Below are 72,089 nucleotides of genomic sequence, written 5' to 3'. Positions count from 1 at the left end.
CGAGAGGTAATAGGTGTAAATTTTTATTTATTTGTCCCTACCAATTTATTTTTAAAAAAATCACGCTTAAAATAATATTATGCAGAACTATTGGCAAGTCTAAACGGGGTATCAAGCAGAAACATAGAGTTGAAGGATCAATTTGCGAAGCCTATCTTGCTAAGGAAACAACTCATTTCTGTTCTTACTACTTTGGGGATGATGTGGCATGCTTGCGAAACAGACCCAATCGGCATTATGAAGGAGGTGAGAATGATGCTTTAGCGAAGCCGATATCAATCTTCAATCGACCGGGTTCAGGTTCAAAAAAACGTACAAGAGAATTTAATGATATGGAGTCTAAATCTGCATCGATACATGTCTTGCTGAATTGCCCAGAAGTTCAACGATATTATGAGTAAGTTGTTATTATTTTGCACTAAATATCCAAGTACAAGGGATAACAACTAACTCAAACTCCATTTTGTCGGACAGTTACTTTGTCCATTTAAATGGCGTTGAAAAAGTGTACGACCAGTTTGGGAAGTGGTTTAACGATTATGTAAGTGTTACAGCCTTTTCATAAAGCTAATATAATTTTAAAAGTGCACATTATATTACTGCTAACGTACTATTTCTTAACTATTAATAGGTTTACAGTACAGAATATGGTTACCATGACCAACTTTTAAAGGACATATCTTGGGGACCCGGTATGGTCTATTCTATGGACAAATATGTGGTAAATGGTTTCAAATTTACTACCGAAGAACGATCTAAGCATATGAAAACTAACAACAGCGGGGTTTGGGTTAAAGGTGGGGATGGAAACCAAGTCGGGGTCGATTATTATGGTGTAATTAAGGAGATCCTAGAATTGGAATATTCTGGTGGTGGAAAAAAAAGAATTGTACTTTTTCGGTGCAAGTGGTTTGATCCAACCCCAAATAGAGGTACAAGGGTACTTGAGCAGTATAACATCATAGAAGTAAGCCACACGAGGGAGTATGCGGCTTATGATCCTTTCATTATTGCACAAAATGTTAGACAAGTGTACTATGCTCCTTATCCCTTGCGTCCAGATAAGTCTGCTTGGTGGGTGGTAATTAAAGTCAAGCCTGTGGGTCGAGTGGAAGTGGAGAATGTGTTGCCTGTTGCGTTCCAGGATGACGACATATCAGTTGTTCACCAAACAGTTGACAATGAGTTAGAAGATGATTTAGAGCATGCAGAACACATATTGGAAGAAATAAATGCAGAAGAAATTAATGCAGAGGTGAATGAATGTAATAATGAAAACGAAACAACTGATGAGGAAGAATGGTCAGAAGAGGGAGATGGGGATGGGGATGGGGATGGGGATGAGGATTGATAGCAATCAGTAAGTATTTTTTTATACTTACATATTTTCTTTACATGTTTGAAATTAGTAGCCGATTGTTTACTTCCTATTTATAGGTTCTATCTGGAATGGTTTAGCTTTATTACTCGGTTTTCGAATACTATCAGTGTTTTGAAGTTGACAACTTTTATGAAATTACATTTTGTGTGTCTTTATTCTTCCTCCTTAACCTTTTAAAAACATCCTTATGTTGATTCTTTCTCTTTTGTTTCCTTTCAGATACCTCAACGAAGACATTCTTTGAGCCATTTCGACATTTTAGAGATCTGAGAGGGGTAATGTACTTGACAATATTGACGGTGTAGTGGTACTGTCCTTCAAGATGCGAACTGATAGTTTTTATCCTTTGAAATATCTGTTCTAATATACTGGATAAAAATAATGTCTCTGCTAGGATTAACTACTGTTGTGGAAGATCTGGTCCTGAATATTTCATTGTTGGGATAAGTTGGGATATTTTCAGTAAAGCAGTTGGCCTTATTGAGATTTCTTGTCCATGCCTAGCTTATCCTACAGGGATCCTACTTTTAGAAAATCTTTTGTTTGTTAGTTTTTTATATCTAATTGAGTCACTAAAAATTTGGCTTTGCATGAGTTAATTTGCTAGCTATTGTTATAGACAACTTATTTTTACACCTTCAAATTATTGCAACATGAGACGTGGCTTTAACATCATCTTAGGATATCTGTTAACCTGAACTCAAAATGTTAGCAAGCTTGTGACAGATCTTTGGATTGTCAATTCTGCATGCCTTTTCGCACATGGGCAGTTGGTCCATCAAAATTTTAGCTATATTGTCTTGCTACGTCTAGTTTATAGTCTCACTAAAAGTGACAAAACAAGATGTCATTTTCACTGTGTTGTGAGAATCCTGATTATGAGGTTTTTGATAACGTCCAAATCCACCCTATTAATTAGAATGGGCACGGTCGTATGCAAATATAATTTACCCAACTATGAGTCGGGGTCGAATCCCACAGAGAACAATATGTAGGTGATTTAAGCAGATTAGGAATTATCACTAACAATAGCTATGCCCGAACGCATCAATGGTTGTTTTTGATAAGGTTTTTATAAAATATGGAAATATAAATTCTAATCTACAAAGCAAGTAAATTGATCAATGGCAACAAGAATGGAAGAAGGGAAACTACTTCTCAAGTAACGATCCAATTTATTTCACGAATTGTAAATAATAGCAAGTTTATGTTATTTAGCCTCGGATAATGACTCTAAATTAACTTCTTCCGAAGATTAACTAGACTACCCAATTGAAGATCCCTCAAGCAATTAGGAGCATTAAGAACACCCGAATATGGCTACAAGTGGTATTGCCTATTCCTAGGTCAACTTCCATTAGATGAGGGTTAACGCCCCAAATGCATGTTAATTATCCTATCCCAACTCCGTTTTTCCTCTTCCGAGTTTCAAACAAAGTAAATGGGCGAGTTCAAAGGTTAGCTAATCCCTTGAAAACATTCATGAACAAGAATAATTAAAATAGCAAAAACTTACTTGATTAAGAACAATGCAAATGAATAAATAAGCACAACAAGAGTGTCAATCTTAATTGTCACCAAGAGATTTCCATCAACAAGGATTAAAAAGAAGAAAGAACAATTTGTGTAGGAACCCTAGCTTCCAACTTGTGGGAGCTGCCAAAGATGATCTGATATTTTGCCTTAGTTTTCTATTTATATGAACTGGGATGGAAGAAATCGTCAAAATTCGAGTTCTGGTCGAAATTGCCGAAAATCCTTCATCGCGATCGCGCCATGTGTCTGCGCGATCGCGTGGATGACGTCAACTTCCACTGCTCCCTTCATCGCGATCGCGTGTCGATACTGTGCGATCGCGTGGAATTAACAACGCGCGTAGGCGCGATCGCGTTAAATTCCAGCGCGATCGCGTGGAGTACATTTCCCGCGTGGGCACGATCGCGTGGGCACTCTGCGCGATCGCGCAGAGTATTTTTCCACGATATTTTCCAGAACCTCCAGTAAATTCCAGTTTTGCAACTTTTTTGCTTGTTTTCCACACTTAGGCTCTAGGGACCTCGTATTACCTGAAACATGACAAAAACTACGTAAAGTGACATAGACTTGCTTAAAAACAAGTAAAACTTATAGTTAAAAAGCATCGATTGTGGCATAAAATCACGCCACATCATTATCTATTGAGATTAGACAAAAAATGTCACTCTGCATGTTTTCCAGACATATATATAGTGTGGCTATATTCTTTAATAGAATCTTGAAACGTAAAATGCTTAATTTGTAGTAGAGATACAATAATAAAGTATTAGAGTAACAAACATGTATTACTACTACTATGTATTTCTTTTCTATTAATTTATATTTGCGATACTTACATATATTATTGTATAGATGGCAGGTGAAAAGAAGGGTAAGAAAACAAAGAAGGTTAAGGAGACGGGGGTTCCCCAGAGACCTGCGGAAAACCTTGTGATTAGAGATAGAAGCCCGTCGCCACGTCTCCCACCACGCGGTGCTCCATTGCCTCATGATCCTCTCATGAACGGCATTGCATATAGTCTTCCACCTCCATATAGCTTTGGTCGACCCTATATGGCTCCACGCCAGGGCTTTACTGAGGCGCCTCCCCAGAGCCCCTAGATGATGTCCACACCAGGTTATCCTACCCACAGGGCTTCACTCGGTATTCTTCCGGATCTCAGCGGGCTACGTCTAGTGGTACTCCGACGGCCACTCCTAGCCCAACTGCATCACATCAGTCTCCATCATCTACTGAACAGAATGAGATAACGGGTCCTGACCGTCGAGAAAGTAGTTCTGAGCCTCACACTCCTGCCGCAAATGACTTACCTGGAGGTGTACGTGCTCCACAACTGGAATCTTATGACTCATCAGGGCGACTCATCATCGAGCCTGCGGGATACGGGTATTTTTTTTTTAAAACAAATTCCACTAGGATTTTGGAATAAAAATTGAAAAATGAAATGAATAAATTGATATTGAGCTCCTGATGATCAGAATAAACCAAAAAGCTACTACTTTGAATCTGCAGCTGATGCAGGCTTGCATATATAACCAAATTTGCACTTGACTGTCAATATCATTCTCTGCAAGCCTGATTGCATAAGTGTAACCTGCTGCATGTTCTGAATCTTGCTCCCTTAGCAGTTACTGCAGAACAAAAAACAGCAAAACCATCTGCATATGAATTGCTGTGTCACTGCAGCATATATTGCCTTCTTCTCTTGCTGCATCTGTTCCTTCTTATGGTTGCTGCACATTGCCCTTGCAGCCTTTGTTTCTTTTTGCTCTAGTGATGCAGTTCGTTTTATGTGAACTCGACACGACTGAACAGAACAGGCTGCTGTAAGCAGCAATGATGTGCCCCAGCAGTGTGCTATTTTCAGCTGCTGCTCCCCTTGATAAACTGCTCCATTTGTGTGTCCTGCTTATGCCATGAAACCACCTAATATCAGCACATTTTCCCTCTATTGTCCATCCCTCAGTAGAGCACATGGTGCTAATACCACACACTGGGAAATGGTCAATAAAAGGATCATGCTTGAACTTAGTGTATCTGCAGCCAACTGCAAGGACCAGCCTACATTTGAGAACCTTAAAAGTGACCAGAGTGACAGAAAAACTTTCCCGTAGTGTCCAGTTTTACCCCTACTGCCTTCAAAATTTTCAACTGAAGTAAGCAGTAGCACCAAATTTGCACTGTTTTGATGCCTAATTTTGTATACTAGTCTGATCAACCATGAAACCAGACCTTGTACCCCCATTAGCACAAGTTTCAGTATCAAAAGAATTATACATAAATCCCAAATCATTTCCTGTATAAACTGGATCAATGACATAATACCAGGCCACTATTTTTACCAGTTCCATACCATTTTCTGTGCAAATAGAATCAATTGAACAGTAAAGGCAAGAAACTTTGAACAAAATTCCTAACACCTCAACTCTAAATAGCAGAACCATCCATAATGCAATGTGATGCACCATGTAACTGATGCACTTAGAAGCACTCCTATCACCAATTGCCTTTATCCAAAGATTATGCACCAAATCATCTCTAAGTGTTTAATTTTATATTTTTGGTAGTTGGTTACCAGACAAAGCTTCAAGACTCCTTACAGATGAGATAGCAAAACTATTTAAAGACTCACCTACTTGGGGCCAGATGTCACCAAATCGCCAGAGACAGATCTATTATGCGTTTAAGGTATATGCATTTATTATTTTTATTTAAACAATTCGCTTATATTGATCGATTCCTTATTAATAAAATCATTTACTTTTCATTGCAGGATAAATGTGTCTGGCACCCGGAACATGAGAAGCAGCTAACTCAAAACTTCAAGAAGAAAGCTCAGCACTTACTAAGTGACATGTTAGGAAGGGTTCGCGAATCTAACGAGAAGCCTACGTGGATCCTTCCTGAAAACTATGCCAAGCTACTGCATTATTGAGCAACTAATGAAAGATTCTTACAATTGAGTGCCATAGGAAAGAAGGCTAGAAATTCGACGAAGGGTGGCTCCCTACACACTAGTGGGGCTATGAGCCAAGAGGCCGTGAGGAGGAAGCTGGCAAGTCTACCTTAAGTATACTTGAAGGATTGTGAATTTACTTTATTGTATTTATGTCTAATCAATTTATTCTTTTGCAGGAACTAAAACGGGGGACGCCAGTGCCTCAAGATGAGGCGTTCAAGATCACTCACGTGAAGAAAAAGGCAAACACTAATGATCCAGACGAGTGGTGTGACGAACGGGCTAAGCGGACCTACGTAAGCATCCCTTTATTTTTCATATTTTGGTTTGTTAGATTGAGTTGTCTGTAGCGAGTGACTTACTTGAAAATTGATTGGTTAATGCATAGCTGATTGATTTCACCAGTGTCGTGGCTTCTCTATATCAATCAACAGACATAAGATTTTTTCTCGCCGAGTAGATTTTTGAATCCGGGTATTATAGATTAAACATCTAAATATTTTAGGCAGTATCCGTCATTAGTAGGGTTGGGCATAAAATACCGAAAACCGAATTACCGAACCGAACTGGCTATTTCGGTATTCGGTAATTCGGTTTTCGGTTCGGTATTCGGTACTGAAATATAAAATTTAGTATTTCGGGTTCGGTATTCGGTATTTACAATTATACCGTTCGGTAATTCGGTAAATACCGAATACCGAAATTACAGTAGTGTGTTGCACACAGTTCTCTTAAATATCCTCTTCTCTTTCACTACATTATGAAACTGAAAGGTCCTAGTATTTTGCGAAACATAAATTGCGGCTTTTAGATATCTTTTTCTGTTGCTCATTTCCCATAATGTATCAAATAAAATATTCACGAAATAAAAAAAGAGAACTCTAGAAATGAATCTAAGCAATATATGGAGAATGATAATGCTGCAAATTTGTACCTTTATGAAAATGGACCACTAACCAAACAAGGTCCAATACCATCAATAGCATACATAAGGAATGACTTCATGGCTTACAGAATACAGTAGCCCGATTGCATGGCCTATTATTTGCCTTTAACCTAACCATCTTAAAATGCTATAAGTTTAGTGATAGTTCTGCCTGTTTCCTATAGTTTTGTTGGTTTCCTTGCTTAACAGACAGTAGTGATAGTGATAGTTCTGCCTGTTTCCTATAGTTCTGCCTGTTTCCTGTAAGTTGATCATTTGCCAAGTTTAAATATGTTTTAAAGCTTTCCTTCCCTTATCCTTTTATTCTTTCCCTAAAATTGGACAAAATAAGCAAAACTTCTGTTTCTCCTATCCCTTTGTTGCTGTCTCTATTCTGCCAGAAACAAAAGCTCATATTCACCCATGAGACCATGCTTTAAAGCAATGTATACTTAGTTGAAGCCATACAACAACAATTGCGCCTTAGTCCCAAATAAATGGGGGTCGGCTATATGAATTCTCAGTGACTGTGGTACTTCATTTAAACTTATCTCATGCAAATGTTATGCAAGTGCAAAATAAGAAGTACTACTCCCTCTGTTTCAATTTGTTTGTCTTACTTTCCTTTTTAGTCTGTTTAAAAAAGACTGCCTCTTTCCTTATTTGGAAACTCCTTAATTCCAACTTTCCACATGGGTTTACGACCACAAGATTAAAGGACATTTTGGTACGTTTGACAAATCTTTAATTTAAGACTGCAACATTCAAAAGTGTTCTTTATTTTCTTAAACTCTATGCCAAGTCAAAACCAGACAAACAAATTGAAATGGAGGCAGTAGTAGGTATTAGTAGTTCTCCATATTTTCCAAACGTGTATATATATGAATGGCTAAACCACTCTTACAAAGTATAGAGTCTATAGTAAAAGTGCTAAAATGTCTAGAAAAAGTTCTCGACTAATAGGTATTGCCTATATAGGTCTTGTTCTTTTTTGTGTTCGATCATTCCGTTTTTCATTTCACCAGGCCCGTGAAATGATTTGACTTGCTAAGTTTCATAGATCCCTGGAGATTGTAGGTCCTTAGAGAAAACTTCCTTCCATGTGATTTTAGATCTATTTCATCCTTTTAAACACCTTCAGTAACCATGGTGTTATCCTCGATGTGTGCTTCTCAAACCTTCTCGTGAATGTGATCATTATCTTGTATGACCATTGACCGCACATCCATCTTAGTATCCTCATCTCCAGGACATTCATTCTTGGGATGTGTTGTACTTTAAGTCTTTAACGGCCAACATTCATTCCCATACAACATTGTTGGTCTTATAACTGTTCTACAGGTCTTACATTTTACTTTGCTACTTGTTATTCTATCACATAACACCAGTAGTACTTCTCCATTTCGACCATGCGATTTTGATTCTATGTGTAACATCTTATTATTCCGTTCTCTGGTGAACAACGTGCCTAAATATCTAATTGCTTGCATTTAGGTACAGAAATCCCCTCTAATTTCACTCTTCCTATGTTGACTAAATTTGCAGTGCACATATTCAATACCTCAAACATGTCTATTCTTCTTGGTATATGCTTTTAGTCATGCAGGGACTTGCTTAGTTATTGTCTTATAGTCAGCTTAGACAGTTGTATATAAGCTCTCTCTGATCCATTCTTTTTGGTTATAATTTACTCATATTTCCCTTTTAAAGGGTGATTGAATAGTTAAGAAGATGAGCAGTGATTTAGAATAAAACTAAGCAGCAGCTTGCTCTGCATTTTTGAACATTATTGATGCAGATTCTGTAACACTAATTTATGGCCCCAAGTGTCTATATTACAAGATTGTTCCTGAAGGGAAAATTCGCCATTACCGAATACCGAATTACCGAACCCGAACTTTAAAAATACCGAACCGAATACCGAACGCCCAGCCCTATTCATTAGTATTTGAATATCTAGTAAAATCTATGTAGGTTGGCTTTCCCCGAATGCAAGTTCATATTGAAGGAAATAAAAAATTGTTAGTAGTATTGATTTGTTTTCCTTTTAGTAGTATTGATTTCAACCATGCTTTAGTTCAATTATTAGTAGTATTGATTTCAACCATGTTCTATTTTGGTTGTTTACGAAATGTTTGATAGCTTTTTTGTTCAATTGGAGATTTAAGTTGGTTGCTAATTTTACCTTATAATTTCAGAATCAATATCAACATTCAGAGGCGGAGTTTCTTCGTACTCAGCCACCCGACACACAGCTGACAGAAGAACAAATGGAGGAAAGGTGGCTTGAGAGTGTTGGTGGTCCCACTAGGTTTGGCACAGCTTACGGAATGCCACATCGTGCATTTCGTCAATACCGGTCGCCCCTGGAAGGCCTACATTCTTCCAATACCGAGTCGTTTGATAGAGTGAGTGCTATGGCCATGGAGCAAAAGATTGCCGAGCTATCTAGCCAACTACAGGCCTCAGAGGAAAGGGAGAGGCGGAGGGACGTGCAGTTTGAGGGTATGAGGGCCCAATTAGACGCACTACTTGCTTCGAGGGGGATTCCGTCATATCCTGATGATGCTCGTAACCCCCATACTCAATCTAGTGGTGCGGATGATGATGGGACTCACGTGTCAAACACAGAAAGGCATGTTTGAATGTTAATATTGTGGTGGATTTGTGGATTGTGTAAGTGTTTTGTGGATGTTTGCGAGGGGTGAAATAGTCTAATGTTGTAGACTTAACTTAATGTAGACTTGTTTAATGTTTTGTGGATGTTTGCCAACGTTGAAGTAGTTTAATGTCTATTGTGAATGTTTGAATGACGTTTTTTTATTTAACTTTGAAGTAGTTTCGAATTGAATTTGATGTATTGGTAATTGTAATATATGTGTTTGTTGAAGTATTATTTGTAGTAGTTTGGTGAATTGTTGGCAGCTATTTGAGCTGGTTTTAGTTGAATCTAAAATTGTTTTCATCTTGACAGGGGGCACGAAATAGCAGGTAGGTTCTGCTAATTTTTTTGCAGGTTACCGACCTCATGAGGTCGGTTTTCTGGAAAAAATTTCAAGAAATTGAAAATTACCGACCTCATGAGGTCGGTTTTCTGGAAATATTTTCCAGAAATTGAAAATTACCGACCTCATGAGGTCGGTTTTCTGGAAATATTTTCCAGAAATTGAAAATTACCGACCTCATGAGGTCGGTTTTCTGCAAATATTTTGAACAAATTGCAAATTACCGACCTCATGAGGTCGGTTTTCTGGAAATATTTTCAAGAAATTGAAAATTACCGACCTCATGAGGTCAGTTTTTTGGAAATATTTTCATGAAATTGAAAATTACCGACCTCATGAGGTCGGTTTTCTGGAAATATTTTCAAGAAATTGCAAATTTCCGACCTCATGAGGTCGGTTTTCTGGAAATATTTTCCCAAATATTACGGGTTTCAGCAAATATTTTGCAAAAATTGTAACATACTGATCTCATGACGACGGAAATCTAAAACAATACATTATATATTCATATAAATTACCGACCTCAGGAGGTCGGTAAACCATATCATTATATTATTAATATAATTTACCGACCTCATGAGGTCGGAAATTTATTTAATTAATACCCTGCGTAAAAAATTATACCGACCTCATGAGGTCGGTTTTTTGCGACCTCATGAGGTCGGTAAGAATACCGACCCACTGTTTTCCGACCGAATTTTGAGGTCGGTTTTTGACCAAAACCGACCTCATGAGGTCGGAAATAAGCATTTTTTTATGTCGGAAAATGCTGTTTTTTTAGTAGTGAGAGAGGTATTTGTGAAAATATAGATATTCAGACATTAGATGTAAGCTACAAATTGAGCATTGCAATGGCACACGAATGACAAATTTGAGGGTAAATAACGAATATGGAAGAAAATGAAAGGCATAGGCATTAATAGGTATTAATTGCTCAATTTAATTGAAGATTAAAGCTATTGTTGACACATGCACGGTAAAAGTAGCAAGATTCATAGAATATAGAAGAACATGAAAAGTATAGTCATTAATACGTATTAATTGTGCAGTTTAATAACAATGATTATAGAGAAAATTTAAGAGTACTTAATTCTGTGAAGATTTTTTAACCATAAAATAAGCAAAAAAATAAAAATAAAAAAGGAGAAAAAAGATAAATGTTAATGAAGGTCATAGAGAGGTGCCACATAGGATTGTTTATACCTAACTTTATATTATATACAGATTCTTCAACCAACAGTCGATGTACATAAGTAGAGTCCAAAAACACTTGTCACGCTAGGAAAGGCAGAAATAAGGAGGAAGATATTGCTCTTGTCATTTTTGGGAGATCCAAAATAACATTCTAGACATCTTATTAATGCACAAATCATTTTAATTACTCGATCGCTACTGTCAGTGTCACCAAGTAACAGTTGTAGTGAAGTATGGTGAAATATACGGACTCCCTTCACGTTTAACTAGAGATTTCGAGTTTGAAATTTAGTAGGAAGGGACCCGTCTAATGGATCATTTGCGCAAATCTTGATTACTTGGATCTGCATGGTTCTGAACAAAAGATGGATATACCCAAAAGAACGTAGCATGTGTACGTTACCATAGGCCATGGGTGGAGCTGGGGGTGCAATCCGACCGAACCCCCTTATGCTATATGAGGTCAAAATTATTTGTATATATATATATAATAGATGTTGAATCGCTTGACTTTTTTGTGTGTTTAATTTTTGATATATTGATATGTGTTTAATTTCAATAGGCAAACTGGGAACATAGTCGGGAAAAGAGAAGCCCCTAATCCCTATGTGATTTCATTTACCAACCCCCCTTCTTCCAACTCAATTTATACAAATATACCGTTAGGAACTCAATTTTTCAAAGTAAAAATAGAAAGTGAGAGGTTTCAAGAGGGTGAGAATACATTGAGACATTATAGTTAACTTTTTCAATAACATCCATGTATGTTTGTTAAATCCAAATTTATTATCACGAAAATGTTTCGTGAAGTATATATTTCAGATTGGTTGATCCTTAAAATATTGAATTTCTCTCTATTAACTCCAAACAACACCCAATGTCCTACGCAATATGTTTAAATATTATCATAAGATACCGACTTTATGGTCAACTTAATTTAATGCTAGAAGATAATTTAAGATTAATATCTCCTTAAAGCATATATCCTGTCGTCCTCAAGGAGGAATAAAATTAATTAAAGCTCCATATTTTCAGCAAAAAATGAAGATTGAATCTACAAAGATAATACTTTATGATTTGTAAATTGAACCACGTGAAGACCATTTATCAGTAGGAAATATATTCTAGAAAATAGACTTTACTATAAAATATGACAAATAAATGTCTGAGACCCCATGAGTTTGAAGCTGCCCATGATAATATGTCCCCAGACAAAGGCTAAGATGTTTCGCAGAATAAAGACATACAATTTCTAAGTATATAACTTATATACATCCATGTTCCTTTTTAATTGTTTTCCACTTTCACTGAAATTAATGTACCCGCTTTTATTTTATCCAATTTCTGCATTGTCTTTTTGTTCAAAGACAGGTTCCAGAGATTATAGTGTATGAATTAATAATATAAATATATTTTATTTAGATACTTTCAAGGAAAATGAGGAAATAAAGCAGAAGAGTGTGAGGGAATTATTGTTATTTATATTTTAATCTATACATATAGCTAATACCCGTATTCTTAACACGTCGAATATATAAAATTTGGAAGCCTCCATAATTTTATTTCAAGAATATTATTCAAGATTATTTGGATAAAGATTTATTCCAAGGAATGCACATAAAAACAAGACACTTGAGCTTTAATGAAAGAAGAAAGATTTCCCGATAACCTTTCCAAAGCTTCTATGGTATAAATTCGATCCTATTTTAGTTCAATATAACTAGTGTTCCTTCGTCGCCTTCTACTTAACTCACTGAATTTGTGAAATTCATGATTTAAGATATGCATAAAATTCTTATTCTATTCATCTCTAGCCTCATTCAAGAATCGTTTTTATTCAATCCCCTTCTGCCCAGCTCCTCAAAAACAACGTTCCTTAATAGAATTAATGGTCATTCATCACCCTCTAACATATCGAACTTGTAAAAATGGCAATTTAAGATATGCCCGGAATTTTGTTTTTGATCCCACCCCTGGCCTAATTCAAGAATTTTTGTGTGATTCGATCCCCTTGTGCCCAGAACGTTCCTCCATATTTTATCAACATAAAAATAATACATAAATTCTCATATAGCTTAAAAGAAAAATAAAAATATTACTGTAATTAGTACGTTATTCAATGAAGTGATCATATTTGTTGAAGTATATATTATATTCCCCCCTATAATTCTTCTTTTGGGATGTCAGCTAAGCCATCTTCAGACTGTGGGTTTTTCCATTTTATTGCATTGTGGAACTCTGTATCAATACAGCCTTTTTTCTGATTTCTTATCCTCCTTCCATTGCTAACTTTATCTTTCTGGTTTTTATTCAAGATTCTTGATAAGATTTTGTTCCTTCTTTAATTTCTTTTTATGGTTTTTATAAATTTCACCCTCTATTATTCAAAACTTTCGCTAGTATTCTGTGTTCACTGACTTAACATCTTAAAGCAGCTTCTAATTGTAACTAAAAGTTTCAAAATTTATCCAACTAAAATTTGAAAATTTGGCATATATGGTAAAAGGGATGAGCATTTTAATCCACCTTAATCTACTTGTTTCAAATGATCATGAGTACTACTTTCTTCTAAGTACATGCTAAGAAAGTGAGAATATATATGCACACACATGTGAGGATCCGAAATCAGGAAATTCGTTAAGGGTATTAATGAGAGATAGTCAGTATAATTTTTCGCGAAAGATCTTCAACTGAACACCCTTGAGCCTATATGGCTCCACCCCTATATAGCAAGGATCGGAGTGGAGCTACAATATTAGGTATGAGCTCAAACGACTCCAATAGCTTTTGCTAAGACCCTATATTTGTATTAGGAATTCATTAGATATGTATACATATTTAATTAGAACCCAATAACTAAACGAGCTATTGTTCAATAGCAAATTTAGAAACAATATACTTTAAATCCTAATTCCACTTCTAGATATTCATGCCATTCAATGGAGAAATATTGACTATATGTATCAAATTAACTTTTCATACCAAAAACTTTTCATATGACAAAAACACCCCCAAAGAGCTAATATAAAATTGAACACTATAAAAGAATTGGATTTTGTAAGGATATGATATTTTGGTCAAATTAAAAGATTTGGTAATAAGAAAGATGTTTGGTAGGTGTTGTGGGATTTTAGTAAGCAAGGGAGAAGAATGTATGGGGCAAGTTATGGAGATTTGAGTTTTTCAATATATTTGCTACCTCTGTTATATACAAACACATATATGTCTGCCAAAAATGTAACCAAAAGTGAAAATGATAAGATCATGCAGGCACAAAGGGGGGAATTGAAACAAATGAATTAAATGAAACTTTGTTATGCTGTTTATTTTTTGAAGGATATATAAGTACAAATTAAAGAAAAACTTTTTGGCTTTTGAGAAAGTTCATCAAATAAGGAGTCAACATATATATTCTGTGATCTTTGTCTTTATAAATATATGATCTTTTCTATGAAATGTTACAATAATGTTTTGGTGTGATCACTTATTGTTTTAGAGGATTGTATTTCAAAGACAATTAGTATTTGTCTGTGAGTTTGGAGTATTATAAGTGTACACAAAGCACTATTCCTCTATGAAAATAGGTACATGCATATACTTGATATAGATATTTCTTTTTTCAAAAATTTCAACTATGTAAAATTTGATGTCGTGGGGATAGCTAACAGCTGAATCCTAATGGGGAAGAGGCCGGGTAAAGGGTCGCCTGGGGGACGAAGTATTTCGTGTTCACGAAGATTTTGGGAAAGAGTCAGATCTTAAGAGGTGTAATATAAGTAGCTTATTCTAATGCAAGCATCAATAGTTGATTCCACAGTTCGAATCTGTCACCGACAAGTCACTTAGAGATTATTTTTGTCGTTGCCACAAATCTCCCCTTCAATAATGTGAAAGAGGGTAACAGAAAAAAATTTAATAAGTTTAAGTTCCTTATACCCAATTTTTTTTTACGCAATTGGTTCATTTATACGGTAATTACAAATAAATATTTATGATAAGAATCAAGTAATAATCTAGTAAATATGGTGACTAACCTATAACTTAGATTAAACTACACAAATAATTTAAAATATATTTACACGCACGGTCTATTTATATAACTTAAATCCAAAATTAATCCGAAAGAAGTACTAACTGAGTTCCAAGTTTAAACAATATCAAAGACTATCCACACCTGATGTTTAAACCACCCAATAGATGTGATTCATGTGTTCTCACATTAAAATCTGTCACCTAATTATGATGAACTAACATATATATTTTCACCTCATTGAATCACTTAAATTATGTTAATATGTTTGGTGTAAACATTATGCGCGGTAGTGCGAGTAAGTATTTACCATCACTAAAAATTGTGGTTCCTCCAAAATGAAGCTTGTGTAAATCTGAATTAGTCGGGTTCAAACAAATATCGTATAGCGAATGAAAAACCAAAATAGAATTACTTACTCTCCTCTAGAGAAGATGACAATTGAGTTATAGTGGAAATATACTTTCAAACAACAAATCTTGTCATAACCATATCTTGATTAAACTTTTACAAGGATAAGCATTTGGCTAACAAAACTGCAAGCCTAATAAGAGTAGGTGAAAAATCTAGGTACTTGTAGCGACTAGATTTCCTGTTGGATCTTTGATAAGTAGCTATAGATTCCTTTACTTTTTTTCCTAAAATTCAGTGCAGGTAAAAAATGGTAAACTTTGAAGGTCAAAGTTCAGATTTCCTTTCCAAATTTGAACTTCCAAAATAAAATACACTTAAAATTAAACAAGTTCTGGTAAAATTCTGCATCAATCATAATTATTTTAATAGCACGAGTCTTATCTTTTGGTCAGAAAAAATTAAACTTTTATTTCCAGTTTAACTTAGTTGAGCAATTACTTGATAGCCTTAGGACTAGTGCGATCCAGTTGATTGGCAGTATATACATATAGTTCTTCTTTTACGAAAAAAGGAATGTTTTTAGATCAATTGATAAAATAAAATAACCATAAACACAAAAAGGTTAAAGCTGCAGCACTTAGTAGCACAATGCATCTGAAAAATTAAAATATTTTTGTAAAAGGTTATCTTGTTAGTCGGTGATTTTTGATTCGTATCAGACATATGCAATTTTTTTTCTTCATATTAATAGTGTTCGGACTAATTTTACATATAACTATTTCATCAGGTTAATAATGGATAGTAAAATATAGGTCTTTGATTTCGCGAGATATGTTTGCTAACTTAATTTGACCTAATTCTTAATGGGCAATTCGCAGAATTACCCTTCTTTTGGGTGCTCTTTAAATTTTGCCCCTCATATTTAAAATCTTTAAATTTTGCACTTCGGCTAAAATTCATAGGTTCCAGGTTCGAACCCCCACTCAGTCAAAAAATTTAAAAAAATTCACAAGGCAGAGTTTAAATTTCGCTATGCCCCCACCGGCATACACTTATTAAGGAATTACCAAAGTTATGTCAGACCCGGCATACTTATGCCTTATGGGTGGACTTGGCATAAGTATGCCGGATCCGGCATAACTTTGGTAATTCCTTCACAAGTTTATGCCGGATCCGGCATACTTATGGGCAAACTTTTAGTTAAGCCTTAACTAAAAGTCTTTTCCTAGTTATGCCTTATGGGACAAACTTTTAGTTAAGGCATAACTAAAAGTATGCCTCATAAGGCATAACTTTTCCTTAAGACATAGACTTTGTTTTGTAAGCCAAATTTGGTTAGTTCAAACTCCGCATATTGGCAACCAAATTGAACTTAACATCAGCAAAGCAGTAACAGTGGGAAAGAAACAGATCATACATTGGCAGAAACAAAGCATGCTCATAAAAGGCTGATATTGTTTTTATATTTTATCTACTGGTGCATCGTAAGATGTGTCAATTTGCACAACTTGGTAAGTGCAAATACTAACAGACCGAGGTACATTTGCAACATTTTAAGACCTGAATATACATTAAGATACATTTAGTTAGAACAGAACATCCACATTCTTTATTGGTTTGTTATGATTTACTGGTCTGGTCCCATTAAAAGTTTGTCCATAAATATGGCTGACTCGGCATAAACTTGTTAAGGAATTATCAAATTTATGCCGGACCCGGCATAAACTTGTTAGTGAATTACCAAAGTTATGCCGGACCCGGCATACTTATGCCAAGTCTGCCCATAAGACAGAGTATGCCGGGTCTGTCATAACTTTGGTAATTCCTTAACAAGTGTATGTCGAGTCCTGCATACACGCGACCCAAATCTTGCCTTGCAATTTTTTTTTTAATTTATGCTTGAGCGGGGTTCGAACCCAGAACCTCATGATTTCTGCGTGAACGCTCAGGGTTGCAACGCAAAGGGCAAAAATTAAAGACCAGTAATATAAGGGGCATAATTTAAAGACCACAAATATGAGGGGCAAAATTTAAAGACCACTCCAAAAGAAGGTCAATCCGCGCAAAAAAATGATTCTTAATATTGGAACTAGACGGCCTATGCCCGTGCTGCGCACGGGCCCAACACTTTAGATTATAGTGCATCTATGTATATATATATATAGTTGTCTTTGAATAGTTGTCTTTGAATAGTGATTATATATATATATATATATATATATAGAGAGAGAGAGAGAGAGAGAGAGAGAGAGTATTATGTTCAAAACACGATTAATATAACATTGTAGTTTGTGCTCCGTATCTAAAATTTTATTATATTAATGTTTGCTACGAATACAAAATCGGCAAATTTATTAATATTTTTTAAAAGAGAAGACTTGTTTAAAAGGAAACTATTTTCCTCTCTTTGAGATAAAACAATAGCAATATTTAAGCATCAGTTGATACTTTCAATTTTAATTCGATTAATTTAAAGGTGTAAAATACTTATTATTTTTTTATCAAATTTTGATTTGGATAATTATAATTCAAATTATTAAATTAATTTTACATGTTTAAAACGAAACAAAGTAGAAATTGATTTTCTATTTAAACGAAGAAATACTATTTTTTAATTTTTGGTAAATATTTTCGGTTTAGCTCATTTTACTTGTCATGTTGTCTTTTGCATGGTTTTTTAAGAAAACGTCGATTAGAATTATAATTTGACTAATTTACCTTATTCATTATTTGATCTCCATTTGATATTTTTTTTACGACATTAATCTCTTTTCACATTTATTAGAGTAAGAATAAAAATAAAAAAGTAATTAAATTCTATCTTATTTTAAAATATAAATATTTTAAGTATATTTATTTTAATAAACATAATAGCAAATACAACAGTTTAATATATATATTAGATCTCAGGCTAATATAAAAAAAGAAAGAAAATTGTATGATTTGACTACTTAACCTTTTGAAGAAAAGCAATTTCATTTGCTCCCACTAATGGATTGATACACACGTGGCAATGAATCCATCATTATTGACTTAATGAGATACTTTGGAAATTACGTGAATATTGTTTGATTTTTTAATATGAAGTGCACTTTTTTTTTTGACATTATTAATTTGCACTATTTTTATGCATATATATATATATATATATATATATATATATATATATATATATATATATACTATGTTCAAAACACGATTAATATAACATTGTAGTTTGTACTCCGTATCTAAAACTTTATTATATTAGTGTTTACTACAAATACAAAGTCTGCACTTTTTTTTAACATAATTTTTTTTTAATATGGGGTTCACTTTTTTTTTTTGATATTGCTTGATTTTGTTAATATGGGGTCCACTTTTTTTTACCGTGAGTTTAGAGATGGTGGGTTCTACTTTTTATTTTTATTTTTTATATTGCTTGATGTTGTTTAGTATGAGGTCCACCCTTTATGGGGTGCACTTTTTTTTTTTTTTTGACATTATTAGTTTATACTATTTTTATGCATATAATATATATACATATACTATGTTCAAAACACGATTAATATAACATTGTAGTTTGTGCTCCGTATCTGAAACTTTATTATATTAGTGTTTGCTACGAATACAAAGTTTGCATTTTTTTTTTTTGACATTGTTTGTATTTTTAATATGGGATTCACCTTTTTTATATATATATTGCTTGATTTTGTCAATATGGGATACTATGTTCAAAACACAATTAATATAACATTGTAGTTTGTGCTCTGTATTTAAAACTTTATTATATTAGTGTTTGCTACGAATACGCACGTGGCAATGAATCCATCATTATTGACTTAATGAGATACTTTGGAAATTACATGAATATTGTTTGATTTTTTAATATGGGGTGCACTTTTTTTTTTTGACATTATTAATTTGCACTATATATATATATATATATATATATATACTATGTTCAAAACACGATTAATATAACATTGTAGTTTGTACTCCGTATCTAAAACTTTATTATATTAGTGTTTACTACGAATACAAAGTCTGCACTTTTTTTTTGACATTTTTTTTTAATATGGGGTGCACTTTTTTTTTTTTTTTATATATATATGTTGCTTGATTTTGTTAACATGGGGTCCACTTTTTTTTACCGTGAGTTTAGAGATGGTGGGTTCCACTTTTTTTTTTTATATTGCTTGATGTTGTTTAGTATGGGGTCCACCCTTTATGGGGTGCACTTTTGTTTTTGGACATTATTAGTTTGTACTATTTTTATGCATATAATATATATACATATACTATGTTCAAAACACGATTAATATAACATTGTTGTGTTCCGTATCTAAAACTTTATTATATTAGTGTTTGCTACGAACACAAAGTCTGCACTTTTTTTTTTAACATTATATTTTTTTTAATATGGGGTTCACTTTTTTTTTTTTGATATTGCTTGATTTTGATAATATGGGGTCCACTTTTTTTTTTCTCATGAGTTTGGAGATGGTGAGTTTCACTTTTTTTCTTCCTTTTTTTTTATTGCTCGGTGTTATTTAGTATGGGACCCACCTTTTTTTTAAGAGACAACGGACGACGAAGCATAGGTCTAAACCCATGCTTTACATAGTTTCTTATTTTTTTTATTTTTTTTATTTTTTATATTACTTGGTGTTGTTTAGTATGAGGCCCACCCTTTTGGACATTACTAGTTTGCACTATTTTTATGCATATAATATATATATATATATATATATATATATTATGTTCAAAACACGATTAATATAACATTGTAGTTTGTGTTCCGTATCTAAAAAAGTGAATCCCATATTAAAAAAATAAACAATGTCAAAAAAAAAAAAGTGCAGACTTTGTATTCGTATCAAACACTAATATAATAAAGTTTTAGATACGGAACACAAACTACAATGTTATATTAATCGTGTTTTGAACATAATATATATATATTTGACATTGTTTATTTTTTTAATATGGGATTCACTTTTTTTTATATTGCTTGATTTTGTCAATATGGGATACTATGATCAAAACACGATTAATATAACATTGTAGTTTGTGCTCCGTATTTAAAACTTTATTATATTATTGTTTGCTACGAATACAAAGTCTGCACTTTTTTTTGACATTGTTTGTTTTTTTATTATGCGATTCACTTTTTTTTTATATTGCTTGATTTTGTTAATATGGGGTCCACTGTTTTTTTCCCATGAGTTTGGAGATGGTGGGTTCCACTTTTTTTACTTTTAATATTTGTTGGTGTTTTTTTTTTTTTAATATTGGTTGGTGTTTAATATGGGGACCACACATTGTTTTTAATGTTTAACGGATGACGAAGCATGGGTTGAGACCCATGCTTTTTTAATATTGGTTGGTGTTTAATATGGGAACCACACCTTTTTTTTTTAATGCTTAACGGACGACGAAGCATGGGTTGAGACCCATGCTTCTATATTACTATATATAATAAGTGGCAATGTAATGAATTTTGTAGGCCTTAGTTAGTTCTCAACTTTCTTGTTGGAGAGTTTCCTAACCAAATGGTTTGCAATTTCAATTTTACCCTTGTATTTGATATTTATTGCATATATATTAAAGTATATTTTCAATAAATCTAGACACTTCCAAACTTATTTTGGTAATACATGATCCCTCAAATTAACTTTTTGTTACTATTATATATAAGAGCAAATGTGGGGATTTTTGTAGTCCTCACAATAATTTTTAAATTTTTTAAAAACTTTTTAATTAACTACTTTTAGGTCCTAATCTTATTTATTTAAGTCAATTTTTTTGCTTTTTATTTTTAAGGTCTACTTTTCAAAAGCTATCGAACCTGGAGACTTTTGTAGTCCTCACAATAATTTTCAAAATTTTTAAAACTTTTTAATTAATTACTTTTAGGTCCTAATCTTATTTATGTAAGTCAATTTTTTTGTTTTTTGTTTTTAAGGTCTACTTTTCAAAAGCTATCGAACCTCCTACCTCATTTTTCATGTTCTTTGATTTTCTGGTTGGTGCTTGATATCCGCATTTGAGCCCAATTAATCCAAATAATTCGCACTGTATCGCGCTTATTCGGGAGGAGCCTTCCTCCAAAGATTTTTTCCATATCCATGTTCGAACCCCTAATTCCTAATTAAGAGAGAAGCAGCTCCATCCGCTGCAAAAGTTAAAGTATGTATTTGTCTTCAAAGTTCATTAACTATGTATAGATTATTTATTTGGAACTAAATAACTTCAGAAAATTAGGATACATAAGTTATAAATGTCAAATTCTGGCTCCACATTTGATTTGAAGTAAATAATTTCATCAAAATGGAAGTTAAAGTATTAAAGGAGTGGAATGAAAATTTTGCTTTCATATAACTACCCACTTGCGGGACTACAATGGGTATATGGTGGTTGTTGTTGTTGTTGTTGTTGTTGTTGTTGTTGTACACTTGTACTAACACAAATTATATTTCTTTAGTTAAAATATCTACTTTTATATCTTGAGTTTGTGCCCGGGCTCAGCACGGGCCTCACATAACTAGTTACTATATAATATAAGAGCAAATGTGAGGACTTTTGTAGTCCTCACAATAATTTCCCAATTTTTTAGAAACTTTTTAATTAATTACTTTTAGGTCCTAATCTTATTTATTTAAGTCAATTTTTTGGTTTTTTATTTTTAAGGTTTACTTTTCAAAAGCTATCGAACCTGGGATTTTTGTAGTCCTCACAATAATTTCCAAATTGTTTTTAAATTTTTTTAATTAATTACTTTTAGGTCCTAATCTTATTTATTTAAGTTAATTTTTATTTATTTTTAAGGTCTATTTTTCAAAAGCTATCGAACCTCCTACCTCATTTTTCATGTTCTTTGGTTTTCTGGTTGGTGCTCGATATCCGCATTTGAGCTCAATTAATCTAGATAATTCGCACTGTATCGCGCCTCTTTGGGGGGAGCGCTTCCTCCAAAGATTTTTTCCATATCCATGTTCGAACCCCTAATCCCTAATTAAGAGAGGAGCAGCTTCATCCGCTGCACAAGTTAAATTATGTTTTTGTCTTAAAAGTTCATTAACTATGTATAGATTATTTATTTAGAATTAAATAACTTCAGAAAATTAGGATACATAAGTTATAAATGTCAAATTCTGGCTCCACATTTGATTTGAAGTAAATAATTTCATCAAAATGGAAGTTAAAATATTAAAGGAGTGGAATGAATTTTTTTCTTTCATATAACTACCCACTTGTGGGACTACAATGGGTATATGGCTGTTGTTGTTGTTGTACACTTGTATTAACACAAATTATATTTCTTTAGTTAAAATATCTACTTTTATATCTTGAGTTTGGGCCCGGACTTAGCACGGGCCTGACATAACTAGTAGTAGTAATATTTTGTGACTCTTGTCCTTCAACTATTATTATATGAATCACAAAAAGTTTCTAACAGATAAAACATTTATCTGAAAACCATCAAATCGCCTCTTAAATAGACAAACTCTTAACAAATGATACCTTAATCTATTTTATATGACCATCATTCTCAGGGCTCGAATTCGAGATTTGTAATTAAGGGCGGAGAGATCTCATTCATCTCATCACACAAAGGTGGATCAAAGAGTTGAATTTTATGGTTTTAGTATTCAAGATAACGATCCCAGATATTAATAATTGAGTTCTGAATTTAATTTTTACACATATATATTTAATAAATTTCTTAACATATATTTAAATTTTGGGCCAAGTTAATAAAGTATACCCAACCTCTATATTAGAGTGCTCTATCTCCGCCCCGTTAAACAAGCCAAGAACATAATATCTCCCAATCTGATCACTCTAAACACATATGTATTATATAAAGTAAGATTTTATATTAGAGCCCGTTTGGATTGGCTTATAAGTTGCTTATAAGCTGTTTTCAGCTTTTTTGAGTGTTTGGTTGGCCAGCTTAAAGTCATTTTGTGCTTAAAATAAGCTCAAAAAAATAATTGAGCCCATTTAACTTAGCTTATCTAAAGCAGTTTATAAGTTGTTTTCAGCTTATAAGCCAAAAAAAATAAGTTAGACTACGGCATAAGCTCATCCAAACAGGCTCTTAGTCACATGTACTAAATGCTAGCGTATAGGTGTTTTACTTTTTACTTTGGCTATCGTACGAAAATTTACAACTCCTTGTATTTGTTTCTTTAAAAAAAAAAACACACTCTGTCATGGCCCCTACACTATCTAAATATTTAAAAATAAAGATTCCAAAATAATTTTTGAAATACGTGGGAGAAAAGAAAATCAAGTCTCAAATTAACTTCTTCATGAATTAATTCTGGTCGATATTTGGACAGGTAAAGTCAAAACTCAAACGGAGGTTGGGTATTGATGAGTCGTGAAATTACGGCTCATTCGACGCCAATTACTTAGTCTTTTGCAAATCCCCAAGTGCTTTTGATGTCGTTTCTCGTGTTTTTGTGTCAATTTGTAGAATAACATGTGCCGGAAGCAACTTGAAGCAATGTGAAGCAAAACGAAGCAAAATGAAACAAAAACCCAGCAGAACTGAACAATGGCACAACCTGCGCATCGCAGGTACCACATGCGAGTCGCAGGTGGTGCAGCACTTGTTGACAGAGAGGATCAAATAAGACACCACAGGTGACACCACCTGCGACACCACCTGTGACTCGCAGGTGTAACATGCGAATTGCGGATGGTGTCGCGGATGCTGCTCAACAAATAACTAAAGATGCGACACCTGCGATGGTCTGGTGAAACCTGCGACTCGCGGGTTGAACATGCGACACTATGTGCGAATCGCACCCTACGCGCAGGGGCATTATCGTCTGGAAATTGTCCCCGTTTTGGACATGCTATAAATAGATTTGCTAGGGTTTTGGTTCATTTTTTATCCTGCAGTTTTTGGCATAGACTCTTGTGGAGTCATTTACTGTTGGTTGTTGAAGCATTTAAGAGATTTCTTTTAGCTTTGTCATCTTCTTCATCCAACACTTTTGTAAGATTTATGAATACATTTTACTTGATTGCTTTACTTTTAATGAATATTAGTAGCTAATCTTTCGGCTAAGGTTGTGGTATCCAATGTGTTAGTTATATGATTGGGTTTCATATTCATACTATGTTTGTATGCTAATGGTGTTTTCTATTAACTCTTCAAGCATCAATGTCTTGTGATGGTGTACAACATTACTTGTGCCTTAATACCATTACTTTGCTTGGAAAAGAAAGTAGAGGTTAGGAAAAGAGTTAATAGCAACAATGTGGGTCATTAAATCCATCTAATAGCTTGAGCTAGGAATAGGAAAGCTAGTTGAGACTACATGGGTGCTCTCTTATAAAACATCCTAGGGCTTGGAAAAGCTTAGGATGAAATTTGCTGATTTGGTTGGAAAACTTTTGGCAAGAATCGCGTGACCCTTGGCTTAATGCACCTAGGTATATAAATTAAGTTGAATTGACACCCAAACGCATTACTCTCCATTGGAACCACAACCTTAGTCCCATTTACCAATTGTTTACATTCTATAACCATTCTGAGTTTTTAATGAACAAACTACAATCAAATTTTTATTATATTTCCCTTCCCCTGAAAATATAGACTAACAGTCGGGTGTTACACTTATTAAGTATTCTTCTTCATCGTATTCTCTGTGGGATTCGACCCAACCTTGTTGGGTTCTATATTTGACAACGACCGCTTACTCCTGATATTAAAGGTGTAATTTGGGCATATCAGGTATGTATATTCACATGTATTGACAAGTAAGCAATAAATACGAAAATGTAAAATATAAAAAAATCAAATAGAATCGAGGTTAAATTCTACGCACGGGTGGTGGAAAATATTTACACAAGGTTACTTATTAGATAATTATTAGTAATTTTATGATAACATATATTTGTAAATTGTAACTTAGTAAAAATGATATTTAATTTACTATAACATGTAAAATTACACCAATAATACAAAAATATATTTTGCACGATCCAATAAAATTCACCTTATCATTAATCTACATAGTGATTCCACAATTGAGTACGTGTATACTATAAGCTAGTGGGCTATGAATACGGCACGGGTATTTCATGTACTCTCTCTGCTTTATTTCTGCTTTTATGAAATGCATTGTAATTATTATTTTTTCTGTCAGAGTTTTTCTCATAATAAATTTCCATAACTTTTGACCGTCAAAAGTAGAAAAAGGCATATTTTTCATATATACTCATCAGTCATCATGAATATTGTTGTTATTGGAGTTGGAATTATTAGTAGCTTTAGCATAACATATTTACTTCAAAAATAATAATAGAAACTATAATAGTTACTAGTAATAATTATAACACTGATGTTGATGTTGATTTCTGTAAGATAAATGGTAGTCATTTCGACTTTAAAATGGTCATTACAATATAATTTGACACCCAATTATATCAAAATCTTTTTTGCTTGTTATTTCCCATGATTCATGGCAAAAGTTTCATAATCTAAAGAGTAATAGGTAGCTTTTGCCCGAGAAATATGCATGCATTAACAAAATCACATGTTGTGTAATTATATCAATGATGACATGAAATGAACATTGCACTTAAGAAAATGTACCATAATAATTCACCTTTGCTAAGTAAATTATGGAACTTTCCGTCAATTCTGTTTGGATTAGGCTCCCCTCCATTATACTGTCTCTCCATTTCCTCAAATGCATAGTTAGATGATTGACACGTGTCTTATTTTTTATTTAAAGGCTAGATTGAATTAACATACATCTTAACTATGATTAAGGATTTAATTTGGGAAATCAAGCTCCAAGAAAATCTCACACTTCCATAGATTTAGAAACCCATTAATATCAATTATTATCGTTATTTATCTTTCACATCCAGCTATAAAATTTATCTTAATAAAATTAGATTTCGTGACTAACGAGTAATTACAGAATTATTGTTTTTTAATCATAAAATAATATTATTCCCACATTTGATTTTTTCAACATATCTCTAAATTTAAAACATAGTTAGTTAAGGACCACTTACTAATTCAAATACAAACAAAAAAACACGATTCATTTAAAAAGTTTAAGACGGGATTAAATTCCAAAAGTACGTTGTATATATATATTTTTTTATGAATTATTCGTTATACAATCTTGCAAATAAAAAAGGTAGATTAATCAAAAGGTTGTAGGGGAGAGAAAGAGATGATGGAGAAAAAAAGAAAAAAAAGAGAGGATTACATTGAAATTTTACTTAGTTTCATTTCATTGAAAAAAATCTGAATGTAAAACATATATATATATATATATATATATATAAGCACGGTGGGAGGACGAACACAGCTCCTCCAGTTTGTACCATAAGCTTTACAAATTGTACACGCAATGAATGCTTGTACCATAAGCTACATAACTTGTACACTTTATTCAACTATTTTTATATCCCACGCGGACATATGTCATAGTACTTAATATTTATTCCCTTCTCATGTATAGACGTATGCACTTCAATTTTAATTCTCCGACACATTTATTTCCTCCATGCACTTTTACTTGTTCACTTTTGACTTTTCGCGTTCTTGCTGAATATTTATTCTCTTCTCATGTATAGACATATGCAGTTCAATTTTAATTCTCCTATACAAATTTATTTCCCCCCGTATACTTTTACTTGTTCACTTTTAACTTTTCACGTTCTTTAAGAATTAATAAATCCCACGTGGATATATGTCATAGTACTGAATATTTATTCTCTTCTCATATATACACGTGTGCACTTCAATTTTAATTCTCCGACATATTTATTTCCTCCGCGCACTTCCACTTGTTCACTTTTGACTTTTCACGTTCTTGCTGAATATTTATTTTCTTCCCATGTATACATGTATGCATTTCAATTTTAATTATCCGACTCATATTTATTTTCTCCGTGCACTTTTACTTGTTCACTTTTGACTTTTCACGTTATTTAAGAATTAATAAATGAAGTACTCCCTCCATCCCATATTTCTTGGCCACATTACTTGACTTTTTATGTTTTTTAAGAATTAATAAATGAAAGTACTCTCTTCGTCCCATATTACTTGGCCACATTATTATACTTGACTTTTCACGTTCTTTAAGAATTAAGTACTCCCTTCGTCCATATTACTTGGCCACATTACTAAAAATATATGCCTATTTTTCTATTCTATATTTTTCTTCTTTTCTATTTCTAATATATATAAGTGTGAAGAGAGGACTAACATAGCAATAGACATTTGTACAACAAGCTATATAAATTGTACATTTTAATCAATTACTTTTTTATCTCACGTGGTCATATGTCATAGTACTGAATATTTATATCTTCTCATGTATACACGTTATGCACTTCAAATTTAATTCTCCGACACATTTATTTCCTTCGTGCACTTATACTTGTTGACATTTGACTTTTCAAGTTCTTTAAAATTAATAAATGAAGTACTCCCTCCATCCCATATTACTTGGCCACATTACTAAACTACTTTTTTATCCCACGTGGACATATGTTATAGTAATGAATATTTATTTTCTGCTCATGTATACAAGTATGCACTTCAACATTGCTAAAAATATATATCCAAATTACTTGTTCATTTACAGAACCAAGATAAAATTAATTAAATCTTTCACATCTTATCCTCTCTGTCCCATATTACTTGGCGACATTACTAAAAATATATGTCCAAATTACTTGTTCATTTACAGAACCAAGATAAAATTAATTAAATCTTTCACATCTTATCCTCTCTGTCCCATATTACTTGGCGACATTACTAAAAATATATGTCCAAATTACTTGTTCATTTACAAAACCAAGATAAAATTAATTAAATCTTTTCCATCTTACCGTTAGTAATAAATGTTCTTGAAAATAGTCAATTTTGATTAGAATGTACTTATTGGAGAAAAATAGGGGTAAGATAGTAAAATACATCTTTTATTTCTGATTTCTTAAGGAGCGTGCAAAAGGAAAAGTGACAAGTAATATGGGACAGAGAGAGTATATATTTTACCATAATATTCATATTTTTTGGTGTAAGTCTCAATAGCTTTCGATAATAATTTGAAAATGAGTAATTAATGTAAAGGGTAAAATTAATAATAAGAACACACAAATATTCACTCATTAATTCTATGGAAATTAATGGCCATCCCTTTCTGCATGATTCTCCCCACCCTTCTTGCGTTGCCTAGCTTGATGGTCCCCATGATAAATAAAGGAATACAAGAAAAAGGATAACATGTATACAAATATGTACGCCTATAATATATGCGTAGTCGTTATCTTTATACACAATCAACATAATTGAAGTTTCGTACTAATTAATAATTACCATATTGGTTTCTTTCTCTTGATATGTTAATGTAGACAAGTAAAAATAAACAGAGGGAGTGACTTTTATCTCCATTTTCCTTCTTTGTTAATACTTTAAACGTGAAGAGAGGAAGAACAATAGCAATGCAAATTTGTACCAAAAGTTATTTTAATTCTCCTACACATAACTTGTTCACTTTTGACTTTTTACGTTCTTTGAGAATTAATAAATAAAGTATATATATTTTATCATAATATCCATATTTATTGGTGTATAGTCTCAATAGCCTCAAAAAAAAAAATTTGAAAATGCATAATTAATATAAAGAGTAAAATAAGAAGAAGAATTTTTTTTTCTTGATATGTTAACGTCGACAAGTAAAAGGAGTGACTTTTATCCCCGTTTTCCTTCTTTGTCAATACTTTACTTATTTACTCTCCTTTGCAGTCTCTGAATATTGTTTCTTTACATTTATAAAATGTATCACTTTATATTTTCATTTCAGAATTAAAATTTGGTGATTTGCGATATAACATACATCTTTCTATTTAATTTCTTTGTAACAATTTATTTTATCTCTAATTGTTAATATAAAAAATTATAATATATTTTTTAATTAATTTAATAAAAATATTTTATTAGTTTTGCTTTTAAAAAATTCAATATATATAACAATGGTTCTTATATTGGATCTGAACAGTTACTTAATTGAAATGGATATCAACCGGTCGGTATGCATATAAGATATTAAAGAATTTAAAAGAAAAAATTTAGAATCAAAATATTAATTTTCCCTCATATTCTTACTAATTTTCTTTTTCACATCGATGAACAACTTTCATTGTCATGATAATGAGAAAAAAGTCTGATTCTTTCCATCTCAAAGACTTAATTCTATCAACTCCATTTTTTAATTATAACTAAAGTGATGGTACATAAAATACATTTTGTATATGTTGCTATATATAATAACGATTAGAATGGTTTTAAAAATTATTTCTAAAATACAAATCTTAAAGACTCACTAATTAAAGTGAATAGACATGTTCGGTTCGTGCATCGCACGGGCATATATTGCTAGTATAAAAATAAAAGTAATGATTATAGTAAGTAACGATAGTAATGGTTCCCAAATTTATGGGAGTTGAGATTTATCTTACCAATGTTAGTGAGTATTTTCCTAAAACTTTCTCATTAACTATTGTTAATAACATTTGTTAAGTTAATTTAATCTAAGCCTTTAAATTTTAAAATAAGACAAATGTCAATCATCCAACTATACACTTGAGGAAATGGAGAGAATGTGTAATGGAGGGGAGCCTCATCCATTCTATTTTGTGGAGATAAGAAAAATCTAGTAAGTCATCTTTAAAACAACTACCGAAAGATTTTCATCAAATCTTAGAAATATCATTGGTATATATACTAATAATTCAAACTCACAACTATAGTTTACTGCCACTTCCTAATTACCAACTCTCACATATACAGAAATAGCCCAAGGCGAAATTGATTCCCTTAACCCTCCTCGGAAGAGTAAGAAAGGAGAAGCGAATCGGTATTTCTCACTTCCAAAGAGTATAAAAGCACAATCGTGTCATCCCAACAATCTAGACACACACATCAAGACGTTCTGCCAATAAACAAAGGTGAATGCAATGCAATGAAAGACGTTGCGGACTAAATTACCGCACGATGACGTAAAAGTGTAACACCTCGCGCATTCGGGCTAAGATTTGACTCATAAGACGGGGGTATAATGAACCCAATTTGAGTAGTGTATAAATGGTGTTTGAAACTCAATCAAGACATGAGAAGAGTCCTTGAGCAAAGGAAAGTCGGAAACTACCTTACGGAGCGTGTTTTCAAGTGAGTTTGCACCATGTCTCAATTAAAATGAGTATACGGAAAAATATGTAAGGAATTTGGGAAAATTTCCTTCTTGAAAGTTGTAGATCTTTGAAATACATTTCCAACAGTATATTATGGAGGTTAAACAGACATCTGTACAAAAAGTTATGCCCGTTTTACTAAAATAGTGTTCTGCCGATTTACGGTGGAATATACGGACCGTGAAAATTATACGGGCCGTATATTTAGGCCGTAAAATTGGTCCAGAAAGCCCAAATCACTGTAATTGATTTACGGTGGGATATACGGTCCGTAAAACTTTTATGGGCCGTAAAATAGGGCGTAAAATGGGTCCGACAGCAATTTTAAAACTTCGTTTTAAGGCTTTTTCACTTCATTCTTCACACCCCCAAGCCCTAGAACGACCTTCTATTCTCTCCCATCATCAAGAACACTAAGGTAAGCCTTTTCTAATCATTCCAAGTCAATTCTAATATATATCGTTGTAATCTAAACAAGAATCATCATTCCTAACCTAGGGTTTTCAAGAAAACCCATCTCAAGGTTCAAGATTCAAGATTTTGGAAATCTTCTTCAAAGTTAAAATCTTTAATTCAAGTTTGGAGCATTACCAGGTATGTAGAGTTACTATCTACGTGTGGGAACATCATTGTTCTTCCCACGCCTCATAATCCATAAATTATGATTCTTTACGAAAACTAGGGTTTCTATACCATGCTCATGATAACCCTAAGTCCATGTCATGATTTTATTATCTATGAATTGTTATAATTCCATCATTGAGTTCTTAATATTTCTTTATGATTATTAAGAATCTGTCTGTAATCTATGAAAAACCCATATATCTCATTCCATGGGTTCATGCATGCTAGTTTATGATATATTATGCTATTTCAAGAAAATACTATACATGTTTTACAAGTTCATGCAAGCAAGCTATAATTCATGATATCCATGTACAAGCAAGTTATATTCATGAAAACCATGGGCAGCAAGTGCCACTATTTTACATGTTCATGTTTTTGGGAGTTGCTTTAATTACCGAGGAGGGCTTCTGATAGCCTGAAACTACGTAGCCACCGTAGGATGAGGATCGCTCCACCCATGTCCCGAACGATCTCTCATAATGACTGGATCCTTTCATATTTTATTAAATCTCATGTTCCCTGGCAAGGACTGAGTGTTCTGCTAGCGGGACGCAAGCACCAGACCATGGATCGGTTATAAGTTATTGCTCTCCCTACTTATGATATTTTTACCATGTTATATATATATATATATATATATATATATATATATATATATATATATATATATATATATATATATGTATTCATGTTCATGACCAGGTTTCAGTTCCTATCATTATTACTTCATGCCCCATGTTATTTCTTTCAGTTGCTTTACATACCAGTACATTCAATGTGCTAACGTCCCCTTTTATTGCCCGGGGGCATGCATTTCACGATGCAGGTACGGATTTACAGGACGACGCCTCTGCTCATTAGGATCTGCACGTACCAGCTTATTGGTGAGCCCCATCTCATTCGGGGTTTAGACATTGTCTTTCTTTATTTAGTTTTGCATCTAAAGGTATGCTGGGGGCCTTGTCCCAACAAGTATGTTACGTATTTCAGACTCATGTTAGAGGTTTCATAGACAAGGCAAGTGACATGTTAGACTTCCAGAGTTGGTTAGCCGGTTTGGCTCATTTATGATATTGTTTGCATTCATGACTTAACCAAGTATTTATGTTTAATATTATGACTTACTATGTTTTATAAAAGCTCATCATGCACTTCACGTTATATTTCCGCTCATGTATGTCCCATGATGATTTAGCAAGCCATGTGGTTCGCTCAGTCACATGCAGTCAGGCACCGAGTGCCGTGTTACGCTCAGACCATGGTTCGGGGGTGACAAAAAGATATGCCACAAGCTAGTCAAATTCACTTTTCAACTAAGTTAAAGCGTGACTAAGAAAATGAAAATAACGACAGTTGGAATCTCATCAAACGAGAAGTTCGAAAATGGAGACGATGTTCTACCAGAAATCATAACTCCACAGAGCTACCAAAAAGTTTAATTTACAATTTACTAGTGTAGTTCTTTATTGGCGGCCAAAAACACACCCACAAAAAAAAAAAAAAAAAAACTTTTTGGACTCAATTACTGAAATACTTCTTTGAACGTAGCAAACCTAACCAACTAAGTTACATAAAAATAAAAATAAAACGAGGTGTAGTCTAGTATGAATGTCACAAATGTGGCACCATGTGTTAAAGGAGTACATGTTCCAGCCATTTCAAAATTACCTCGCCTTTTCATCAATGCTGTTTTATTTTGTTTAAATTTTCTTCCATTACTATAGATTGGATTTGTTACATAATCCACGTTAATTTTTTAAAGTATGTATAAAATACCAATATTGTTGTGATATAAACTTTTTCTTCTAGGATGTTACTTTTTAAATTGTTATTGGCTACGTGAATATATCACTGTTATCACCTTTCCACTACCAATGAATAGGCAGTTTTGAATATTTATGGGTATATGACTTTTATAAAGATCTACTTAGCATGCTTAAGGTTATTTAAAAATCGTTTACAAACCACACAAATCAAATCAAATCCCTTGGGAACTCATAAAACGGGTCCGGGTCGAGTCGGGTCAATTAAGATCGATTATTATATATAAAAAAGAATCCGCATTAACTAAATTAAAGAATTTGATTTGCTGTGAACATTGAATATGTAGAAGTATTACCTGTGTTAAATTCTAGCGAAGACAAAAATATCAAGTTTTCTTTTATCTGTTTAACTTTGGTGGACAGATTTATACTCCCTCCGTCTCATATTAGTTGTCATATTTTGCTTTTACAGCCCTTTAAGAAATCATAAACAAAAAATATATTTTACTAATTTATGCTTAACTCTTGTAATCAATATTGTTGCTTTCAAAAACAATTACATGTGTTACTCCATCTGTCTCAATTTAAGTGGAACACTCCTTTTTAGTCTGTCTAAAAAAATGTCACATTTCTATATTTAAATATAATTTTACTTTTTGAGACGATTCACAGCTACACAAATATCTAAGACTTGTTTTGGACAATAAATTTCAAAAGTTTTCCTTTGTAAAAAATTTCGTGTCAAATCAAATGGCGTCACATAAATTGAGACCGATAAAGTACCTAATTCTATCTTAATTTTGTAAATTAACAAGTATTTTGGTAATGTTGACATTAATATGACACAGAATGAGTAATAGTGAAAGGTAGCAAGTACGCGTATAACTAATTAAGATGCACACACTCTAGCCAAGAATTAAATAAAAAGTGTATTTACCCTGGTCAAAAATATTACCAATGAGTAAAAAAATCTTTATATATATAAAGCCTGAGAAAGCTGTAACCTTAACTCAAAAACGTGCTCTTCCTCTACCATACCATAATGACCACCAAAAACCAAGATGAATCAGACAAAGACAGCACAACAACCTCTTCTTCAACAATAACAACAATGCCTGAATATTCTAGTCGTCGTAGTTGGCTAAGTAGCACCAATCTCAGCAGCATTAGCAGTCGTCGTAGTTCAGTATCCTCTACAACAGAACTCTCATATTTCTCATCCAATTCACATAAACCACACAAATCAAATCAAGTCCCTTGGGAACTCATAAAACGGGTCCGGGTCGAGTCGGGTCGAATCGGGTTGGAGCATTTCAGGTTACTCCGTCGGGTTGGTGGTGGAGATTTAGGAAGTGTTTATTTATGTGAGATTAGGAATCCTGTTGTTGGTTTACCTCAGTGTTTTTACGCTATGAAGGTAGTTAAGCGTTGTCCTACTTATCCTTTCATACTAGTAATCGTAGTGTTATTCTTATAGTTTCTTGTCCTTTTATTTTTGCTACTATCTGTTTTTTCTTGTACCTCGGTTATCACATTTTAGATGAAAAGATGTGTCTTTTATTAAGAGGATGTCTTGGTTATTAAGTAGGTGTTTGGCCATAGAAATCAAATACTTTTCACTTTATTTTGAAATTTTTAAAGTTGGAGTTGGAGATGAAATTGTGTTTGGTTATAGTTTTTGTAAAAAAAATATTTGATTGTTTGAATGTATAAAAGTGAAAACATGGTTTTACGTATTTTTCAACTTCAAGTTGTATATGAAAATTTCATGGCTAAACGCCAATTTTCAAATAAAGTGAAAATTTTCCAAAAAAAGTGAATAATACTCGTGGCCAAACGGTCGTTAGAAAAGTGTTTCAAGCCTGCATCTTTGTGTGCTTCTTCATATAATTTTATTTTCTTAGTATATAATTTCGCATGTGCTTCAAGCCTTCAATTGTGTGTTTGTTGTTCATACTATCAAACCTTCATCTTTGTGTTCTTCTTCGTATAATTTTGTATTCTTGGTATATAATTTTCAACAGGTTGTGGATAAAGAAGCGGTTTTGATAAGGAAGAAATTGCAAAGAGCGGAAATGGAGAAGGAGATATTAGGGATAATTGATCATCCATTTCTGCCAACTTTATATGCTCAATTTGAAGCTAAGCATTACTCGTGTTTAGTTATGGAGTATTGTCCTGGTGGTGATTTGCATGCCCTCCGCCAACGGCAGCCCGGAAAACGCTTCAGCATTAACTCTGCTAAGTAAGTAATTTATTAACGGATTTAAGTTATATACATCGATAGTATGATTTAAAAAAAGGGTATCACCTCAATTTAACTTAGTAAGATAAAGTTATTACACTATTTTTCAGATTATTAGTATGTAAAGTTTACTATACACTGTCAGTTTACACAATCAATCACAAAAAGGCAGTTGCGTGTAAGCCTTTTTAGTTATTGAGTTTAAGTTTTATGCACTAATCATTAACATCATTGAACAAGCATTAGTTATTAATAAATGGTACTAAGTATCATGCTGCTATAACAAGTTAAATTACTTTGTACTGTGAGTAATTATTTTACTATTATAACAGGTTCAACTATACTGCAAATATAAAAAGGAGTTTTAAGTTTTATATACCATCAGAATAAACAATTTTTTACACCATCAGGTCATCCAAATGATATTTACAGGTAAGTCTTCTTGAAATATGAGATTTGAAATCTTGAAAATAAAATATGTTACCTGCTACAATAGGTAAAGATAACTTGATAGTGTAAAAATTAGTTATATTGATGTTGTATATATACTACTTAAACTCTATTAATAAATATCTACTATCAATGTACATAGCTTTAATCGATTAGGCATAATACATTTTTGGTCTTTCCGTTATAAAACGATTTTATTGTGTACTCTAGTAATCATTGACTAAACATTTAATTTTCAATTAATTGAGTTATTAAGTGATTCAGCGATGTTTTAACTGTATGGTAGAGAGTAGAGTCATTACAAATAATGAGATAGGTGTAGCTACACCTAACAGTGTTCATGCATTTGACAAGTTCACGCATTTACTTTATTTTAGTCTTTTTACCTCTAAGCTTTAATGACAAGTTTTCAATAACACTCACTTTATCTTGTGACAAGATATAAATATGCAAGCATTTATATTTTTCTGATTTTATTTATTTATTTACAGGTTTTATGCTGCAGAAATACTTTTGGCACTAGAATATCTACACATGATGGGAATTGTATACAGAGATCTAAAACCAGAAAATGTCCTAGTAAGATCAGATGGTCACATTATGCTTTCAGATTTTGATCTCTCTTTTAAATGTGAAGAAGTTGTTCCAACACTCATAAAGTTCAAAACCAAAACCATTGTCAAAACCCCAAGAGATTCTTATTGTGCTATGCCAATTCAACCAGTTCTATCCTGTTTCTTATCACAAAAAACAGAACAAAAACTTGAAATCCAAGAAACAAATCAAGAAGTTGTTGCTGAACCTATAAATGCTCGGTCAAAATCATTCGTTGGTACACACGAATATCTAGCCCCTGAGGTTATTTCCGGGCAGGGTCATGGCAGTGCAGTAGATTGGTGGACACTAGGAGTGTTTTTGTATGAACTTATTTTTGGTACCACGCCTTTTAAAGGCGAAAACAACGAAAAAACTCTCATCAACATACTGAAAAAGCCGCTAACTTTCCCAAGAATCGCGATAAGTAGTGCCAAAGAGTACGAAGAAATGGTGAAAGTTCAAGATTTGATTTGCAGATTACTAGTGAAAAATCCCAAGAAGAGAATTGGGAGTTTAAAAGGTTCTGTTGAAATCAAGAAGCATGAGTTCTTTAAAGGTGTGAATTGGGCTTTGATTAGGTCAATTAAACCACCAGAAGTACCAAGTGATTTGGTGAAAATGAGGGGTGTTAGAGGAGTTGGTGTTGTTCCAAAGTTGAGCAAGAAACAAAGGGAAGAACCTTATCAGATCCCTCAGCATTTTGATTACTTTTAAACATTGTAAATAATTAGGGTAATTAGTTTTAACAGGATAGCAAGTTGTGATCATGTATGACATGAAGTAGAGAGCTAGTTGTTTTCAATATAGATGTTTCTCTTTTTTCTCCTTTTACCTTTTGTTTCTTTTACCCCTCATGTTCAGAGCTTTCAAGTTGTATAACCTGATCATAAACATTATGTTGTCCATTTACTAACTATAATAGAATAGATGACTTGATGATCATACACACAGATTTATACAAATTTCTTGACGATTTCTGTCAATTACAAATCAAATTTGTCTCAAAAAATCTAGCGCTTTCTAAAAGCAAGATGCTATTTACTTGTATCTTATGTCTTCAACTTTATCCTTAGTTCCAATTGGTGGAATGTTTAATCAAGTCACACGTTTAAGGGAGAGATAAAAGGATAGTGTTGTGCTAATTCAACTCGACACTCTTAATATGGTATGTTGTTTGTTTTAGGCTAAGCTAGTCCACACGATTTTTCGCAATGGATCTTCGCACCATCTAAGAGTATCCCTACGCCATATATCTAGTTTCATTTTTCTCTTCAACTATTGGTATTAGATTTTGTTCGCACACCCAACAATCGCCCCTCGAACTAAGTTTCACTTGATCATAACCAACTCCTCATGGAGATTTCATATGTACCACTCATATCATCCGAATATTTATGGCCAATGAAGTCCACTGGCTAGCTAGCTTGTTCTTGTGTTTGTGTCTCCTGTGTCTTCAAGCTATTGGTAAAGGTTGTAAACCGAGCCTATATGCCATTTTTATACCTGTTTCACTGAACCATAGACTATCATGTTTGTTGTTGCGAATGCAGTTCAAAAACATTCGTAACATTGTGTGATATTGTCCGCTTTTGCACAGAATTTGTATTGTGTTTTCTAAATTATCTCACATAATTTAAAGAATATCTCTACACTTTATATGTAGCTTCATTTTTTTCAACCTACCAATATGAAACTTTGTTAGTTTGATACTTCTACCATCCTAACTTCATAAATTGTTACTTTTCACTTTCACCAATTTTGTCCTGCATAGAACACACAATTAATGAACAACAAAAAAGAAAAAGAAAAATGAAATTAAAGAGTAGGAACCTTCCTTTAATCTATGCACCGAAATGTTACGAGCAGTATGCGTGTAAAAAGTGGGGGCAGAACATAATTGTCACCATGTTTTCATGTGATAACCATTATTACAATCTGAATCATCATGGAAATATTAATGAATTCAAAAGGTTACCATGAAAATTCAATATTTGCTCTCTTTTTGTGAACATCTTTTTTACATTTTCTCCTCAAGGTACTTCAATATCTAAGGCCTAGGATTCATCATTGTCACTTAGTCATTTTTTTCTGAATATTAAAACAGCACCTAAATCAGAGTAGCCCATCATGTCCCTTCCCCTTTTTCACAGAGAAAAATAATGTCAAATAGTCATTTATTGTACCGCTAATTAAATTTTAGCCAATATTTTAGAATTATTCAAAATTTAGTTATTTTTTCGTGTAGAGATTAAGTTTTGATGCTAGTTAAAACACAAGAAAATTTCAGGAAACTTTTGTTGGAATTTGCACATTTATTAGTTTCAACTTCGCGAATCTTTCCTAGAATTTGAATTGATAAAGGTTTGAACTCCATAAACTGTTCGATAATTTAAAACTCGAGCAAAAATTTCCACACGTAGATTACGAAAAATTAAACTTCATGGATCGTTCTTGGAGTTTAAACTACTAAAAATTTAAACTACCTTTTTTCGCTCATGAAATTTCAAAGTTCCGTAAAATCTGAACTCTGGCAAGAAGCCAAGAATCATGTGCTAGAAAGGTTCTTTATTTTACCTAAGATATATTAATGAATTAAAAGGCTACCATGAATTCAATATTGTTCTCTTTTTGTTAACATCTTTTTTTAACTTTTCTCCTCAAGGTACTTCAATATTTAAGGCCTAGGATTCATCCTTGTCACTTAATCATTTTTTTCTTATTATTAAAACAGCACCAACAATCTAAGTAGCCCATCATGTTCCTTCCCTCTTTCCACTTATGCATAAAAGATGTTGGCAAATAAATATTTATTGAACCGCTAAATAAGTTTAGCCAACGTTATAAAACTGTTAGGAGTTTGGCAATTTTTTAATTTATAAATATATCCCTAATTAAAACAAGGAATAATTTCAAGAAATTTTTATTGGAGTTTGAATAATATTTATAAATTTTAACTTTATGAATCGTTACTGGAGTTTGAACCGATAAAGATTTGACTTCATAAATCGTTGATGGAGTTTGAAATTCTATTATATTTACACTCTTAGATTGTGAAAGCTTGAACTCCACGACGTTCCTAAAATTTGAACTAATAAAGATTTGAACTCATGAATGATTCATGGAATGAATGATTCATGGAGTTTCAAACTACATTAATTCTTCACACTTAGATTGTGAAAGTTTAAACTCCATGAATAGTTCATCAAATTTAAACTAATTAGGTTTGAATGTAAGTCGCTCATGAAGTTTGAATCTCCAACGAATTTTAACGCTTCGAATGTGAAAGTTTGAACTCCATGAATCGTATGAAGCTTAGAATTGATAAATGTATGAACTCATTGAATCATATCATTCATGCAATTTGAAACTTCAGTAAAATTTCGAACTCCCATCCAGCAAGCACCGTGTACTAGGTTGTTTTATGTCTCAACTAGGGAGTATTTTCGTCCAAGGTTTATTTTTACATTACAAAGCAATTGCTTTCTAATTACGATGGCTAAACTTTGTGTGCCTGCTCAAAAGCTAGTCATCTCACCTAATTTTTACGATCATTCAGTAATCATTTCGGTCCATATTGTTTGTCATTCTTATAAATTAAATTTGTTATAGAATATTTGATATGTTACGTACAAAATAATGAGCATTTACTAAAAAAAAAAAATCGACTTACTTCAATACTCCAGTTACTACTCTAGTTGGTGGTGTCTTAATTAAGTGAGATATTTAAAAGAAAAGTAATTTTAAACAAAGACACTTGTAACTTAAGTTATTAAATATCCCTTGAAGATTATATTTATCTGTTCGCAATCTCTGTGAACTTGTACATAATACATGATTTGTAATGATTAGTTCAAAATAAACTGAAATTAAATAATGAGGAAACCAGTACACTTATTTTGACCGGAGTTATAATCATAGCCTAAACTTTGACCTTTATTGAGTTCTACGTAAACTCTATGTTTATACTTCATTAGATTGTATTGAAAATCAGAAAATTTAGCTTTAAACTGTATGTCGTACAAGTATTAATTTTGTTTTTCTGTTGGTCACGTTGACCAGATGATTGAGGAGTTCCAAAAGAACATCCCCATTAAATTAAGTATTTAAATTATATATATTTATAGTGTAAATAATTTTTTATTATCAATGTAATTTAATCTGTTATAAAATACTATTCATCGTTTATTTCTACGTTATAAATCAATATTATTAATTAAAGTTATCTGCAATTACCTTTTAGATGACTTAATTTTTATGAATTATAAAATTATTTTTATACCATCAATACATAAAAGTTAAACTCAATATATCCACCTTAGGCAGGCAAGCCGCAAACCAATTGTTTATGCCTGAGATGGATCAAAATAAGAGGGAATTCAGGATTTAGAGTTACTCAATTCCTGACGAGTATGATGCTGTCTACTAGTGTGTTTGGTACCATTTTTTCTCTCTTAGGAAAATAAGTTTTTTAAAAATGACGAAAATAACTTTCCCCGTTAGAGTATGAAAAACAAGTTTTATATGTGGAATTTAAGTTAATTGTCTGCTCTCCAACCCAACACTCTACCTACCCCTCCTCACCCTTCTACCACCTCCTGCCCCCACCCCGAACCGTCAACCCCCCCTAAAAAAAACTCGATTTCCGTAGTGTTTGTCTAAATGATATTTTTGGGATAATATTTTTTTGCTTGCTTATTAAAAAATAAGTAATAAAACTATCTATTTTTCAGGAAAAACTTTCCTTCGCACCAAACACTCCTTACATTTTAATTTTTTCTTGCTGATATACACATAGTTCAGACCAGGGGCGGATTTACATGGTGGTAACGAACACCCTCGACAAAAAATTACAGTGTATATATAGGGTAAATTTTTCGTGTTTATGTACATATATTAACTTTTGAACACCCTGAATAAATGCAAAAGGTTAGCTCAAGTGGTCCAGGGTATTCAAAATTGTCTCTAGTGTCCTAGGTTTGATCCCAAGTGACAACATAGTTTTTTATATTTAGCTTTTGTTTTTTTTTTAACCCATGAGTGAAAATCCTGAATCCGCCATTGATTCAGACTAAAGGTAATAAATCTCACTTCAACACACAGAACTCACCCTAAATTCGTCTTAAAGTCCAAACAAATTTTGCCATAAAAAGAAGATAATTTCATGTGTTGTAGCAATCATAAGAAGCAGTGTATTGCGCATTGTAAATCAAAGAGGAAAATCATTGCTGTTATGTTTTTTTAGGTAGATGCCACTTGATACTTGTTCCATTTTCGAGAAATAAGTAATTCTACTTTTGAATTTGTTAAAAAGCTAAAGGGAAAAATTGCATAATTCCTATCTGAAAGTGTCAGCTCCATTTTGCATGCGTAAGAAAAAGTTCTTCTCAACTAAGATGGCAACTAGTAACAACGTATAAAGTGACAAGGACCAAAAGACACAAATATTTTCATATGAATATTCTTTTAAGAATTCGGTGACGCTTGTTTTCAAAAAGTGTCAAAAGAACTTCATAAGTAATGTCCCTTAGAGTAGTTTCTAAGTTTTTGCAGAAAAAAAAAAGAAATTAAATTTTTTATACAGTGACGTTTGTTTGAAATTTAGCGGTTTTGAAACAAATGCCACCATATTCTCTCATTTCTTATTGTCTTATTCTTTTTCTTTATTTGATTTTCCTTATTCATCTAATTTATCCCGACCTACTTTGTTTTAGTATTGTAAATTGAATTGATTACTATACAACAAGCGATAATCGCTACTTTTTATTTTTCTAACTTTTTTTACTATTTTATTTCTTTAGGGGTGGATTTAAGCCAGGGAAAGCAAGAAGTGAGAAGCATATGTCTGAAGGGTCATTGCCACCTATGTCCTATTTTGTGCTAGTCTTTAATTTTGGTCCCTTATAACAAATAATATTTTCGCTTGGTATAAGTGTTATTTTCGCATCTTAATATCCCGCGAGTTATGTCCCACATGACTTTTTCCCTTAACGAACTTATGTCCCGCTAGGCATAAGTTCGATTGCTAAGACAAACATTAAAGACCTACCCATTTAAAAGATAAAAATTAAAGACCAACCCATTTGAAGGGTAAAAATTAAAGACTAACCCATTTGAAGGGTAAACGTGCAATTTATTCCTGTCTAAAAGAACATCTTAATCACCAAAGTTGTGGATGGTAAGTACCCTCCATTCTTGATAAGAATTTGGGCTCGATCCTTGTGTTTTCTATTCATCGAACCATTTGGCTTGCATTCAGGCTGAAATTTATTGTAATTGATATTTAAGAAGAAGTCCTGTTAAAGTCTACAGAGAGACTTTTGGTAGAGAGCGCTTTATCCCCAAAGTGGAACTTCTTGCTCGAATTCGCATTTATCGGATGCCTGAGGGGAGTACTGTACACAGGGTAGAGAACCAAAAAGAGAAAATTACACGGTAGGTCAAAGTTCTATATTTAAACACATTATTAGCACAACTTTTAAAGTTCTTCAAAAAGAGCAAATTTTATTGACATATGCATAAAAAAAATGCTTTAATGATCCCACTGAAATAGGGATTCAATTTTATTCTCTTTCTTTCGTATCATTTCTCTATCTTCTTTAACTGATAAACCCACATTTTCCTCGCTTTTCTCTTCTTCAACCAATACACCCCCATTATTCTCTGGCTCCAAAGACGCATAAAAGGGAAGAAAGACAGATATTTTCAATTTTCATGCCAATTTGTGATTTTGTTATTCTCAAAATTAAAGTTGTTTTAATGAATTTTTTTTACTTTTAGTTGATCTTTCTTGAACGTATCCGGAGAATTAAGGGATTTTTTTTTTTTCATATGAAAAGCCATTGGAGGTGCAAATAACATACTTGATTATATAACATTATTATTCATACATGATTTGTACTGTATGCTCATCATTTATTCCTAAATTTATATGCTCTGGATTTTGTCATATACACATATAATGTATATTATTAATATACTAGTAATATTATGAGTATAATGATGTATTCTAATATTATACCAATAATATGATAAGTATAATAATATGAGTATAACCATAATGTAATTATACCAGTAATATTATGATTATAACATGTATATTATTAATTATACCAATAATATTATGATTATAAGTATAATTACAATAATATATATTACTAATTATATCAATAATATTATGAGTATAATTACAATAATGTATATTACTAATTATACCAATAATATTATTATCATAATAACACATATTACTAATTATACCAGTTATATCATAATTATAATAATGTATGTTAGTAATTATACCAATAAGATTATTATCATAATAACACATATTACTTTATACCAGTAATATTATAATTATAATAATGTATATTACTAATTATACCAATAATATTATGATTATAATAATATTAATAATAAAAATAAAGGTGAAAAACATATATATCATTAATGAGAGAAGGTTGAAAGAAGAGAAAAAAGGTAAACTTACCATTGTCCATAAAATATATAAATAATCATTTGTGTTACAAAATTCTTTAGAAGGGAGAGAAAGATAAATTATACTGTGCATGAAATTAGTATCTTTCCTCACTTTAACTTCCCGTTGGGTTGGGTGACGAGGGTATCGGAGTACGTTCCAATGTGTTTTACAACACAACTCTCAATTGATATGTCATAGAATGTTAATTATATTTACCTGTTACTGGTATGTAAATATTAACATATTATTGTCTACTTATGTTTTTTCCCAAAAAAAAAAACCAGTTAACCGTTGGGTTGGAATACTTTGCAAATGGAGCAATTTGTAGGATTGTCCTTCATTGGGGGTGGTCTTTAATTTTTGTTCCTCAAATTGGTGGTCTTTAACTTTTGTACTTCGCTAAAAATCCCATGGTTTGGGGTTCGAACCACTGCTCAGTCAAAATTTAAAAAAATTCTGCAAGGCGGAGTTTTGCAAAATTCTGCCTTGTGAGTTTTTTTTTTTTTTTTACTGAATTGGGGTTCGAACTCACAAACTCGGGGTATTAGGCGAAGGGCAAAGCTTAAAGACCACCAATTTGAAGGACAAAAATTAAAGATCACCTCAAATGAAGGACAATCCGCACAAAAAAATGTTGAATGTCATAAAGAATTGTTTTGGGCCTTTCAGACATCTGTTGATTAAGGCCCAAACAACGTCCAATAGATAACTAGCCCACTGAACTAGGATCTTTCACTATCTTGCTGATTTTGGACCACATAGAAGAGCCAGAAATCAGAATCAGACTTATCCATTTTGTGGTCCAGTTACTCTCTCACTCTCATTGAGAAAGGAAATATTGCAATTATCAAAAGTTCAAGATAGTGTGTTTACATAGCATAAAGTTCAGGGGGTCTTAGTGAAGGAGTTCCTGAAATATGCAGTATATTATCTAATTATCTATTGGATTAATAAGCCTATAATTTCTGAACAAAAAATGAAAGAAAAATTTTAGTGACAGGCTACAAAGATAATAGTAGTACATAATTTTATTGATTTTACGCTTAATGAGATGACTTATAGTTACACAGATAATTTTAACTTATTTTGAAGCACAAGCTTCAAGAAGGGTTGGTTTGTAGTTATTCAAGTACAAATACCTCACTCTTCTAACCGACTTGCACGTCTTGTTTTTTTTTTTTTTTTTTCCTCCTTAAATTTCATGAACAAAATGCATCATCTAAATTGAAACGGAGTACATAATTAAAAAAGATCTCTATCACTAGCTTGTTTGTGACTAATTAGCTAAAGCTCGTTTGAAGTAGCAATTCCTATAAATTAGGTTTACCTACCACCACTTTTTTTTGACAGAAGTGAAGGACAAGTTGAAACAATGACAATGACCAAACTGGGCAGTTGTTTTAGCCCATAGGACTCCATTGGCCACTTATATTAGGTAGCCCGGTATTGGGTAATAACGTAGTTGAGATCAAACAAAAAATTGTGACAAAATTATAAAGGGCAAAAAAACATATATGTACTAATGTACATGATAAGAGGGTATCATGTACATATAAATTAGGTTTACCGACCACCACTTTTTTTTGACAGAAGTGAAGGACAAGTTGAAACAATGACAATGACCAAACTGGGCAGTTGTTTTAGCCCATAGGACTCCATTGGCCACTAATATTAGGTAGCCCGGTATTGGGTAATAACGTAGTTGAGATCAAACAAAAAATTGTGACAAAATTAATCAAACTGCATAGCTAATGTTTCAATATTTACGTTCTGTAGCAAATCAGCCTAGCTCCCACATGTGTATTCAATTTTTTTTTTAGCGGTATTCATGAATACAACAAATTTTTTTTCACTGTATTCATAAATAACTATCTGTATTCATAAATTGGCTTGTTGTATTCATGAATACAACGAGTAAAAACTGAATACATATACACCAATAATTACATAAATACATCATATTTTCCGGTATGTATACAACAGATACATGCGAAAAATACAGTATAAAACATTCATACACCAAAAAATTAACAAATATTCCATATTGTCCAGTATGTATACAACAAATACAGGCGAAAAATATTGTATACAACATAGATACACCAAAAAATTAAGAAATACACCATACTTTCGGGTATGTATACAACAAATACAAGCGAAAAACATTGTATACACGGTAAATATACAACAAAATAAAGCGAAAATCTGGACTTTTTCCAGATCTGACCGGAAAAAATTCCGGCGAATACAGCGAAAATCTGGACATTTTTTTTCCGACATAGATCTGAGTTTTTCCAGATCTGAAGCGAAAATCTGGACATTTTTTTTCCGACATAGATCTGAGTTTTTCCAGATCTGACCGGAAAAAATTCCGGCGAATACAGCGAAAATCTGGACATTTTTTTTTCCGACGTAGATCTAGTTTTTTTCATCTTCTCCGGCATAGATCTTAGTTTTTTCAGATCTGACGATGAAAGAGACGAATATTCCGATGAAGAAGAAATAGGAGAAGATGAATATGAACCAAGGCTTAAGTATCAACGAATGGGAGGCAGTGTACAATCGCTTCTATCAAGTGATGCTGCCACGTGTATTGCTGTTGCTGAACGAATGATTGCACTTGGTACTTACGGTGGTGCTGTTCACATTCTAGATTTCCTTGGCAGTGACGGTGGTGAAGGGGCACGATATTTCGCCGGAGCTCCGGTGGCGGAGCAGTGGGGAGAAGAGGGGGGGGGGGGGGGGGGGGGAGAGATGGATTGGGAGTGAATAGTGTGATGAGTATTCTAATTTGTGTATGTATATATATAGTTACTACATGTTATTAATACACAAATGTTTGCTATGAGAAGTAATTAAGTTAAACTATAGCTACTAAATGTTAATACGCACTATATGTTTGCTATGTCACGTAGTTATTCCAAATTATAAAGGGCAAAAAACATATATGTACTAATGTCCATGAGGGTATATTTACAGAATATGATGATATTTTTCAGTTTACAAAATATATCAATAGACTTGTTACAAAATTTATACGAATTAGGTAAATTAAAAAGAAGCAAATAAAACACATTAAATAAGGTAAGGAAATCGTTTTACTTATTTTATTCATTTTTCTCTCTCCATTCAAAATTCAGAGATATAGTTCCTGATTTTCTCCAACTTTTGCTTCCTTATTTCATCCACTTTTCTCTCTCCATTCAAAATTAAGAGATATTGTTACCTAATTTTCTGTAACTTTTACTCAAAAAGTCCATTATAATCGATAATTTTTATGTACAAAGTTCATATACCAAAAAACATATATGTATAATTTTCGTATGCATTATGTATAACTGTATAGATTCTTATAATTTTTATATATGAAATATGAATAAAAATTGTATGTGTATTTTGATTATTATAAAGTGCATATAAATTGTATAAAATCTAATCATTGTATAAATTTTGAGAAAAATATGTATAATAAACTTGTAATTGATACAAACCAGATTTCATACAAAGTTCATACACCAGAAAATAAATATATATTAATTTTTGTATGCAATATGTATAAATGTATAAATTTGTTATAATTTCTACGTATGAAATATGTATAAAAGTTGTATGTATATTGTGATTATGATAAAGTACATATAAATTGTATAAAATCTAATCAAAGTATGTATAGATTATGAGAAAGTATATATGTATAATAAGTTTTCTAATTGATACAAACCAAATTTCATCCACATTTCATACACATATCAGTTTTCAACATTTTTAAGACTAATTAATATCGAATTTGTTCGCATTTCATACACATTGTGCTGCATATATAAAAATTGACATAAAGCAGACTCCATACCATTTCATACATATATTAGTTTTTAAAATTTTTTAAAACTACAGTTTATGTAATTTATACAGATTTTCAAAACACACAATGATCATATATATCTCAAAACAATACAAATTATTTTTTATAGAAAATTAATACACAAGTTAGTAATTAAAAATACTTACACAAGTTACTAATCAAAAATACTTTGTAATATTGGTTTGAAAATTTATACTAGGAGAGAAGTGGATTTTAGGTATGAAAATGGTGTCTATCATAGAGGGTGGGAGAGAGGGAGGGAGGGAGGGAGGGAGAGAGAGAAATATTTTTAAAAAGAAGAAGAAGTTAAATGGTAACTATCTTAGAATTAAGTGCACATTTAAAATCAGATTTTCTTCTTTAAAAAAAGCCTAAAATCGTGGGTATCCCATTAAGCCCAAATCTGATATACTTTGTAATTTTATTGGTATGTTTTATAAATAAAGAAAAGTATCCTTATGTTTTGTAATATAAAGTCTTAAATAGGTATTATTAGGTCATTTTCCCAATTATAAATTCAACATTTCAAGTAGATAAAATCATAGGTCATTTTCGGTTTTCTTCCTTTTCGATGATAAAAATTTCGACGCAAATACCTTAAATGACATGATCATATTTTTTATCTTAATTTTTTTGGTAGTTCAATGTATGATTACCTCTCTAACAAGAAAATGTATACTATAATAATTCTTTACCCTTTGGATCAGAAATTTTATCTATGTGGGATTGTTAATATATATTGATAGTATCTTTAGAATACTTAATAAATATAGTAATCCTTTTTAGAGATAACAAGACAATTTGAGTTGGTATTCATGACTACTTAATATATCTCTACAACATATCAGAGAAATCCGAATGAATTAAACACATGTACTGAGAAGTATTATAAGCACGCACATTTGTTAGAATTCCAGCTTTGATACGAAGGTACGTATAGGGAAGATTAAATGGGAAAATATTGATCAAACATATACTCTTATATATACGTGTGTAGCTATAGCTAAATTACGATTTGAACCAACAAGGGTTGTGGTGTAGTGACTTGTACTACTCCATCCTTAACCAAGAGGTCGGTACGGAGTCACCATTGTTAGGGAGTGCTTTGGCCCCCAATGTGGGACTACCTGACACGCATCCGAATTTAGTCGGGCCCCAATACGGATACCAAATATCGAATGGGAAACCAGAAAAATAATAATTACGATTTGAAAAATAACAAAACAAATCTAAAATCATGAATCAAAACAAAACTATTTTCAGGTACTAAATTACATTATTTAGTGGTAAGAAAGGAGCAACTAATCATCTTGTTAGGTATTTGTCTTGATTATTTCTATCATAATTAAAATTTTCTTTTTTTTTAAAAGAAAAATATAGATCTCCCATATTTAGTTAATCCTTCTTGTCGGAGAACTTCTATAAATTAAGGGGTTTTCCTTTTCACTTGGTAGTATTTACAATGTAATCTTAAGGATGTTTGAGAGTACTCTTGTTTAGATGGAGAATTAGCGGGACACAAGTGTTATCCAGTCACTTGTGTGAACTTCTTTTTTTTGAGTAAATTTGTGAGATAATTTCTTTCAATATTTTGTACTCTTTTTTATATAGTAAAATGTTTATCTCCTCCTGTGAATATAGGTAGATTGATTTAACCACAATAAATTTTTATGTTATTTTTATATATTTCTCTGATCTTTTGTTGTCTGATTTATCAACTTTCGATATTTACTTTATTAATTTTTGCATGATACTTAATTATTTCAATCCTAATATATATTGCCCAAGAAAAAAAATAGAAAAAGATAATATACATGATGTTTCCATGTGACAAGTTGGTCACTTATTCGAGCCTTGAAAACAATCATAACTTGTATTAGGGTTGGTTGTCTACATCACACTCTTTAAGTGTGATTTTTATCCAACTCTGCTAATGCGAGATGCTTTATGTATTTTTTTTAAATATATGATGTACCAAAGATAAATTCATCAAAATCCAGCACATGATAATCCTAGTTTTTTGGCCAGGTGGTAAACGCAGATGAAGTTGACAGCATGCACTTTTATCAGTATATCCTAATATCCTATAGGCAACACACTTATCAATAGGCACGCACTTAGATATATGGTATTTACCCATAGTTTTGGATTTTGAAAAGTGCCTTTATTTTTGTCCTAAAGATCCAAAACCACTGGCCTCTGTCCCCTGCTATACTTTTGCACCCTCCAAACTATAGTTTAACGGAAAAGGGCCAAAATTATCCTGAACTTTGGGAAATATTTTATTCATATCTTTAGTTATATTTTAGAATCAATTATTCCCTTACTGTTATATTATGGGGTTAATTATATCATTATGTCTAACAATTTTCACGTGGCATCATCCCAGTCCTTTAAAATTATTTTCCCCTCAAATAAATTTTTTACCCACTAAAATAACTCAATCCGACCAGATTTTTTTTTCCCAGCCAAGGGGTAATGGGTTGGGTCCGTATCACTTTGGCTGGAAAAAAAAATCGGGTTGAGTTATTTTAGTGGGTAAAAAATTATTTGAGGGGAAAATAATTTTGAAGGGCTGGGATGATGTCAAGTGGTAGCTGTTAGACATAAGGGTATAATTGACCCCATAATATAATGGTAAGGGTACAATTGACCCTAAAGTATAACGAAGGGTATGAATGAACTATTTCTCAAAGTTCAGGGGGATTTTGGACCTTTTCCGTAGTTTTAATCTACTCATTTGGTATTCGAAATGATAAAAGTTTATTAATATGATTAATTTAGATTTGCGGTATATAAGTTCTGAGGAAATTAATTCCGTTGCAGGAAGATCTTCATTTAAGCATTCAAATTTTAAACTTTTAGTTAAAAGTAGAGAAATCATAACTATCTCACCATACACTTTAATATTCCTTCCGGTTTATTTTATTTGTTATGATTATTATAAGTATTTGGTATAAAGTACTTGTTATTTTAAAAATTTAAGATAGAATTAATTATCTTTATTCTCTTTTACCTTTACTTCAATAAATGTGGAGAGTAATTAAATATACTGAAAGAAAGAGTAGTATTTAATTGAGAGCAATTAAGAAATAAATATGAGTAGTTTATATTAACTATCTTATCTTCTGTAAGTACTCTACAATGGCTTTAGAAGCCTTCTTGGTATTTGCAATTGATCCCGCAAGCCAAAGATGCGAGTATGTTAGCAGATGGTCCTTTGGCAACAATTGGAGCAATGGTAGGATCAACGATGCCATCATTGCTTGTTGGATCAATTGATCTTGAGAGAACCAGATCTGATACTTGGGATTTGGTACAACCAAACCAATTAAGTTGGTTTTAAATTGTCAAATCAAATCAAACCAAACTATATCGGTTATTACTATTCAGTTTTTGTCGATTTTTTTAAATACATTGTAGTCACTATCTGAAATCAAACTCATCTAAAATAGAAACTGAATATTGCCACAAAAATTTGCTACACCTTTACTAGTTATTACCTTTCTAAAAGTAAAAACTTGCCACATCTTTACTATGGAAACATGCCAACGTAGCTAACAGTACTAGTGATTCACTGGTCTATAGATATAATACTCCTTGCCAGAGTTTGCTATAAACGCGGAAATATGCCAAAGTAATTTTTTCAAAAGCATGGTCCAAGAGTATAAAAACATAATATAAATTGTAATTTTTTCATAAAAAAATTAAAATACACACATATATATGTACAAATAATTTTTTTAAAATATGTATATATAAAGTCGGTTTAGTTCGATTTTTTTCCGATTTTTTTATACTTGAAACCAAAACCAAACGAAATATAGTCGGTTTTTAAATTTAAAAATCAAACCAAATAAATGTCGATTTTTTTTTTTTTTGGTTTGGTTTGATTTTTCGATTTTTCGTGTTCAGCCCTAGTTGCAGTAGCATCACCAAAGTTGGTAACTGGAGCCATAGATGAAAAAGCTTAAAGGGAATGAAATGGATCTAACTCGGTGGAGCTTATTAAAGCTCTGATACCATATAAGATTCACATGAGAAAGAGGTTAAAGGATAATCTAATTAAGTCTGACATCAAACTTTTAATTACATAATCTATAACCGACTGAAGCTAAAGTTGTAGGCAACTATTTGCTAAAGAAGCTCCGACATAATATAAACTAATAACTACTCCTAGATATGTTCCAAAACATCAGGAGACTTATTCAAACTATAACAAATTAGTAAATCTTACGAGTTAGTGAAAATATATAGAAGATCGAATAGTTAATAGTTTAGTAGAATTAACCTTTAATTAAAGTTTTCTTAGAGAAGTGCAAAAGAAAAACATGACAAGTAAAATGGACCAAAAGAGTATGATTGATAAGTACAATTAATCAGTAAATACTATTTAGATCTTGTTTGTTTCTATTTAATGAAATTCTGATGCAAAATCATTGAAATTGTATCCTATTAAGTGTAGTTTAACTAAGACGTTGTTTACTTAAAGTTTTTTAATGAAAGTAATTTTTTATCACTTGATTACTATTGGATCTTGTATGTTTTGATGATTGACAAAATGATATGGACAAAATGCATAATGTGGAATAAATACACTTTACTGAATGAACCAGGTAAGCAGCTTTATGTTCCATCCTAGAGTTCAATTGTGGCAGATCTCTTGGAATGAAGAAGTCTCGAGATACGAAAATAGTAGATAAGATCTAGGAGTCATTGGAAGAATTATTTGGGATAAACTGCGGACTCCTATCATGCATATTTTAAGCCGTGTGTAGCAAAAAAGTTGTTTCCATCTCAAACACTATGTCTCCTCAAAGTCCTTATCCAAGAAGGTGTTTGTAACCAACCAGTTTGCTACTCATAAGTCATAAGTTGTTATATATATATATATATATGTATGTATGTATGTATGTATGCTACTGAAGAAGGTTACACCCTTACGTTGAGAGAAAAGCAAAAATCAAGCTCTCACATATTTGAGAGACTTCTAATTGACTATTGAAGTCCTGCCTAATACAAATGACCAAATTGAAGAACCTCTTACATAGTTTTATGTTTTACGGTCTTTAAATCTAAACAATTGTATTAGGAATGTCATTGAGTTGCACCTATTTCCAACATTCCTATAAGCATTGTTTTAGGTAAACATTTGTCAAATCTAGCTCCAAGTTGAGCGGAACTCGAAGGGGACTCAACAGTTTAAGTAGATTGTTGTATGGGGGATTAGAGATAGTTCCTAAGTTGCATATCTTGTAATTTGAATTTGTTGAGGATCACAATTTTAGTGAATTTGGAGATACGTCCAGCAGAGATAAATCCAGTCGTTTCACCCTTGTGACCGGCCGATGCTTTCTTCGTAAAACTATTGTGTTGTTACTTTATTGTTCTTTATTATTTTGCAACTTAGTCTTAAGAAACAGATAAAGTAACCTAATACATCACTTAAACGAAAACCAGGAATAACCCAATTTATCCCCTCTTGTGCTATTTGATAGTGAAAAATACAATTACCATTTGCAGAATCAACACTACCAGCATCTACAACAATTTACCATCACCGGCTACCATTGCACAATTATCACCTCACGACCATCATTATCGACCATCGCTGTCATCGGTTGCTACCACCCAATGTCATTAGTTTTTAGAGTATACTTCATCAAACAATAATTTTAATGACATTATGTAAAAAAAAAAAATCAATATTTTTATGGATACAGTATGTACTTATTATTCTTTCGGTCTCTCTTTTACGGTCCATATATTCCAAGACTAAAACTTTACTGCACCAATAAAGAGTCACTGTTATTTCCGAGTCCTCCTTAATCCAATCCTTACTCTTTAAAACCGCAGATTCATGTACCGACAAACGTATCTAATATAGTACATTTTTCGTCTCAATTTATGTGACAGTTTTCGCTCATCGAGATTCAAATTATGTGAATTTTGACTAGCTTTTATAAATGTATTTTTCATCATATTGACATGAGAAGAATTGTAACTTGTAGTATTTCTCGAATAGTTCTTAAATATGTAAATTTAGTTTTAAAGTATTTAGTCGATCTAATCAAATTTAACTTCAAAATTAATCAAATTGACTCTCAATAAACGAAAAATGTCATATTATTAAATTGCGACAGAGGAGTACTACAAATAAACTGACTACAACGGGAAACTGATAATTAACCTGCGAATACATAAACTACTTACAATAATAGTACTTCTTTTATTTCCAAAATAATATTACTCCAGTACTCACTGAGAAGTAGTAATTAAATAAATAAAAAAAGTGTGTGTGAAGCAAAAACAAGTGACTGTGACGTTGGAAATTATCCAAAACCATCAAACTCTTTAATTTATATATTCAAACTCTAACACCTGAGATGCCTATAAATATCTACTCTTACTAAACTCACAAACTCAAATCAATGCTTGCAAAAGCTTACTGTCTTACATATCTACTTCTTCAGTTGAAAGTCTTAATATCATAGAAAAACTAAAATGGCCAAGAATGTGAGTTTAGATTCAATAGACCAAAAACTAGCTTTGGCTAAGCGCTGCTCTCATGGTACTTTGCCTTTCATAGCTTGTACCTCACAAAAAAAAAAAACACCTTAAGTTTTCTATTAACTTGATAAATCTGATGAATGATATGTTTATTGTATATTGCAGAAGGAGTAGTTGCAGGGGCAAAAGCAGCTGTTGTTGCATCTGTTGCCACTGCCATTCCAACTGTAAGCTATTTTTTATTTTTTGGACAAAAAAAAAAATACTACTAATTTTTAATATGTTTCAAGAACCATAGCTGTGTTTTGTACAACGGATGTTATTTTTGGTTTTTTTTTTTTTTAGTATTGACCACATTAGATAGTATCTTGATGAAGTTTTTGAATAGTAATGATTGACAAGAGACTAAACTATATGTTGGCTAAAGTTGTGCGCCAGAATAAACAGTTGAAATAATTGTGAAAAAAAAATGATTGTAATCCAAAGAGAGGAAATTATTTTCCCTTTTGGTCTACAATGTTGTCCTAGAAAAATATTTTCTGGCAATCATTAGAAAATGACTTTTTTTCTTTTCTTATGATGATGGTGTTTAGGCCAGCTTAACGACATTCAATGACTTACAGAATATTTCTGTGAATAATATTATTGATGAAATATGTATGCAGTATGCATACGGGAAGGTGTCGCCATGGGCAAGAGCAAATCTCAATCCCACTGCTAAAGCCCTCATTGTCTCCACAGGTCAGTCACAAATATCACTCTCTCATACCCACTCAACAACTTAAAAGTCACAACTTAAATGAACCTCATGGTATATGAAGTTGGATTTAACTTATATACGTTTTTAGTGTAAAGAAGTTTTATCAGTGTAAATTTAACTATTATAGTAACAAGTTATCTATTAAAAATGAGTTTGTTATATATATCGTCAGTGTAAAGAATTCTTACACCATCAAATTATTATCTCTACTTGTTGTAGCAGTAATTTATCTTATTTTCAAAACTACAAATCTCATATTTTATACAGGTCTACCTAAATACCTTTTAGGTAATGATATTTAGGTAAATTGATAGTGCAAATAATTCTTTACACCGGAGACAGTCATGTATATAACTTAAACGACTCAGTAAGATAATTTACCACTTATAGTAAGAGGTTATCTGCCTTATTTTAACACGTACTCCCTCTGTCCCAATTTATGTGACACTTTTGGATTTCGAGAGTTGAACGAGTTTTTCTTTGACTGTGATTTTCTCATATACCTTATAAATATTTTGAATTGTCAATTATTATGACTTATCCTACTTTTTACATAGTTTCCGAAACATGTAAATTTTATTTCAATTCCATGTCCAAATTCACAATCAAAATTAAAAAGTTTGACTCTTTAAATCCCAGATATTGTCCCACATAAATTGGGACATCAAAAATAATTATCATGTACGAAGTGATTAGATAGTGTAAGCAATTTTTTTATACTCTATGAATTATGTTTTTTCCTGATAAAATTTGTATTATGACAGCTGCTGGGATGGCATACTTTATTGTAGCAGACAAGACCATTCTAGCAACTGCAAGGCAAAACTCCTTCAAACAGGGTTAAGCCTCAACAATTAATGAATCACTAAACTCTTTTAGCACTAAGTTTTACTTATCTGATAATCAATATTACTGTAATCCCTGTTTAAGTACAATCAGTAGGTTAGTAGATGGAGGCACATGAGGTAATTATTAAATAGAAATTACCTCTATTGATTCCCTGTGGAGAGAGTGAATCAAGAATTTGATTTTGTCTATGTAACAGAACCATCTACATCTCTACTGCTGTAAATATAATAAAAGTTGTTTTTTTTTCTCAAGCATTGCATTTGTTCTTTTTTCTCATGAACTACATCTATAAGCTCAATCAAATAAAATCACCTAGTTTCGATGCCTTTCCAATTTGAAAATCAATTAATTACCTATAATATCTCAAAGTTACAGTGATCAGATGCAGAGCTACGATTTAAAGTTTGTGAGTCCCGAATACTAACTTTCTTTTAAGTCATTGGGTTTTAAAATAATATGTACATATTCAATAAATTTTTAAGACAAATACATGATTTGAACAAAAATTACACTGGGTTCAATCAAACCCATAGCCGACACTATAACACCACCCCTGATAGTGATATTAGTATTTTCTTATGACTATAATATAGTATTCGGATCTGCTTACGCACCATAGTTAAAACTAATATTTTTTATATAAATAAATCGTTTACTTTTCCTCTCAAATGAGAGGAGATTTACTTTGCGCGTTTCCTTTCTTCAGCTACCATAAAAGCTCTAGACCTTCATACGTATTCCCATGTATTGCTAGACCTTGAGGTTGTAAAATTATTCGATGGAAACTAAAGATCAATCTATTTATTAACTTAATCTATTTTGATTCGCATAATTCAACTTATCTAAATGTTGGAGAAAATTAAATGAGACAGCTAATTCCGAGATTGTAGCTTAGAGTTCAAACTTATATTGTTAGAAACTCCAAGTGCTTCAGAGTTGCAGTAAAAATCATAGAATCCAAATAAGCCTTGCAAAAAAATTAATATTATAAAGGTAAAACTCTATCACTATATCTTGTAGCTCGAACGTATACCGTTGAAACCCCTGGATAGTGTCATGAAGTTCTATTAAAAATTCTGAAGTGAACAAGCCTTGCGTTCAAAATTGTACAAGTGAAACTCCGAGAATTTTTCAAGATGGTACAAGCGGAAATCCAAAAAATTTCAAAATAGTGCAAGTAAAACTCCAAAAAATATTTATGGAGTTTGAAATATTGATGAATGTTCATCCTCAGTTTCCCTACTGTCCTGTTGGTGTTTATTGCGTCTGTTTTTATAATTGTTGTGTTTCTACTTTGCTTGAGCAAGGGTCTTTTGGAATAGTACCCTATCTACCTGCACAAGGTAGGGGTAAGATCTACGTACACTCTACCCTCTCCAAACCCTACTTGTGGAATTACACTGAGTATGTTGTTATTATTAAATTGATTAATGTTCAAAATCCAATAAATTTTCTTAAAATTTAATTGCACATAAACTCCGTAGTAAATTTTTAAACAATATTTTTGTCGAAAGTTTATTTTTGTATTAGAAAGACGGTACACTGAATAGTTTAGAAATGCTGAACTTGATCAGCGATCTTAAAAGTGACTATTTGCCAAACACTGAATAGTTGTGTTGATTTAGGCCTAATATATAACACAAACTAGGGGTGTACAAAGCAAACCGACAAATCGCACCAAACCGATAAACCGAAAAATAAACCCGACTAGTCGTTTGGTTTGGTGTTCAAAAAAAAAAAAAATCCAACCATAATTGATTTGGTTTGGTTTGGTTTTAGCTAAAAAAAGTCAAACCGAACCAAACCGACCCGACATTACATGTATTCGATTTTAAAAATATTTTATACATAAAAATGTTTATTTGTAAATATTTCTTAAATTTTTTCATAGTTTTGTGTCTTTTTTTTTTTTGGCGACTAATTGTATTCCATTAATCACCAAATAGATCATTACAAAACCATATCTTAGCAAACACTGCTAGATATCCATTCCGAAGGCACAAAGAAAAACTCTAAAAAAACTAGTATACTAAGCTTTGCAGGATCTGACTAGTCTTAGGAGTTGCTCTAGCATTACACATATAGGCTATTTCCTTTGCTAAACTATCCCAATCTCGAGTTTGTTTGTGGAAGATCCGATGGTTTCTCTTTTTCCATAAGGTGTGGACTGCTTCTGTATACATGAGCTTGAAAATATGTGCTGCAGTACCTTTACCTTTGGAGTGTTTCACAGCCCATTGGAGGTGATCATTCTAATTGTTAGTGGTGGTAAGAGCTTGTTGCAGCCAAAGCAGTAGTCTAGCCCATAAAGATTTGGTAAAGGGACATTCTACTATCAAATGATCTCTTGTCTCATCAACACTTTGACATAAGGAGCATTTTCTATCTACTTGGATCCCTCATTTTGCTAATCTATCTGTAGTTGGTAGCCTGTTTTGCATCATCAACCATACCGTAAACCTTGCTTTAGGCTTAGCATCATTGTGAAATCTTAGACATTTCCATATCAGCCGTGGGTGATTGCCAATGAAGCTCAGGTAAACTGTTTTATACTGCCTTTCAAAGTACCATTTACCTGAGGGTGATGCAAGAACTCTCTATTCTCCATGATCTTCCTCACCATCCAGCAGGCTTGTTTAGGGATGGTGATATCCTTTAATTGAGCATTCTTTATGTAGTAAGCATGGATCCATCTGATCCAGAGCTTATCTTTTTTCTGTTCTACTTCCCAACAGTTCCTTGTGATTGCAGCTTTATTCCATAAGGACAAATTTATCAAGTTCAACCCTCCAATTGACTTAGGTAAGCACACTTTATTCCAAGCAACAAGAGCCCTTTTGGAGACATTATTTGTCCCTGTCCACAAATAAGATCTACAGTAGGCTTCAATAGTCTCAATCACATCAACAGGCATCATAAATAGTTGGGACCAGTAAGCTTGCATACCAAAAATGACTGATTGGATTAATTGGGCTCTTTCTGCATATGATAGCTTCTTAGCTGTCCATGAAGAGATTCGCTTGATAATCCTTTGTATCAATGGTTGCCACTGGAGAATACTCAGCTTCTTTGTAGTCAAGGGGATACCAAGGTATTTGAAGGGCATTTCCTCCAAAGAGAAGTCCAAAGTATCCAGAATATTTTGCTGTACTGAAAGGGTAACTCCACCAAAGAACACATAACTTTTTCCAGTATTTGCTTGTAAACCAGAAGCTTGAGAAAAATTAAGAAACACTTGATGCATACACTGAATGAACTCAGGTCACCTCTAGCAAAGAGTAGTAGGTCATCCGCAAAAATCAGGTGGGTAATCCCCAGCTTTGCACACCTAGGATGATGTTTAAAAGCCTATTGTTCCTTTAGTCCATTCAAACTTCTACTCAAATATTCCATTGCTATGGCAAAGAGGAAAAGGGAAATGGGATCTCCTTGTCTCAGTCCCTTAGCAGTAGTAAAAGGCTCAGAAAGCTCTCCATTAATGAGTATTGAGTAGCTCACAGTGGTAACACACTGCATGATCCAGCATATGAATTTTGTGGGAAAGTTCAGTCCTTCTAGTACTTGTTCAATGTAAGCCCATTCCACTGAATCATGGGCTTTTTGGAGATCTATTTTCACCATGCATCTAGGAGAGACACCCTTTCTAGTGTATGCTTTGACTAACTCATGTGCTAGAATGACATTGTTTGCTATTTTCCTGCCAGGAATGAAACCTGCTTGGGCTTCACATATTACTGAGGCTATAACTTTCTGAATCCTGGCAGCCAACACCATTGTAATCACCTTGTATGCCACTATGCAACAGGCAATAGGACTGTATTCTTTGATAGTAGTTGGATTGTCATTCTTTGGAATCAAAGTAATAGCTGAGCGGTTTATTGGCTTGTATATTCTGCCCGTGACAAAAAAGTCCTGAACTGCTCGGACAAGATCAGTTTTAATAATACTCCAAGCTCTTTTGAAAAAGAAAGCATTGTAGCCATCAATTCTAGAAGATTTATCATCACCAATTGATTTGAGAGCATTTTGAATTTCTTCTTCACTGACTCGGGCTAACAGTTGTAGTTGTTGAGTATTATCAAGTACAGGTCCTTTGCTTATTATGTTCTGGTCAACTGCTGGTAAAGAGCTATTTGAGGTACCCTGTAATTCTTTATAGAAAGTCAAAATCTCATGTTTGATATCTTGTTGATCTAGAAGTCTAGTACCTGTAGTAGATACTAGTTCAAAGATCTGTTTTCTCTGTGTTCTCTCCTTGATGATGGTAGAAAAATAATTGGTATTAGAATCACCAAGTTTGATCCACCTAGCCTTGGATTTCTGTTGTAGTGCACTTTCTTCAATCAAAGACCATTTTTCAAGGTTTACTAGGAGCTCTTTCTCTCTGATGAGAAGCTGATCAGAGACTTGGGTGCGAATGGTTTGCTGGACAATTCCAAGTTCTGTTCTAGCTTGTTCTATCTTGGTGGTAATATTCTTGAATTCGTTCTTGTTTAGCTTTTGTAACCCAGGTTTGAGGGCCTTTAGTTTGAGCCAAATATTCTCCATATTATCCCTGGCTTTGTTTTTTCCCCAAGTAGTTTTGAGAATCTCCTCAAACTTTGAGTGATCACACCAAGTGTTGAAGAATCTGAAAGGGACTTTGATCTTTGATGTTTGGCTAGCAACTGAAAAGAGTATAGAGGAGTGGTCTGAAAAGTTAGGCAGCCCATATTCAATATATACCTGTCTCCAATTCATTATCCAGTCAAAATTTCCAAACGCCCTATCAATCTTGCTACATATTCTATCAGCACCTAACTGTTTGTTGCTCCATGTAAAATATTCTCCCCTCCACATCAATTCACTCGCACCAATTTGCTGAAGACAATCAGTAAAATATTTCACCTCTCCCACTGTTATTGGATTACCACCTCTCCTATCCACAAAGTACAGAGTAGCATTGAAATCACCACAGAACATCCATGGTTTTGATACTGTTAGAGAGAGGTTGAGTAACCCTTCCCCTAGTGTCCTTGTAATTTCTATGGTATTAAAACCATAGATTACTGTTAGCTCCCATTCTAGAGTATTAGTGATATCATGAACCAAACAGTGTAGAAATTGAGCCTCAAAAACCAAAGTAGTAATATTATAGAAGGCTTGATCCCACATAATCCAAATCCTACCATTACTGGCTGCATTGTAGTTGTTTGAACAACCCCAATCTCTAGCAATAATATTCAGTGTACCATTAGGTTTGCCCTGTTTAACCCTGGTTTTAATCAAACCTGCAAGCTTAATATTATTATTCCTGAGATACTGTTTCAGCTCCTTTTGCTTGTATCTCTTATTTATTCCCCGAACATTCCAAATTAGACACTTCATCATTAGTTACTGGATCCCCCAGGTTTATCTGGAGGTAGAGGAGGAATAGTCACTGTTGCTTTGTTCACCTGTACCTGTACCGCTGAATTGAGTTTAGTTGGAGTTTGGAGGATTGGAAAATTTACTAGATCCAATACAAGCTGATCTTTGTTCACAATTTCAGTGTTTTGACTCTTTGCTGGGCTCTTTGGAGTTTTGGTAGGGTTCTTTGGGTTTGGTGGTTATTTAGGTAGAAGAGTAGTAGAAGTACTGGTTTTAGTTCCAGTGTCTGTAGTTTGAACAGCAGCTCCTAAGTTAGCAACTTTGTCATCAGTATCCTTTGAAGACCAAACTTGCTTGGGAATTTGCTGTCTCCTAGTATTTTTTGGAGGCTTGGTTGGCTTGACTTGGGCAGGGCAAGTGTGTCCAGCTCTCATACATTTCATACAATATTGAGGTTTCCACTCATAGAGAATGGGTTGTTTGATCGGGGTACCAGAGGATTCCATAATATAGACATCATTTGGTAAAGGTTTAGAGACATTAACATTTATGAGCATTCTTGCAAATGATAGTCTAGATTGGGTAGATGTGCATTCATCAGCGAACATCAATTTACCAAGAGTGCTAGGAATCCTACTCATAGAATATCGACCCCACTACCTCATAGACAGTTTAGGGAATTTAATCCATAGAGGGATCATAGTGAAGTATTCGGAAGCAAAATCAAAATTAGGGGTCCATAATCTCATAATAAGGGTCTATTGCGGATGGTATAGAGACCTGCATATAGGATTTATCTCATGTCATCCTCAGTTTTGAACCGGACTATGTAGTAACCTTCCTCAAACAGGTAAAGATCAGGTTTAGTGACATTACACCACGTTTGAGCAATGAAAATTTTCATTAAGTGATACCCAGGGGTTTCACCCACTGTGTATACTATCAGTGAGGTACTCCACTTGAGTTCTTCCTTTTCAAGTTCAGCTTCATCAAGTTGAGCTACCATAATTCCATCAATGACTTGAGGAGGAATATAAGTTAGATCCATACCGTTTTCTTCCTTGCGATTGCCAGCAAAAAGGTTCGTCCATGTAGATCTTGGCTCATCTCCTGTTTTCTCCTTTCCTCTATCCTCCGTTTTCGATTGTACCCGTTTGTGCTTCGGGCCTTGTGTTTTCTCTCCTGAAGATGTAGTTTCCTCTTGTGTTATCTCCACCCTATTAGGGTTTTGAATGTTGGGAGGTGAACCTAGTTCCGGCGTCACGATAGGAATCGGCGTCGGCTCTGGAGGTTTAGTAGATTCTCCAGCTGGTGTCACTGTAGTGGGTGATTTCTCCATAGTCGATTTCTTCACATTTGAGTTTTCCTGAGCACTAGATCTCTTAGCACCCGAGCTGCCCTGTTCTACTGGTTTAGGGGTTTCATTAGCAGTGACCTCCCCTGCTCTACTATTATTTAAACGAGCTCCGACGGAACTCCCAAAAGAAACGATGGTTTGTTGTTCCTTGCGAAGTCTTCCTCTTCCTCGACCCTTAGCCATGGTTTCCACCGTGGTGCAAGTTAGATTAACGTGCGCCGCCCCATTCAGCTGAGAGAGGAGAGAGAATAATTATTTTCACTTGATTAAAACAAAACATTGCATCTAAAGAAAAACAAAACTTTTTTGAATTTAGAATTTAGAATGCAATAAGTTTTATATCCCATGGATGTTAGTAACTCAAATAAAATTCAAATAAAAACCAACTCAACACAAATGCTTACAAAAGAAATTCAATTCTAACACTAGGAAAGACAGTAATGTTGGATATCTATTCTTTAGTTTTGCAGAATTGGTTTAGAGCGTAAAAATACTTTGCTTAATTTTTTTCTCTATCATGTAATTAATACCTATTAGCCGTACTAATTTTAGCATAACTTAGTATTTAGATTATAGTCATTTTCTTTATGGCTTATTAATTAGCAATACTTATTTTAACCGATTTTATTATCTTTTTTGTTGAATATTTTAATACGATGTCATCACCCATCTCACATTTTGTTTTATTTTCTTAAGAAACACTTTAGTTATATAGTTGTATCTTACTATGACTAAAGAAATATTTGAAGAAAAAGTCATATGTTTTGTTTGAAGACTTTTTTGGGAAAAAACCCGAAAAAACCGAATAACCCGAGAAAACCCAAAGTTAAAAAACTCGAATTTTGTTGGTTTGATTTGGTTTATAAATTTAAAAACCCGACGCAAGTGGTTTGGTTTGGTATTTGAAAAATCCGAACCAAACCGGTCCATGTACACCCCTAGCACAAACTATCTTATGAGAATTTTAGTCAAAATATTAATATGTTATACATCGTCATTATAAATAAAATGAGATTTTTATTAATTTTATTTAGTAAGTAAATAAATTATAAATAACATAAAAAAAAGGGAAAAAGACACAAATAGCCGGTGGGGTGAAACTAATCCCACCCTCTAACCCAATTTTTCCCAAACCCAAATTATACCTACTAAACTAATCCCATCCATTAGCCAAAACTTAAATAAGACAATTTTCAAATAAAAACCCTAACACAAAAATGTTTGAGGCGATTTTTATATATAATATGTGTCATTTGTTTATAAAATATGTATCAGTACCTATCTGTAATGTATAGAAACTGTATAAAATATGAATCACTAAGTTATGTATCATTTTTGTATATAATATGTATCATTTGTGTATATAATGTGTATTAGCACAGTGCAACTGCCTTGTATAGAATAGAAAATTGTATCATTTTTGTATATAATATGTATCATTTTTTGTATATAAAGTGTATATATAATTCCAGCATGTGTACATAAACTGTATCAGTCTTGTATAGAAAGTGTACCATACGTATAAAAAATGTATAATAGAAACCGTATCATTGTGGTATATAATATGTATCACTATTGTATATGTAAAAAAAATACTATCATATCATTATTATATAATATGTGTATAATAAATGTATAATTAACGTATAACTTATGTAAAATAAATGTATGATTAATTCCAACATATGTATATAAATTGTATAATTTTTGTATATAAAGTGTATATATAATTCCAACATATGTATATATACTGTAGCAGCCCTTTAGTGGCGACTTAGTAGCCACGAAAAGTCTTTTTTTTTTTAATCGCCTGGGCTGTTGGGCCGGTCAGCCTTGGCATTATTTTGGGCCGACCGGCCATTTTTTTGCATTATTTTGGGCCGGACAGACACCTAGTGAAATTAAGCCCAAATAGTGATTAAATGTGGGATTAGTTTGGTTGAGTGGACACACAGTATCCTTTTCCCTAAAAAAAAAAAAAACTAAAAATTGATAAAAGTTGGATGAGTGAGGTTATGACTCATTATTTTACCAAAGCAACCTTTAGGCACATTAATAACCAGATCATTATTAACTTAACCCACTTTAACCGCCTAAAGCACAAGTCGTCCACTTGCCAACCCTAGCTAAACGTAAGATCATCACATTATAAGTAGCTAAAGTTCTAGCTTCCATTCCTCGAAAGACTTGTTTAGTATAACATACATAATATTTCTTAAAAAATAATTTGTTATTTTCTGGCGTTTGATTCTCGAAAAATAATTTTCAAAGAAACAGTCTCCACCAATATAATTGGGGAAAAGTTACTTCATTAACTTTTAATTGAAGTTAATTTTTCATAATTATCTTAACTTTTAACTTATTATCATTACTCTAACTAACACATTTTTCATAATTATCTTAAATTTTAACTTATTATCATAACTCTGACTAACACGTAGACATTATTAGTCAATCTTTAATATTAGAAAGACTTTATTGACACCATTTGATTTGCTAACAATATTTACTACGTACTAACTTCCATTCCAATATAAATGAATTTCAGACACTTTTTTTATGATTCAAAATATATGAATTTTTTAAAGTCCAAAGATTTTATTTAGATTTTTTTAAAATTACCCATCATTTTAATGGATCTTCTAAAATTCCCAACATTGATGAGTATCTCCTGCTTTAAGAGAATTTGTAAAGGAGCAAAGAGGTAACATTGATAAATTATCCTTTAATTAATGTCTTTAATTAACTTTCTTAACGAGGTTCTGCCACACCAAAAAAAATCATTTATTTTGAAATGAAGGGAGTAATTAATATCAATCTTTTGCATATGTTTTTCTAAAAACCTACTTTTTACTCAAAGATTGTAAATCTTTTTTTTTTTATAAAAAAAAAAACTCCGAAAGTAAATAATACTCCCTCAATCCATTTTTACTAAAAACAAATGTCCATTTTTTACTTGTCCAATTTAGAAAATCAAGACATAATTTAACATTTGGTTTCTAATTTACCCTTATTATTTACTATAATCACTTATTAATGCATTCCCCAAAACATTGCATTTATTATAGGGATAAGGCACTATTACCCCCCTGAACTATACCTGAAGTTGCTACGACACACCTTACATTTCCTTGGGTCCTATTACTCCCCTAAACTTATTTAAAACAGAATAATTACCCCCTAAACGCTGATGCCCCCTCTCATATGGGAGAGTGACATACACTCTCCTTGTCACATGTGCATTTATTTATTTAATTTAATTTTTTTAAAAAAATTCAGCTTACGTGTCAATTTTTAAGAATAAAAAAATAAAAATTTGATTTTTCTTTTAAAAAATTTATTTTTAAAACCCGTTTTAAAAAAAAAAAACTGAAAACACGAATTAAAAAACTGAATTTTCTTTAAAATAAATAAATTTAAAACCCTTTTTTTAAAAAATTGAAAATTTGATTTTTTTTAAAACCCATAAGTTTTTTTTTTTTTTAAAAAAAAAACTGAAAACATGATTTTTTTTTTTAAAATATGGAAAAATGGATTTGTTAAAAATATGGAAAACTTGATTATTTTTTTTAAATGTCTTAAAAGATCTTGATTTTCATGATTTCATTTTCTTAGGACACTTTTATTTTTCAAATAAAATTCAGAAAAAGTGTTTTTTCTTGTCAAATTTGAAAAAAAACTGATTTTTTATAAAATTTTGAAAAAATTAATTATTTTTTTAAAATGTGGAAAACTAGATTTATATTCATATTTTAAGAAAATACAGATTTTTAAGAAAAAAATTAAGTTTTCCCGTTTTTTATGTTTCTCACTCTCTCAAAGAGAGTGAAACACACTCTCCTTGCCACGTCAACCTTAAGGGGGTAAAATATTACGATTTTAAATAGTTTAGGGGGGTAATAGGACAAAAAATTAGGTAAGGTGTGTCGTAGCAAAAACGCTACTAGGTGAGGGGGTAATGATGCCTTATCCCTTTATTATATTCAAAAGGTAATATAGTAAAATTGTCATTTTATTTTTGACTCCTTAATAAGCATGTTAGGTCAATACTCTCTCCGGATCAAAAAGAGTGTCCACTTAGACTTTTTTTTTCTTGGGTCAGAAAGAGCGTCCACTTATCAAATCAAGAAAGAATTAATATTTTTTTTTCCAGATTTGCTCCTATTAAGTGTTATGTGATCAAATTTCAATACTTGTTTAATTAGAAGCAGTTTAGTCAAATTATCTATTTTCATCTAGGAATTAATATTTTCTTAAAGAGTGTATAAATAACTAAGTAAATACTCTTTTTGATCTGAAAAAAGTATATGACAAGTAAAAATAAACCGAGGAATAGTACTCAAGATTCCTCTAAAGATATTTTCTTACTACCAAAACATTATTTAATCAAAATTGAGGAAATAATGGAGAGTCCTAGATTTTGGGCAGGTGTTAAAGGCTGATAGACTCAACAGCAGGCACTAGATCCTAAAATGCACGCATTGACATAAGTGACCTTTATCCATTGTTTTGGCCTAAAGTTACCCAAAACCACTGGCCTTTCTATTGAATCAATGGATATCCCCTTCATATTAGATGCCACTGATGTTAGTTCCTGTACTTCCTTCGTCTAAAAAAAAAATTGGCACTTTTCGCTTTTTAAAAGGTAAATGAGTTATTTTTTTATAATAATTTTTTATACATCTTTTAAATATTTTAAATTATTAATTATAGTAACTTATAATGCTTTTTATGTAATTTTCAAATATGTAAATTTTATTTCGAAAAAAATTAAAGATTTTATATTTAAAAATACTATCAAAATTAAAAAATTTAACTCTCGAAAAGCGAGAAGTGTCAATCTTTTTGGGACAAAGGAAATACTATTTGGTAGGATGGAAATCTCTTTTCAATAAATATGGAAAAAGTTATTTTAAATATTCCATCAAAAGGGAGAAACTAAAAAGAAGTTATTTTTCATATAACTTACTCCATCACTGCTAACTTATGTGAGTCGTTTTAGTTCAATAAATAAAAGGTATAATTTACTAATTTGTCCCTATTTATTACATATTTCTTGAGAATTGAGCACTATTAAGAAGAAATAGTTCTTTAATATGAGGTATAGTTGGAAATAAGTATCCTTTTTTGTCTTAAATTTCTAAATCGACAATTATTTTAGGACACATTTTTTTTTTGCTAAAGCGACACTAATTTTGAGAAGGAGGGAGTAATTAATATGTGAATTCAGATATAAAATATTTAAAAAATTTTAAACAAAAATTTACATGTTTAGAAATTACATACTTGCAATAATTCCTAACAATTAACGATTCAAGATATATAAAAACTATTTGAAAAACTCGCGGTCAAAATCTTTTTTTTTTATATCTCTTATTAATTATATAGCATAAAGTTTCAGATGGAATAACTTTTACTTTTATGTTTCTTGTTTTACCTAACACTTAGACATTACTTTTATATTACTAAAAAGTATCACTAAAAACACTCTTCGATTTTCTAATATATTCTTCACTCACCAACCATAGTCCACAGATTTTAGAAAACATATTCAAGAAAATTATGTTTTTACCAAATACTTCCATCCATTCTATTATCTGTATATCCAGGCTAGAAATAGCTCACCAATAAAGAGAATTACAAAGTCCAACACTTGCTCACCATACGAGCAGGACTTAATTTTCAAAACCTTAGATTTTAGATAATTCAGTCAAGTTCATGTACCGACAAACAAAAATCAAATGAACTGACCACAACAAGAACCTGGTAACCTGCAAATACACTACTTATTTTATAATACTAGCAAAACTGAAAAAAAATCCATCAAACACTTTTGTCCAAATAAAAAACAAGTGACTGGGACGTTGGAAATAGCCAAAACCATCAAACACTTTAGTCCAAACTCCACCACCCGAAAATTGAAATGCCTATAAATATTCATTCTTACTTCACTCACAAACTCATCAATTCTTGCAAAGCATCATATATTTACTGTCCTATTTTTTTTGATACAAAACTAAAATGGCGGCCAAGAATGTGAGTTTGGCTTCAGTGGACCAAAAACTAGCCATGGCTAAGCGTTGTTCTCATGGTACTTTGTATTGCTTGTACCTCAATAAAAAAGAAAATTCCCACTAGGATTTTTTCCATTAACATGATTATCTGATGAATGTTTTTTAATTTGATTGTAAATGCAGAAGGAGTAGTTGCAGGAGCAAAAGCAGCTGTTGTTGCATCTGTTGCTACTGCCATTCCAACTGTAAGGCTACACTATCTAATATCTATTTCAGTATTTTTCAAGATTTAGGGTGTGTTTTATGCAATGCAGTATTAAAGATTGATAATTATGTCGTCTTAAATAAAGAAGTAAGTTGAAGTTAAAGAGTTATATAACCGTGAAAGAAATGATTTTCGCCCCAAAAGTAAGGTATCATTTTCCTTTTGTTTGGAAAATGTTTACCTCTCAAGGCCGGGGTAAGGTCTACCCTCCTCAGACCCCACTTGAGAAATTACATTGGGTATGTTGTTGTTGTTGTTGTTTGGAAAATGTTTACCAACTGCCAGAAAAGAACATTTTCCAGAAAAATATTTTTTCGTTGCATCGAACTCTCAATACACTCAATATATTCTTGTGTTCTAATGTTTCAAAATTTGATGAAATATGCAGTTTGCTTGTGGGAAGATGCTACCTTGGGCAAGAGCCAATCTAAATCCAACTGCTAAAGCTCTTATTGTCTCCACAGCTGCTGGGATGACATATTTTATTGTAGCAGACAAGACCATTCTGAAAACAGCAAGGCAAAACTCCTTCAAACAAGGCTAAGCCTCAACAATTAATGAATCACTAAACCCTTTTAGCACTAAGTATTAATATGATATATTAACATTACTGTAATCCCCTAGTTTAAGTACAATGGGATTGATAAGAGACCAGTTAAGTAGAAACCTCTATTGATCCCCTGGGGATAGATCACAAAAATAATAATAATGTAATTTTGTCTATGTATTACCAACAAGAACATCTATTGTGGTGAATACAATGAAGTTAGTTGGCTTTTCTCCAACAGTGCATTAGCTTTATGACCATTTCATGACTACAATATCTTTTTGAAAGATTACCAACCACTCTTGCAGTGTTTGAATCCATCAAGAAAGTTTACGAAGAAGTATATATGTACCAAAAATTTATGTCCATTTTAATGATCAACATAAAGGACAATCAGCAACTTCAAGTTATTTTCTCAGCTTATAGAAGTAGAACCTATATAAGCTGTTATCCTTTGCTTTCCAAAAATACTGATAGTACAATGAAAGGATAATGAAAGGATTATGACAATAAACTGAACCATCACTCGGTTGATCTTTATAGCGTCAACCAAAGACTGGAGCATCTTAACAACACTGGAGAGAAATCCCTAATAACTTCGTCACTCCAAATTTTTTGGCAAACTCCAAACATGACTTATAATTGATAATGTTTCAAATGAGAGACTTTTCTTTAGATATACTTATAGTACACTGAAACTATATAGTTCACCAATAGTCCATGCATGAGCAAGAACCATCCTTGAAATGGTGAAACCGATTCCTATCTCTTGCAATGATTTCCCTATTAAGTATCTTCGATATCAGCTTCATTGCTTCGTGACAATTGCCACACACTCTTAAGATTCTTAACAATCCTAAGAGTTGTTGTGCTGATCAATCCAAAGGCACTCACCGACTTCTCGCTATGTTGACTTAACTTTCCTTCCTTCAACTCCTAATCCATTTCATAATGTACCTCTGATGTATCTCGAAAATGGTTAGCCATTTCAAGTAGCCTATGAACTTCATCCAGCATTTTGTATATTTCATCGCTTTGTGGATGTTTTATATCACTAACAAGAAACTCTTGGACTACTCTATCAACCTCAATGGAGGTACAGCCAGGAACTTCCTTCATTCCCTGATCATTTAAAAAAGTTCTTATCAATGCTACTTTGTCCCATTTTCCAGCACCTGCATAGATGTTGGATAAGAGCACATAAGCACCAGGATTGTCAGGGTCCAATTCAAATAGGTTCTTGGCAGCATATTCACCCAACTCAACATTCTTGTGGATTCTACAAGACCCTAGCAAGGAACCTCATATTGCACTATCGGATTTCACGACCATGCTTTCTATCATAGCCATTGCTTCATCGAACTTCCCTGTTCGTCCTAGAAGATCAATCATACATCTTAATGCTGCAATTTTGGTTTATACTTGTAACTTTGGATCAAGGTATTAAAATATTCTCGACCAAGATCCACTAAACCAGCGTGATTACACGCAGTTAAAACACTAACGAACATTATGTCATCTGGCTTCATTCCTTCCCCTGTCATTTTCTTGAAAAGCCCCAGAGCTTCATAAGCACCTCCATGCACTGCTAGCCCTGAGATCATCACATTATAAGAAGCTAAAGTTTTAGTTTTCATTCCTTGAAAGACTTGTTTTGCTGCTGCAATGGCTCCACATTTTGCATACATATTTATCAGACTAGTCCACAGAGAAGTGTAAGTGTTGATAATGCTTGTCAATAGGCATGTATCCACAAGCCACGATCTAGAGCACCTAAATGAGCACAAGCTGGAAAAATGCTCAACAAAGTAACATCATTAGGATCCATATTTTCCTGCTGCATTCGATGAAAAACAATCAACGGTTCTTTATAATTGCTCGTATGTGTATAACCCCCAATCATAACAATCCATGACACGAGATCTTTCTCCTCTAAATCCTCAAATAACATCCTTGCCGTCTTAAGATCTCCACATTTCGCGAACATATCAATAAGTTCATTAACAAGACGAACATTCGAACCAAGACCATGATCATCAATCCACGACCGAACCCAATTCCCCAATTTAAGTTCACCTGCACGAGCACAAGCAGAGAGAACACTCAACAACGTGCTCACCGAAGGTGTTACATCCACAATTCTCATCTCCTCAAACAACGCTAACGCCTCCTCGAACCAACCCATCTGAGCATACCCTGAAATCATCGCATTCCACGAAACAACATCTCTCACAGGCATTTCATCAAACAGTTGACGAGCATCATCGATACAGCCCTTCAACGCATTCCCATTAATCAACACCGTCAAAGACACAGCATCTCTGTGAGAACTTTTATCAAACACTAACATAGCATCATCCATTTCACCAGTTTGAGCATACATATTAATAAGTGAAGCATGTACATAAACATCATTCATCAAACCAACCTTAAAAGCATGTCCATGAATCATTTTCCCCATTTGGGTATCCATTATTTTCACATAATGCGATTAGGGTTTCAGTAGTATTAAAGATTGATAAAGCATATGAGAAGTCTACGTTGCTCGGACTCTTAAAAAAATGTCAACGAGTGTGTGCCAGATTCTCCAAAAGTAGAGTATTTTTGAAAAATCCGACACGGTGCGGCATTGAAAGTGAAGATTTCGCGCAACTTAGTCACCATATGAATTAGTTGCACAAAATTGAACTAGTTTGCTTAGGGAAATTAGGTATTGTGTAAACCAAATTTGATGAAGTGTGAATGCACTTGTTTGAGGTCTTTCATGTTTTTGCATTTGGATAAGAGGGAAAAAGAAGGGTGTGTTTGGA

At 32.6% G+C, this 72,089-nt stretch overlaps 5 protein-coding genes and 1 pseudogene across 5 annotated transcripts in view; 4 read left to right on the top strand and 2 right to left on the bottom strand.

The window, feature by feature from the left end:
* LOC132637960 (uncharacterized) overlaps positions 1–1,351 on the top strand; it is a 2,343-nt gene extending 992 nt beyond the window's left edge. Inside the window, exons 1-4 of the mRNA XM_060354967.1 lie at positions 1–6; positions 86–397; positions 475–541; positions 632–1,351. The exon at positions 1–6 is cut by the window's left edge and continues 992 nt beyond it. Coding sequence (XP_060210950.1) covers positions 1–6; positions 86–397; positions 475–541; positions 632–1,351 — 1,105 coding nt within the window. The remainder of the gene's footprint in view (positions 7–85; positions 398–474; positions 542–631) is intronic.
* A 32,648-nt stretch (positions 1,352–33,999) lies between these two features.
* Positions 34,000–37,236, top strand: LOC132636748 (protein kinase PINOID 2). The gene is made up of 3 exons (XM_060353762.1): positions 34,000–34,417; positions 35,025–35,245; positions 36,187–37,236. Exons 1-3 carry the CDS (start codon positions 34,043–34,045, stop codon positions 37,004–37,006), a joined length of 1,416 nt encoding a protein of 471 aa, XP_060209745.1. The 5' UTR covers positions 34,000–34,042; the 3' UTR covers positions 37,007–37,236.
* A 16,795-nt stretch (positions 37,237–54,031) lies between these two features.
* On the top strand, positions 54,032–55,998 carry LOC132638762 (early nodulin-93-like). Its single transcript, XM_060355538.1, has 4 exons — positions 54,032–54,199; positions 54,304–54,365; positions 54,804–54,879; positions 55,663–55,998. The coding sequence occupies exons 1-4, from the start codon at positions 54,133–54,135 to the stop codon at positions 55,740–55,742; spliced, it is 285 nt and encodes a 94-aa protein (XP_060211521.1). The 5' UTR covers positions 54,032–54,132; the 3' UTR covers positions 55,743–55,998.
* A 3,097-nt stretch (positions 55,999–59,095) lies between these two features.
* LOC132637959 (uncharacterized) lies at positions 59,096–61,117 on the bottom strand. The gene has a single exon (XM_060354966.1). The coding sequence runs from the start codon at positions 61,115–61,117 to the stop codon at positions 59,096–59,098; it is 2,022 nt and encodes a 673-aa protein (XP_060210949.1).
* A 7,273-nt stretch (positions 61,118–68,390) lies between these two features.
* Positions 68,391–69,517, top strand: LOC132636747 (early nodulin-93-like). The gene is made up of 3 exons (XM_060353761.1): positions 68,391–68,544; positions 68,651–68,712; positions 69,121–69,517. The coding sequence occupies exons 1-3, from the start codon at positions 68,475–68,477 to the stop codon at positions 69,274–69,276; spliced, it is 288 nt and encodes a 95-aa protein (XP_060209744.1). The 5' UTR covers positions 68,391–68,474; the 3' UTR covers positions 69,277–69,517.
* Positions 69,518–69,594: 77 nt separating this feature from the next.
* The window catches only part of LOC132636746 (pentatricopeptide repeat-containing protein At1g08070, chloroplastic-like), a 3,059-nt pseudogene continuing 564 nt past the window's right edge, over positions 69,595–72,089 (bottom strand).

Source organism: Lycium barbarum, chromosome 4 (genome assembly GCF_019175385.1).
Source record: "Lycium barbarum isolate Lr01 chromosome 4, ASM1917538v2, whole genome shotgun sequence".
NCBI classification, from domain to species: domain Eukaryota; kingdom Viridiplantae; phylum Streptophyta; class Magnoliopsida; order Solanales; family Solanaceae; genus Lycium; species Lycium barbarum.
The sequence above is the reverse complement of the archived record's forward strand: the minus strand, read 5'-3'. Positions and strand labels throughout refer to the sequence as shown.

Excerpts from the sequence above, each read along its gene's own strand:
- LOC132636748 (XM_060353762.1), top strand. The coding sequence starts at position 34,043 with ATGACCACCAAAAACCAAGATGAATCAGACAAAGACAGCACAACAACC. Across the intron at positions 34,418-35,024 it reads AGTGTTTTTACGCTATGAAG|GTTGTGGATAAAGAAGCGGT; the intron begins GTAGTTAAGCGT and ends AATTTTCAACAG. Across the intron at positions 35,246-36,186 it reads TTCAGCATTAACTCTGCTAA|GTTTTATGCTGCAGAAATAC; the intron begins GTAAGTAATTTA and ends ATTTATTTACAG.
- LOC132638762 (XM_060355538.1), top strand. The coding sequence starts at position 54,133 with ATGGCCAAGAATGTGAGTTTAGATTCAATAGACCAAAAACTAGCTTTG. Across the intron at positions 54,200-54,303 it reads GGCTAAGCGCTGCTCTCATG|AAGGAGTAGTTGCAGGGGCA; the intron begins GTACTTTGCCTT and ends TGTATATTGCAG. Across the intron at positions 54,880-55,662 it reads AGCCCTCATTGTCTCCACAG|CTGCTGGGATGGCATACTTT; the intron begins GTCAGTCACAAA and ends GTATTATGACAG.
- LOC132637959 (XM_060354966.1), bottom strand. The coding sequence starts at position 61,117 with ATGATGAAGTGTCTAATTTGGAATGTTCGGGGAATAAATAAGAGATAC.
- LOC132636747 (XM_060353761.1), top strand. The coding sequence starts at position 68,475 with ATGGCGGCCAAGAATGTGAGTTTGGCTTCAGTGGACCAAAAACTAGCC. Across the intron at positions 68,545-68,650 it reads GGCTAAGCGTTGTTCTCATG|AAGGAGTAGTTGCAGGAGCA; the intron begins GTACTTTGTATT and ends TTGTAAATGCAG. Across the intron at positions 68,713-69,120 it reads TTGCTACTGCCATTCCAACT|TTTGCTTGTGGGAAGATGCT; the intron begins GTAAGGCTACAC and ends TGAAATATGCAG.